At 45.3% G+C, this 63,510-nt stretch overlaps 1 protein-coding gene across 1 annotated transcript; it reads left to right on the top strand.

Annotated features, from left to right (window-relative positions):
• The first annotated feature begins 22,236 nt into the window (after positions 1 to 22,236).
• LOC138299218 (E3 ubiquitin-protein ligase TRIM39-like) lies at positions 22,237 to 57,545 on the top strand. The gene is made up of 7 exons (XM_069237344.1): positions 22,237 to 22,738; positions 36,170 to 36,265; positions 39,310 to 39,540; positions 44,219 to 44,241; positions 45,658 to 45,776; positions 47,920 to 47,982; positions 54,616 to 57,545. The coding sequence occupies exons 1-7, from the start codon at positions 22,331 to 22,333 to the stop codon at positions 55,152 to 55,154; spliced, it is 1,479 nt and encodes a 492-aa protein (XP_069093445.1). The 5' UTR covers positions 22,237 to 22,330; the 3' UTR covers positions 55,155 to 57,545.
• The last annotated feature ends 5,965 nt before the right edge of the window (positions 57,546 to 63,510 follow it).

A 63,510-nucleotide genomic window follows, 5' to 3' on the forward strand; every position in this document is an offset into this window, starting at 1 on the left:
GCTATGCAACCGTGGCACTGTGCCCAGTCCCCGTACACTAGCAGATCCTGGCATGTGGGCAATGATGCCATTGACTGGATTTGGAGTGGGTTCTGAGTTTTATCACAGAAGTAGTTCATTTGTGCATTATGCATCATTGTCAGTGTGTGTCTTTGACTCATGACAGGTCCCTTACTCCCACAGCTCTGTAACCTTCACATGTCATATTTGTCCTGTACAGGCTTCTTACACAAATGACAGTCCCACAGTGCAGACAGTGTGTTGGTTCCTGGGAGGCCATGATATGTGAGTCAGTAGCTTGGTCACATAGCCAAAATTGTACAATGCATACCTTTGTATGTTCAATGCCATCTCTGTAGGATAGACACCTATTTTCAAAGGAGTGTTCTGTGGTACAGGTACATAACACAGAACCCACCCACGTGAAGTGGCATAAGTCTGCATTTGATCAGTCACATGTCCACACAAGCAAAGGGAAGGCACTTTCTGTACCATGCCTGTCCCTTCATTGTAACTCAAATGTAATGGTGAAGTCTGCACTATGGAAGTTGCCTGTAGGGACAGTATGCAGTGAGTCAATCTCACAGAGTGTGAACGTGGGCCTGAGGAGTGTACCCTCCAGAAGCCACATATGTGTGTAGTGTTGCATTGTGCCTCACATCACAGTGTGCAGGAGCATGGACTACATGATGTCAATAGGCCTGCTTAGTCATTGTAGGCCCAGAGCAGGGTAGTGGGTTAGTCTGAAGATGGCTATATATGTCTGTAGTTATATCTCTGTAGTTAATAGCTTTACACTTTTGGTGTGTTAACAAATTGAAAATTTCTAGCTTGATGTTTCTGACCATTTGTGCCAAAACTTGTGATTGTAATCTCTTGATTTGTCCTTGCATCCACTCAGATAAATGCCCATCAGAAGAAGGAGAGATGGAGAGCCATTGTCTGGAAGGTTTGGACCCTGGGGGTCCACAGCGTGCGGAGCTCCCACTTTCGTAAAACGTGGGAGGACCAGAGATGCTGGGACTGGAAGATCGCCGAAGTCCAGCAGGGGCTGTCCTCCCAACTTGGTTGGGGCGCACGTCGGACCATGACCCCCAATGGCCCGCATTCTGGCGGTTGCCTACCCAGACCTTGATGGGTGTTTGAGGGGAGCACAGGGTTTTGACATCTCCCCCTGACGATTAGGGATGAGCCATTTGTGACACAGTAGATGAGTGACTGTGTACATATGTCATGTGGTGCATACTGATGTGCGTTGCTTATTGGCCAAGGGACCTAGGACACAACTGTGTACAATCCACAAACATTTTGCTCTACAGGGACAACATATGGCTGTGCAAATTGATCTATCAAGTACTGTTTATTGTAGTAGGTGTACATTCTGTGTAATAGACCACTACTCCTCAGTGTTACAGGCCAAAGGAAAGGAAGTGATGGGTCGCCTTCCTCAGCCATGTGTCTGGTCAGATGAGTATATTGTCAACTGCCACCCAGAGGCTACTTCTCTGCAGAGTGTCAGGTGCTTGTGCCTCACTACTGCCTGTAATGTGAAGATGGCCATCATTTATGTGACAGAGCATACATTATTCTTTGGGTGCAGCTCCAGATCAATACTTTCCCTTGGTAAGTGGGGAACGTCCATTGGCATGATTTGTGTGCCATCACTGTTGCCAACATTCCTTGTGCCTACATGTTAGCATGTGTCCCTTTTTCCTTTGACAACATTAGTGCGCTGCTGTTTCATGCATGGTCTACCTGGGTCCATTGGATGATTTCTGTATTCCCCCACATATATGTGCATGCCAATTTGTGTATGGAATAGGCCATTTGCAATGGGGGTACATTTCATGTGGTGCCACAGACAGGAGTGTGTCACCATTGGCTGTTGGCTGACACATACCCTCAACCATTGTTGCATTTCTTTTGGTATGTACAACTGCAGTAGCAATGAGGGACAAGATGTGTATGACAAGATTTTTTAGCCACAATGTGCATTTCTAGGCCATTTATTTGGCAGCATGTAGCAAAGTGCACTGCACATGTGTAATGGGGAAGGTTTGTAACCTGACTGTTGGCATGCATCATGGAGTGACCTGCAGTTATGTTGAAATAGCATATGGTTGAGTACAACCATTCATCCACAGACACCTAGGTTTGCAGGACCACGTTCCGTCCCCTCCACCTCCCTCTTCCCATTCCAAGTCCCCCATTCCCCTATCTATCCCTAGCACAGATACACATCAGCACACACCCACCTCTACTCACACAAGCAGCGCACAGAAACACAAACACAACAAGACACACTGGCAAGCAGGCACTCAACATACACCCACAAACACAACATCAACCACCACTTCAGTAGGCAACCCACACACCACATCAAGCATACCCACAGGCACCACCACAACAACCAGTGACACATCCACCACACCCACAGACACCACCCCAACAGACATTCACCACTACATCCATCATACTTGCAGACATCTCTCCAATAGGCACACAGACATCCACCACATCCATCATACTTGCAGACACCATCCCAACAGACACACAAACATCCATCACTAGCAGCATACCTGCTGCGCCGCCTCACTCTCCAGTCGCAGGTCCTGCCGGTGAGGGGAGGGGTGCGCTGCTTTGCATGCTGGTATAAAGTTGCTGTTGAAAATGTTGTGGAACTTGTGTGGTAGTTGTAATTATCCACTCTCTAGAAGTGGCGCCACCTCCCCCGAGGGGAGAGATTTAACACAATTACTAGCTCTAGTATTCATGGGCAGAGTACGGGAGCGCTGTTAGATGGATTCCTTACTTCAGCAGTTGGTTAGCTGAACGTAATGGATATATGGGAGAATATAGGGCTGGACTGGGTCAGGAGACCAGCTGAAAGTCTTAAGGTTAGGATTCATCCCCACTGATTAGGGGAAAGTATTGATGTATCGAAAGGGACAGTCTGAGGTCGGAGAATCTTACGTGCTGAAGGGTCAGAGCTTCCCAGAGATAGTCCAGTGGTATACAGGTTCACACGTGGGTACACAAGGATAATTCAGGGACTCCCCCAGGGGCAGTGACGCTTCTTAGGTGCTGGGCAGGGGCTGGACAGGGCTTGGCAGGGCTTGATGGGGGCAATATACATTCCCTCCCAGGCAAGGAAGGCAACTGTGAGCAGAGCAAGGCAGCTTTACCTGGCAAGCCGCACTAAGCTAACACCAGCCACTTCTGCACATAGCAAGCTACCTGCAGGCTGGTGCTTCCCGCTCGCCCCGACCGCTACCACACATAGGACTGTGGTAATTTCCTTCCCATCTGCCTGTCTGCTGCCAGCTGCTAGTCCTCTGCTGGGAGCCAAGCGCGACCAAGAGGTGGCCGAGGCACCAGACCCCCAGCAACTATGGGCTACGTGCCACCAATGTCACAAGCCCACAAGCCCCCACTGCCTCTCTCCCATGCCACCTCATAGGGGGTTTGTGGGCGGCCCCAGACAAAAGATAAGTTCAGTCTGGGGGTGCAGATGTAAGATGTGGTGAAAAGTGGGCTGTGCAACTCGGGCGCCAGACAGAGTTCCTCCTTCCTTCCTCCTCCCGGCAATCTCTGTGGAAGCATAGCGGCAACAGTTCCAAGAGCCCAACAACTATGATCCTTCCTCAACACTGCTGGCAGTTCAGTATTTCCTGAGGACCACCACCTTCCTTGCCCTCACTTCTAATTACTCCACATATTACATCAACCATAGCATCTTCTATGACATCATTGAGAATATCACCGCAATGTTTGCAGTAAATTTAGATTCGAAAACTGCGCATGATGGGGGCGTGTGTTATAGTTATCTTAGGGCATGAATTATAGTCACTTGAGCTAACCATAACTATACTGCTTTTTTTTTCGAGTAAATTTCGATAGATTTTATAATTCTATTTCTTAACTATAACGTCCCTCTAACTTTTGGTCAAGACAAGTAACATTTATATGTAAGTATATATCACCTATATATCTATCTATATATTGCCCACTGGAGTAGGTAGTTATAGTTAGGACCATGTTTCTATAGAAAAAGCACTTTTTGACTTGCCTATATCGATGCCGTTTGACAAATCTTCACGAAATTTTCCAAAAAAGTATTCCTGAGAATTCTGTTATGCATGGGAAGTTTTGGGGTGATCCGTCAAGCGGGGGCAGAGAAATAGGGGGGGATCAAAAAAGTTGTGTTTCCCATTTTAATTCCCATAGGGATTTTGAACATAACTACAGCCCGAACTGCTGAACAGAAGTACACTAAATTTGGCAGACAGGTAGCTTTTGCCCTAGAAAGAAGCCTTTTTCTTGTTTGGTGTAAATCCGTTCAGTAGTGTTTGAGATAGTAAAAGCAAAATAAATATGGATACCTAGAGGAGGAAAGGATTCACAAATGATTCGCAAATATTCGCAAATGCACGCGCAAAAAGAAGCGCTGTAATTGGCTGGCCACAACTCAACAGAAATTTGCTGCCGCCAATTTAATGTCCTGGGACACGGTCCCCGAGGGTGAAAAACAAAATGAAAAGTAGCATAATGGATCAGGGTGGAGGTACCGTGATACAGGGGTGTTTGAGGGTCAAATTATGGGTTTAAAAATTTTTTTTTTCACCATGCACGATATTCACAAATTATTTGAGAATATTTGTGAATATCGCGCATGGTGAAAAACTTAATTTTTACAAATTCACAGACTCACTCATACACTGATTAATTCACTAATGAATTTACCCATACATGCACTCAGAGACTCATGTGCCCACTCACACACCCACTCAGACACTCATGCTCCCACTCATACCCACTCATAGACTCAAACATCCACTTTCAGACCCACTCAGACTCTCACACATCCACTCACAGAACCAATGACAGAGACAGGCCCTGTGGTCAACCCCTGCTGAGCACGGCCATAGCCTGTGCGCAGTGTGGGGTTGGGTGATTATATGGGCTTAGCTGCAGGCCCTGTGGCCAACCCCCTGCTGTGCACGTCAGTGGTTGGATTAACGTATAGTAATTAAAATTACTTAACGTTAAAAAAACATAGAAATTCATTGGAAAAAAAGGTTACAGGGAATTTACTCATACAAAACCATAGAAATTCATTAGTTATGGATAGAGTTATTTCAAGTAACTATACCTCGTGCATTGCAAAAAAATTATTGATGAGAAAACTGTGCATGGTGAGGGCACAAGTTATAGTCATCTTAGGGCGCAAGTTATAGTTATTTGAAATAACTCTAACTTGTGAATTTCTATGGTTTTGTATGAGTAAATTCAGAATACACACACACACATATATATATATATATATATATATATATACATATATATATATATGTGTATATATATATATATATATATATATATATATATATATATATATATATATAGTCAAGGTCATATATGTTGAGTTTAGTAAATCTAGACATAACTGTCTATTTTGCTCCTCTATATTTCTTCGTTGATGTTCTGGTAACTTGAAATTTCACTCTGTATTACATATCGATTCCTATTCTGGGCATCCCTTACATATTTTTGGTCTACCCTTAACATATTGTAGGCGTTCCGGGTAACATATTTTCTATTACTGGCTAATAGTGGGCACTTGTTGGAACAGGAAGATCCCCATCATGAGCATTGCAAATGTAACCCCCAGCCCTGATTTACCCAAGAGTGAGTCTCTGTGGAAGTTTTTTTTGGTCAACGCATACAATCATCACGATGCATAAACTCTGAGGATTGCTTTAGTCATGACCTTGCCACTCAGAGCTGGTATCTGTGGTCTATGAGTATGCCATGTGCGCATGCCATTAGTGAATGTGACTACTGTTAGCTCACCGGATTACGCAAGACTGATATTAGTGGCTGCATGTTAATGAATATGAGGACAACAGACAGTAAGTGTGCTTTTTTGAGACCAACTTTTTTTTTACTATATCCAAGTTCCTTTTTTGAAATTGATGTGTGCCTGACAGCATCCCCAACAATAACGTTTTATAAAACCGTGAGAGAAAAAACATAAAGATTGTCAAATGGTGTCGGCCAATACCAGATATATCGGCTTTGCCAAAGTTTGTTTAACCTGTTGCCTGCTGAAGGACCTGCACCCTACTGGCCTTCTGGTACACATTTTCTCCAAAGGATTATGTAACTGAGACCTTTGTTGCAATCTCTGTGGTGATGACTGATTAGGGGTTCCGTGGGTTATACGTCTCACTGCCCTAAAATGAATTCTGATATCTGTGGCTGTTGAACTCTTGCATTCCACAGGATCTATCTGTGTAGTTGATTCTTGGTGGTTTCTCCGGTGCTCTTTGTTGCTGCGGATAGGCAGGTGATGGTGCAGCTATCTGTGGAAACTGTGAGCAGATGGGATGGGTGAGGTTGGTGGTATGCTCTTCAGGCTTGCTCGTATGCTCTTCTCTGAAGACAGCGTGCTTTTGGGGTTCAGCACATTTGGATTGCTGTCCAACTTGCCTTAAGGATGGCTTCTCGGTGACATTTCTTTTGTCCAGGTAGTTCACACAACCAGTACCTGCCCATACCAAATGGCTGCATGTCGTCGTACAGCAGTTATGCTTATATTTCTGCAGACTCCTCACCTTACACACCATGCCTATCTTCTCATTCACTTTAAAGTCTAGATCACACAGCCAGACCTCAATTATTTCCAAGTTGGAGGGACTTGTTTTTGATCTGTGTTTTGAGTTCTCCAATTCAGGTCCACAGTTTTCTATAGGAAGTAACATATTTTACCATGACTATGGGGGTCATTCTGACTCCCGCCGGGCGCGGTCACTGCGCGCCCGGCGGGAGCCGCCAAAATACCGTACCGCGGTCGGAAGACCGCGGCGGGTATTTTGAGTTTTCCCCTGGGCTGGCGGGCGGCCTTCAAAAGGCCGCCCGCCAGCCCAGGGGAAAACGACCTTCCCACCATGAAGCCGGCTCGTAATCGAGCCGGCGGAGTGGGAAGGTGCGACGGGTGCTACTGCACCCGTCGCGTATTTCACTGTCTGCTATGCAGACAGTGAAATACAAGCGGGGCCCTCTTACGGGGGCCCCTGCAGTGCCCATGCCATTGGCATGGGCACTGCAGGGGCCCCCAGGGGCCCCGCGACACCCCCTACCGCCATCCTGTTCCTGGCGGCCGAACCGCCAGGAACAGGATGGCGGTAGGGGGTGTCAGAATCCCCAAGGCGGCGCAGCATGCTGCGCCGCCTTGGAGGATTCTGACGGGCAGCGGAAAACCGGCGGGAGACCGCCGGTTTTCCTGCACTGACGGTCAGAATGCCCTAAGGGGCACCGCCAGGCTTTTGGCGGTGCTCCCGTGGTCGGTGGCCCTGGCGGCCACCGGCCGCCAGGGTCAGAATGACCCCCTATATGTCTTTCCCTTTACAAAATGGATGCTAATTACTTGATCTTCCTGTTTTCGATTGCTTCGTGGTCAAACTTGGCATTTAGAGTGTCTCAACTTGCTTGAAGTTTTTTCAGTTTGTTGCTCTTGCTCCTTCTGAGGGCCTATGAATTGGTGATCTTTACCTTCCATACATCGTGCCATACTTTTTTATATCTTCTGATCTTCCACATTGCCACCTATCCAGGGACGTATCTTGGTCAGTATGATTGCGGGGGTGAGCTTCAGATACGCGCCTGCACCCATCCTGAGGTTCTTTCCTAGTTTGCAGCTTTTTCCTATGAAGAACTGGATGGATGCATCCAGTGTATGATTCTAACTGTTACCCAGAAGTTGCTTGTGTTGCTATCCAAGGCTTCTGGGCAGCACAGCGAAAAGGAAGGCCCTTCCTTTGAGAGGAGATATGATGGAGTCTGACTCCTCTGTTATCTTCACTTAACAATTAATGTTGTCATGCAACGTTTGAACTGTGTTGGATCTTCTGTTTTTTTCTCCAAAGTTTACTTGAGGGAGATGTGTCCCCTGCACCATAGGAGAGGGCATAGCTTGTCTGGCGCAGCACAAAAATATCAGAATATTTAATGTGTCCCTTCGTAATCTCTAGGTCGTTACCTAATTTCTGTTAAGACAGTACTGTAAAATGTACTACATCCAGAGCAGGAGTAAATCTTTATGTGAATGGAGAGGGAGCACCCTCATATATTGGTGGCCTGTGAACACTGATTAATTTGTGACGCTGTTTGCCTGTGCTCATGATTGGCACCTATTTCTAAACAGTGTCAATTTATGGTGGCTCTGTGTGTAGGTTTAGTAGAGTTCATACTGGAGCATTTATCTATTTATTGTACCATAAAAAGTGATAAAACTAGAACACGAACCTACAGTTTAAGTTGATAGGTGATTGTTGCCAGTTGCAGTAGACTTGTGTGATACACTGTGGGCCCTGGCACTTTCTTTTTGATAAATTACACACTGCATATAGCTACAGGGTTTCACCACAGGGAAAATCCAATATCTCTTTGCTGAACAAATGAAAGGGAGTACACATTCAGAGCTTTCATGTTGCCCTGGTCCACCTCTGAGTAACTCATCCAGTCTTAATTTTTTTTTACCTTCTTGGACTCTTGTGGTATTGGTGCCCCCTTCATAAGTCAGCACTACAAGTCACAGGATGGGCAGCAAAAAGTCTAGACTTATGAAACTACTCATTTAACCCTCCTGCATTGTGCAGGTTTCTTCCACAACCTCGGCTCTTGTCCTGCTGCCCACACAGAGGCACTCCACGACACCAATTGTCACCTATGTTGGTTTTCCGCCACTTTTAACCCTGTCGAGGACAAGCAATTCTCACTCTTTCAGACATTTATGAGCTGTCAAAGAGATGCATATCGATGGCTGGAACGGAGGAACTGCAGCACAGAAGGGATCCTGCACAACGCAGCTTCAGGAACAAGTTCAGCTGTTGGGATGCAAATCCAGCCACATGCTGATAAACAGCCCTGAATGTAGGGGGCCTGTCCTGGGTGTATGCCTGTGGTACTTATTTCATCCATAAAGCTTGTTTCAAAGTGCTGACGTATTGTCAGATCAGTGAACAGAAGCAAAGACAGAGTATGATTTGCCATTTGCCCAGGATAAAACAGTTTGTTAAAATAGAAGACCAAAGACTGCTGCACACTGCTATGTGCTGCAAAGACTAAGGGGGTCATTACGACCTCGGCGGTCTTTTCACAAGACCGCCGAGGTACCGCCGTGCTGAAGACCGCCAGTGGTGGCGGTCTTCCGCGCCGCGTATTATGACCGCTGTCCTTTTTGTACGGAAAGCTGCCAGCAGCCATACTGGCGGACGGCGGGAAAGTGGAGGTTGCTCAACCTCCACCGCCACGTCAACAGAACACCGCCCACTGAATCACGTCCCATGATTCGGTGTGGCGGTGTTCTGGTGACGGTGTTCTGGTGGCGGAGCTGCCTCCATGGATCCCGTCCCCTCCCGGAGGATCAACGGACAAGGTAAGTTGATCGTCCGTTAGGGAAGGGGGTGGGGAGGTGTTGTGTGTTGTGTGCATGCATGGGGTGTGTGTGTGAGAGTGTAGAGGGGGTGAGTGAGTGAGTGTATGCGTGCGGGGGGTTGTGTGTATGGGAAATGTGTGCGGGTCGGTCGGTGTGCATGTCTGTTTGTATGTGTGCGGGTATGTGTTGTTGGGGTGTATGTGTGCGTGTAGGGGTGTGTATATGTGCATGTTCGGGGGTCGGGGTGGGGAGGGGCTCCAAATTGGGAGGTACATATACCAGCTTCCCCCAAAAGCCATTTAACCCATCTGGCCAAAGTGGCTGATGAGACTGGTGAAAAGGGACTTTGTATAGATATCAGCAACTGCCCTTGATCATCCCTGCGAATCTCCCTGGTGCAATCCTCATATGCCTTCAAACATTTTACCACACATAGGGGGTCATTATGACTCCGGCGGTGAGTGTTAATGTGGCGGTAGTTCCGCCAACAAGCTGGAGGTACATACCGCCACTTCTCTACTCATACCGCCATGGCGGTATCAGACGTCGGGCCGGAGATGTCAATCTCCAGCCCGGAGGCCAGCATAGTACCACCAGCAGCATTTTAAGCCTGCCTACCACCATGTTTTTCGCCATGAAAACCATGGCAGTAGGTCCTACTGGTGACAGGGAATTCCTTCCTTGTCACAAGGAGGCAGCTCACCCACCCCTCTCAACACCCACCCGACGTCCCGACCCCCTCCTCCATCCAAACTTTCCCCCCTTCCGATCCTCTCACCCCACCCCATACAAGCACACACCCGCAGACACGCACAACGCATACACCCAATCACTCACACTGGCATACACGCATACTTTGAGTCATGCTAGCACACATTCTTACACACATTCACAATGACATGCAGAAACGCACTCACTTCACCATTGTTACACATATTCACTCACATGCATACACCCACGCAAACAACACTACACACAGACACATCCACGCACGCACACACTCACACATTCATGCACACAACCAGACAACACACACACAACACCCCCCACCCCTCTACCCTGTCGGAAACCTGACTTACATTGCTCTAGGAGGTCTTCCGGCAGGGAACGGGAAGGGGCGCTGCTACCGCCAGCAGCGCCGGCCAGCAGAACACCGCCAGGCTGTATCACAAGTGAAGATACGACTGGTGGCGTTCAACTGGCGTGGCAGTGCGGGTAGTAGCAGCGCAAGCTTACCATCGTCCACCAGTATGATCACTGCTGGATTTCCGCCCTTCTTGTGGCGGGAGTCTGGCAGTGATTATAGGATGGCGGTCGGATAGTAGCCGCGGTGATGGTATTTTGGCAGCCGTCACCTTGGCAGTAGGCAATATTTACCGCCAATGACATAATGAAGGCCATAGTTTTTGATTATAGGGAAAGCTGGATAAGAAATACACTTACAGGGAGTGCAGAATTATTAGGCAAATGAGTATTTTGACCACATCATCCTCTTTATGCATGTTGTCTGACTCCAAGCTGTATAGGCTCGAAAGCCTACTACCAATTAAGCATATTAGGTGATGTGCATCTCTGTAATGAGAAGGGGTGTGGTCTAATGACATCAACACCCTATATCAGGTGTGCATAATTATTAGGCAACTTCCTTTCCTTTGGCAAAATGGGTCAAAAGAAGGACTTGACAGGCTCAGAAAAGTCAAAAATAGTGAGATATCTTGCAGAGGGATGCAGCACTCTTAAAATTGCAAAGCTTCTGAAGCGTGATCATCGAACAATCAAGCGTTTCATTCAAAATAGTCAACAGGGTCGCAAGAAGCGTGTGGAAAAACCAAGGCGCAAAATAACTGCCCATGAACTGAGAAAAGTCAAGCGTGCAGCTGCCACGATGCCACTTGCCACCAGTTTGGCCATATTTCAGAGCTGCAACATCACTGGAGTGCCCAAAAGCACAAGGTGTGCAATACTCAGAGACATGGCCAAGGTAAGAAAGGCTGAAAGACGACCACCACTGAACAAGACACACAAGCTGAAACGTCAAGACTGGGCCAAGAAATATCTCAAGACTGATTTTTCTAAGGTTTTATCGACTGATGAAATGAGTGAGTCTTGATGGGCCAGATGGATGGGCCCGTGGCTGGATTGGTAAAGGGCAGAGAGCTCCAGTCCGACTCAGACGCCAGCAAGGTGGAGGTGGAGTACTGGTTTGGGCTGATATCATCAAAGATGAGCTTGTGGGGCCTTTTCGGGTTGAGGATGGAGTCAAGCTCAACTCCCAGTCCTACTGCCAGTTCCTGGAAGACACCTTCTTCAAGCAGTGGTACAGGAAGAAGTCTGCATCCTTCAAGAAAAACATGATTTTCATGCAGGGCAATGCTCCATCACACGCGTCCAAGTACTCCACAGCGTGGCTGGCAAGAAAGGGTATAAAAGAAGGAAATCTAATGACATGGCCTCCTTGTTCACCTGATCTGAACCCCATTGAGAACCTGTGGTCCATCATCAAATGTGAGATTTACAAGGAGGGAAAACAGTACACCTCTTTGAACAGTGTCTGGGAGGCTGTGGTTGCTGCTGCATGCAATGTTGATGGTGAACAGATCAAAACACTGACAGAATCCATGGATGGCAGGCTTTTGAGTGTCCTTGCCAAGAAAGGTGGCTATATTGGTCACCGATTTGTTTTTGTTTTGTTTTTGAATGTCAGAAATGTATATTTGTGAATGTTGAGATGTTATATTGGTTTCACTGGTAATAATAAATAATTGAAATGGGTATATATTTTTTGTTTGTTAAGTTGCCTAATAATTATGCACAGTAATAGTCACCTGCACACACAGATATCCCCCTAACATAGCTAAAACTAAAAACAAACTAAAAACTACTTCCAAAAATATTCAGCTTTGATATTAATGAGTTTTTTGGGTTCATTGAGAACATGGTTGTTGTTCAATAATAAAATTAATCCTCAAAAATACAACTTGCCTAATAATTCTGCACTCCCTGTAGTTGCTGTTTTCGTTCGTCGAGAAATAGAAAAGGAAACTCCTGAAGGAGTAAATACTTGACCTGCTAAATCCAGACATGCGTTGGCATGATATCAAACACAAGAGAAGCGTGAGTTTGGCAGATAACTGCTTACGCGAAAGATCCTTGTTACATGGCCAGTTTCTGAGAAAACGCAGAACATCAACATCCAACAACAAAGAATATCTAGGTTGAGGAGGTCTAATCAAACAGATGCCTCGTAAGAGTTTACAAACCAAAGGGTGATCTCCAACTGGTCTACACTCAATATGAGGGTGCCCAGCTGAAACAGCTGATCTAAAATTATGAATGGTCCTATAAGCAAGAGCCTGAAAGGCTAGATCCGAAAGAAAATTACCAATCAAACTGATGCGAGCCCCCAAGGGATCCACACTCCACTCCCTGCACCAACCCAGCCATCGCTTCCAGGAGGTGTTATAGTGCTTATGGGTGGAAGGAGCCCAAGATTGCGATAAGAAAAACATAGCGTCTTTCGAATATTCCCAGAAGTATTAATGGGTATGGGAAACCCGCCGGATCAGAAGCAAGGATGGGAACAATGGAATTAGAACTGGGGAGGCGCAGGAGAGCGCCATCGCTACTGGAAACCACGACTGAGCTCTCCAGAGCGGTGTCACTAGAAGGAGCTCCACTCTCTGTCTCTTCACATGAGAGAGTACTCTCTGAATCATGGAGAATGGAGGGAAGGCATACAGAAGACCCTTGGTCCAATCCTGGAGAAAAGCATCTGACCCCAGAGCCAGAGGGTCCGGTCTCCAGCTGTAAAATCGAGGGAGATGAGTATTGAGCCGAGACGCAAAAAGGTCTATCGAGCACTCGCCCCACCGGTTGATCAGAGTTTGAAATACCGACTGATGAAGCATCCAGTCGCTGCCATCCCTCAAAAAATGCGAGTTCCAGTCCGCTATCATATTGGAGTGACCCGGAATGTACTCCGCGGTCACCGAGATTTGGCCCTGTAGGCAAAAATTGCAAAATTATTTGGCAATCTTCACAAGGACCCGAGATTTGGCCCCGCCCAGACGGTTTATGTACCGCACTGCCGATATGTTGTCCATGCGCAACAACTGGCTCTGGGGGGAGACAGGGATTGAATCGCAAATGCTCCCGCCAGAAGCTCCAAACAATTGATGTGAAGTGTCAGTTCCTCTGGAGACCATTTGGCCCCTGTCTGCATCATTCTGCATCGAGCTCCCCAGCCCCATCCGCTGGCGTCCGAGTCTATGATGATCTCTAGAGAGGATGCAAAAATGGCTTTGCCGTTTCACGCATCCATATGGTCCAACCACCAAACTATTTCCATCCTGGCCTCTTCCAACAACAGAATCTGCTGCGAGTAAGATAACCCTTTGTGCAGATGCAATATTTTCAGACGTTGAAGGGCCTGGTAATGAAGTGGACCCAGAGAAACTGCTTGGATAGAAGAAGCTAGAAGCCCTACTAGGTGAGCCAGGGTTCTCAAGGATACAGTCAGAGAGGCAAGGGCTCTTCATAACTCTCTCTTGATCGAGGCCCTTCTCGCTAGTGATAATTTCAACTGTGCTTCAATAGAATCCACTTGGAAACCTAACAATTCTATACATTGAGGTGGATTCATTATTGATTTGTCGGAGGTTATAAGAAAACCTAGATCCTGCAGAACCTGAATCGTCCACAAAAGATGCCCTACAATCAGGTCTTTGGTTTGTGCCATAATTAAGATGTCATCGAGATAAATGATAAGGTGAACGTCTCTCTTTCGAAGAAATTGCACCAATGGTGTTAGAAGTTGGGTGAAGCACCAAGGGGCCGAGGACAGTCCAAAAGGAAGGACTGTGATCTCGTACCAATGGTTTTGCCAGCAAAATTGAAGAAAACGATGGTGGGGAGCGTAAATCGGCACCGTTAGATAGGCATCTTTGAGATCTAGCCGAACCAGCCAATCCTTTTCCTGTAAAAAGACTTAGAAGTTGGACACCGTCCATCTTGAAATGGTGGTACACTATCCAGGAATTGAATGTTTTTAGATTTAGGACTACACGATAACCCCCACCTTTTTTCTGCACCAAAAAGATTGTGCTGACAAAACCTGACGGATGGGGAACCGTCCTGACTAGCGCTTGCTTGCAAAGCAGAGATTGTACTTCATTGTCTATGAAATTGCTCTCTGACTGGGAAAAATGAAGCGGAAGAGGGGCAACATCTTGCCTTGGAGGGGAGTAAAACTCCATCCTGTAACTTTGAACAGTTTGCAAAACCCATGGATCCTGAGATATACTTTCCTAGGCGGATAAATACCATTGTATCCTCCACCCCGGAGCAACTTCTGAAAAGGGGATTACTCTCTCCTGATGCATTGACATCTGTGGAACTAAAACCACCTCTTCCACCGCCTCTATCGGCGCGGCCACGGCCTCTCTGGTTTTGCGCAGGGTAGAATCCTGAGTTGGCTTGATAAGAACTGCGTCCTCTGTGGGAGTAGCTTGTTGAAGCCTGATAAAAAACCTCGGCCTGGCGCTCGGTCTCTAACGCATCCGGCCCTAGTAAAGAGGACCCCGCTAAACATCTTTCTCATGGAGTTCTGGGCTTTGTTAAGCGCGGAGAAGGTAGAGACACATTTGCCCAAGTCCTTTACGAATTTGTCCCCAAAAAGCAGACAATTTGCCAGGGTTCCAGGCTCGGAAGGAGCCAACTCGGCCAATTTGGGGTCCATTCTTATCAGAAAGGACTTTCTCAGTTCCGTGGATATGGCACAATTTTAATTCCCTAAAAAGCGTATAGCCCTCTTTGCCTCCGGGTCTAACCGAGTACTGGATTCCTTGGCCTGCACCGCCAGTTCCAGGATCTTCGTGAGGGGCCCCGAGATATTGAGGAGCTTGTCATGGCAACCCCTCCAAGATCTGTCCAGACCTTTCTTGGGATCTTTTGTACATTTCTTAAGGAACGTGGCCGTACTAGAGTCCAGTTCCGGGGTGTCAGCCACTTTGCCCAGCAATGACTGCCAAGGACATTCCGAACGTAAAGTATTATGCACGTCCTTGTCAAAGCTCTTGCGTAAACTTTCTTGCACATAATGTGCTACCTCAACCGAGGGAACCCATTCAGTAGATCTTGGGTGAATTATATTTTCAGGAGCAAAAAACAGGTTCTTTTGGATTACAGTGTCAGTTGCGGTATGATGAGCTTTACGCTTACGTTTACGAGACAGTTTGGCATCGCTTAACCCTTGGTCCGAGTACGAAGACTATGAAGCAGAGTAGTGAGAAACCTCAGAGCGCGGAGGCGCAGAAGCCAAAAAGGGGCCAGGAGGGTCGGAAGAAACTCCAGAGCCGTATTCATGATCTTTGAGGACCGAAGAAGCCATCTGAGAAACAATTTCTGCGGAGGAAAAAGTCCCCACTGAGGATCTTGGGGCGAAGCCCACATCAGAAATCTGGCTTTCTCTAGTCAGCGTCTCAGAGGTGGGATGCCCCATCAATTCTCTCTGTCCAAACCTCCTCAGAGGTTGAGTAAAAGGCTTCAAAGCCTTAATCAAGGCCAGGTTAACAGACTCTTGCACATGGTGACCCAAGGCCTGAACTGGTGTTCATAGGGCACTTCTGCCTCATCCTGAAAATATTCTTCCTCTTCAGCGTAGTACGCCATGTCAACAGACAAGAGGAGATGAAGGAGTTCAAACAGAGGGGGAAATTACCCCAGCAGGTCCAAAAAAACTGGAGAAACTCCTGATAACTGTGAGTTAATTCTATGTCAGGACCGGAGGCTCAGATTATGCTTCTCTTTCCATGCTCTTTATTTAACAGCAGCCAATCAAAAACGATCAAAACAAAAAACTACATTTCCCAATGTCTCTATATATCACATGATAACCATAGAGGAGGACGTCTATAAAGTGTTGTCCCACACCGAACAACTCCTCTTTCTTTGCTGCTTCGCAGCCAGTTAAGTGCATTCTATTTACATTATTTGTTTTGCTGTGCAGCGTTTTTCACTGTGTGTGTTTTTCATATTGGGAGTGGTTTTCCCTCCCTGGGGCGACCAATCAGCTCGCTTACCGTGTTAAGTGGAGTGGGAGCAGGGGAGTGAGGACTCGTGCGTCTCTACGCAGTCCTCTTTTGCATATCCGGCTTCAGTTTTGTTTTCTATTTTTAGAGCTTGCGTTGCCGAGCGTCTTTATTGATTTCTATTTGCGATCATGTGTGGCAGCTTTCTGAACTCGTGGAGTTCTAAATTTAACGCGCTCATAAAGCACTTTGGTGGTCATTCCAACCCTGGCGGTCCATGACCGCCGGGTTGGAGGACCGCAGGAGCACCGCCGACAGGCCGGTGGTGCTCCAATGGGCATTCCGACCGCGGCGGTAAAGCCGCGGTCGGACCGGCAACACTGGCGGTCTCCCGCCAGTGTACCGCCGCCCATTGGAATCCAAGAAGGCGGCGCAGCTAGCTGCGCCGCCGAGGGGATTCCGACCCCCCCTACCGCCATCCAGTTCCCAGCGGTTCTCCCGCCGGGAACCGGATGGCGGTAGGGGGGGTCGCGGGGCCCCTGGGGGCCCCTGGGCACTGCAGGGGCCCCCGTAAGAGGGCCCCTAAATGTATTTCACTGTCTGCTGCGCAGACAGTGAAATACGCGACGGGTGCAACTGCACCCGTCGCACAGCTTCCACTCCGCCGGCTCGATTCCGAGCCGGCTTCATCGTGGAAGCCTCTTTCCCACTGGGCTGGCGGGCGGCCTGAAGGCGGCCGCCCGCCAGCCCAGCGGGAAAATCAGAATTACCGCCGCGGTCTTTCGACCGCGGAACGGTAACCTGACGGCGGGACTTTGGCGGGCGGCCTCCGCCGCCCGCCAAGGTCCGAATGAGGGCCTTTGTCTTTACAAGTGGAGACGCGTGTTATTTCATCTCTTTTGCCGGATTAGGTGTTTTTTCTCTCCCCATTTACACCCCGTTGCTTGTACACGGGGGTTGCAATAAATTGGTATTCAGGCTGGGCCTGTGATTATATTGTCTTTCTGCTTCAAGGGCAGCTCCCTCCACACCTTAAAAAGTAATTATTGTTCTGCCCTGCATAAATATATATTTCTGCTCCCCTGGGACCCCTCTGCTGTGTTACAGCATGGCTGGTTATGAAGACCAGGCTGATGGATATTATTTAGATGAACCTGCTGGTTCTTTTGAACAGGACTTAGTATATGCCCTGGACGCTGGGGTGCGTCATACAGTTAATCAAGCCTTGGCACAGGCTATCAAACCCATTAAGCATCACCTTTTGGGTTTTGCAGAACAACAGGGCTGGGTGGCCCCTTCAGGCGTTCAGTCTATTATGGAACCCTCCCTATCTGCTAATACCCAAGCCACTAAGCAGAGTCATAACCCGCATTCAGCAGACTTTGAGAGCCTTATCAGAAATATGGCCAGGGCGCATGATTACAATACAGCGACACAAAAGAAAGCTGCGAGTGACCCGGCTTCTTCTTCTTCTGATCATTCATCTGAGCAAGGGGATGACCCCCCTTGTAAACGCAAAAAGAAGACTCATCATCAGGAAGCTCCTGCTCCTAGACTCTTGACCTTTGAGCCGGAAGACATTGTCCATCCCCGGTCTTCGCTGTGGTTGCCACCTCCTGAGGTAGCAGATTATGTGGAATCCCACATCAGGCATAGTTTTGATAAGGAGGTTCGCTCCAGACGGCGTTCTAAATGCCCCAGGCCGGATTTCCTTTCCAAGGTGACAGAGACCCCCGAATTGGATCCTACCTTAGTCACTTTTCTTTAAAAATCTGCCAAGGATCCAAAGAAAGGCATAGATTGCGCCTGGCGTGTGTGTCAGGACAAACTGTTAGATGTTTCTGGCCCACTGACAAAGATTTTAGAGCTGGCTTTTCAAGCCAAGGAGTCAGGAGAAGCAATTAAACCTAACATTTTGGCGGGGTGGGCTCAGAGAGCGCTTTGCTTCCTGGGCAATGCAAATTGCGCCATATCTTCGGAGCGTCGTCGTTCCATTTTGATGAAGTTAGACCCCAAGTTGGAAGATCTGGCTACCTCCGAGTCAGGCCCTGTGGCTCAAGGCTTACTATTTGGTTCTCCCTTTATCAAGGAACTTTCAAAATTCGTAGTGACCTATGCAAGTTTGGACAAAGCCCAAGGTTCGATCAGACGGGTGCTGTGTCCACTTTTTCGAGGGGCTGGATGCTACAGAGGGCATCCTTCGGCCGCTTCAACCAGCAAGGCCCTTAATGTGGATATTACCACGAAGGAAGAGGCGGCTTTCAGGAGTATGACTCCTCCTCTTCAACGTTCTACCCATCACAACCGAGAGCGGGTCGCTCCAGGTTCCGCAGAGGGAGATCCAAAGGCCATCAATCTTTCTTCCGGGAGTCAGGATCCACAGGTGAGATTGATTGCAGGTTCAGATGTTATGTTAGGGGGCAGAACACAGAGTTTTCTGCAGGCATGGGGTCAAATTATTTCAGATGCTTGGGTCTTGGAGACTGTGCAGGGGTTCAAACTAGAGTTTTACGAGTCCCCGTTTCAACAGTGCCCTCCTCGTCCAACATATTTTTCCCTTCAAGAACCCAGTTTCATCTCCGCAGAGGTTTCTGCTCTGATAACAAAAGGTGCTATTGTCAAGGTATCAAAACACCCTTCCGGGTTTCTCAGTCCAGTGTTTCTGGTAGACAAAAAAGGGGGTGGTTCATGTCTGGTTCTGAACTTAAAAGAATTCAATGGTTTCTTAATGTACTGTCATTTCAAGATAGAGGGCATTCACTTGTTGAGAGACATTCTCCAAGAGGGAGACTGGATGGTCCGTTTAGACTTGAAAGATGCTTATCTGACCATTCCTATTTTGCCTCCTCACCAGAGATTTCTTCAATTCCTTCGGGAAGACACTTATTACGAATACAAGGGTCTTCCATTTGGCCTGTCATCTGCCCCTTGGTGCTTCACGAAGGTGATGCGACCAGTGGTAGAGTCCCTGCGTTCTCAGGGGGTCCGTCTAATAATATATCTAGATGACATTTTAATCATGGCCCAGAACCAGGACCTCCTTCATTCCCATCTGGTGTGGACTGTGTCTCTGCTTCAGAGCTTGGATTTTATAATCAATGCCCAGAAATCTATTCTGATCCCATCTCAACAGACGGATTTTCTGGGTTTCCAGATAGACTACATCCGGTCTCAATTAGTACTTCCCCCGGCGAAAATTCATTCAATCAAGAGGGAGTTGGGATCTCTATTATCCAGACAGACTGTATCATTGAGGGCGATTGCCCGCATGGTGGGCCTGCTTTCTTCATCAATCCAAGCGATATTTCCGGGCCCTCTCCATTACAAAGCCCTTCAACGGTTGAAGATCTCCCATCTTCAGAAGAGCCTCAGTTATGCGGACCAAGTTCTCCTCTCCGGGGAGGCTCGTTCAGAGATGACTTGGTGGTTGGAGCACATGGAGGCATGGAACGGCAAAGCTATCTTCAGCTGTTCCCCGGATATCATGATAGAGTCCGATGACAGTCGCTGGGGCTGTGGAGCCCGTTACGGATCAGTCTCCGGGAGGCCGTTGGTCCAGCACGGAACTGAATCTCCACATCAATTGTTTAGAGCTCTTAGAGGGCTCGTTTGCAATCAGGAGTCTCTCCCCCCTCAAGGCGAACTGTTGTATCCTTCTGCGCATGGACAGTATCTCGGCGGTGAGGTATGTCAACAAATTGGGGGGAACCCGTTTCTGCATTTTAGCGGAGATTGCCAAGGAATTTTGGCACTTCTGCCTACAACACAGGATCTCGGTTATACCGGAATATCTGCCAGGGACCAGCAACCTCGTTGCGGACTGGCATTTGTGGCATCTGAGAGATTACAGTGATTGGAGACTTCATCCCAGGGTATTCCGGGCACTTTTTGCCCGGTGGGGCCCATTCTCGATTTATTTGCTTCCCGCCTCAATCGGCAGATCAAACGTTTTGTCAGTTGGAGGCTGGACCCGGAAGCATCGGCCACGGATGCCTTCCTTCAGAACTGGTCTCAGGAGCAGGGGTACGCTTTTCCACCCTTCTTGATGATCCCCAGAGTGTTGGGGCAGATCAGGCGTCAACAAGCAGATCTGGTTCTGGTGACTCCTCTGTGGAGGTCTCAGGCCTGGTTTCCGCTAGCTATGGCGCTGAGTTGCGATCATCCAATTCTACTTCCTTTCAGGAACAACCTACTCCAGGACCCTCTGTGCCTTCCACATCCCTTGGTTCTGTCAGGTCAGTTATCCCTGGTGGCGTGGCGTCTTTCAGAGGAAGATGGAGTATCCCAGGACTTTCGCAGGAACCTTCCGATTTCATTGCGGGTTCCTGGTCCTCCAGTACACACAAGAGATACGCTTCTGCTTGGAAACGCTGGAGTGCTTGGTGTAGTGCTCGGGGTGCAAATCCTTCTTCAGCAGATTGCAGTCTGGTCTTAAATTTTTTATCTTCTCTAGCTGTGTCAGGTCTAGCTTATCGATCAATTAATAATTATCGATCTGCTATATCGGCGGGGCATTTACCCATTGAGGGCAAACCTATTGGGGAGCTTTCCATTGTTCGTAAATTGATGAGAGGTATCAGATTGGCTAATCCTCCTCGTCCACGCTACTCTTCTCTGTGGGATGTGAACATTGTTCTAGGTTTTTTAGAATCATGGCCGTCTAATAGATTTCTATCTAGAAAGCAACTTTCAGCTAAACTTACGATGTTGTTATGTTTAATTACTTGTAAGAGAGTCTCGGATGTTAGAGCTCTGGACTTAGCAGGGAGGGTGTTTTCTCCCGAAAGAGTGATTTTTTTCCATTTCTCAAAGAACTAAATGTAATCTGAAATCAATATCTTATCCCAGTTTCGTGGCCAATCCCAAACTGTGTGTGGTGCAGTGTCTCAGAGTTTATGAGGTGAGTACAGAAGAGTTTTGTTTTGATATGGGAGGTCAATTACTTATTTCTTTGGTTAGACCTTAGCACCCTGTTTCATCAGCCACTCTGGCTAGATGGATGCGATGGTTAAGCAGCTTCCTTCCGACTATAAAATATGAGTTATGATCGTCACCCGACGCGGCCGGTCCAAGTTATTTTTGGAAATGGAAGCCAGCTGATGTACGAGTGCGAGAGCTGTGGAGAAAAGAGGGGAAATCCCCAAACGAGTGCCCCTCACTTCCCACTCCCGCTCCACGGCCGAAACAAATTTTAATCAAAAGTAAATACACAATAAGAGATGAAGGAGTACTTACCTTACGGCTGCAAGCAGCAAAGAAAGAGGAAGGACTAAAGGGACAGAGACATTTATATGGAGTGCAGGCCTGGGATTGGGCACTTGGACTACCAGGATTGTTGGGATATGTAGTTTTTGTGTTGGTTAATTTTGATTGGCTGCTGTATTTTCTCAGTAAAGAAAGAGAAAGCTTAATCGGGATGTTCTCGAGAGGTATTTTAAAGGAAATGCGTGGAGCTCTGTGTGAACACGTCTGCTTGTTTCTTTGTGTGTGTTCGTTCGCTCGAAAATATATAGTACTGTGCCAAACGAAAACAAATACCAGTATTGCGGCTGCATATATTACAAAACGAGGAAATGTTAACAAGTCACCGCGTTTGGCTTTCCTTTTGTGTTAGGAGTTAACCTGTTTTGTTTATAGAAACACATTTCTCATGCTTTTGCTTTGTGCTGCAGCTGGTACAGAAGTTAGTAGGTTATGTTGTTGCAGTTCGACTTCCGGTTCCTGCCAGGCAGATGTGCCTGAGTTTGTTATACTTAATTGCAAGGGATATAGTGACAGGCCGTCTGCGTGGAGGGAGTGTCAGGAAGCTGGGATTTCCCCGGGACACAAACAGCAGAAACGAAACTAGTCTGTTTCATGCATCATGGCGGCGGCATCCCCGTCACGGAATCTGGAGGACGAGGCCACTTGTTCGATTTGTCTGGAATATTTTAAGGATCCGGTGATCATAGGCTGTGGACACATTTTCTGTCAGTCCTGCATCTCACGGTGCTGGCAGGGGTCCGATACAAACTTCGCCTGTCCCCAGTGTAGAGAAATCTCTCAAGAAAGAAAATTTCAGCCTATCAGGCAGTTGGGAAACTTGGTGGAAATGCTAAAACTTCACCTCCCTTCCCTGAAGTCACAGGAGAACGTGTGCGAGAAACACCAGCAGCGGCTGCAGCTCTTCTGTGAGGATGACCAAGAGCCCATCTGTGTGGTGTGTGACCGGTCCAGGGACCACCGGTCTCACACCGTCGTCCCTGTAGAGGAGGCTGCCCAGGAGTACAAGGTTTGTGTGAGATATTGCTGGGATCGCAGCTCTTATACCGAAAACTCAGCACTGCTTTACTGTTTATACCCAAGAGTACAAGGTATGTGAGGGACACTGCTGGGATCGCAGCTCCTTTACCGAAAACTCAGCACTGCTTGACTGTTCATACCCAAGAGTACAAGGTACGTGTGAGGCAGTGCTGGGACCGCAGTTCTTTTGCTGCAAACTCTGTACTGCATGACCATGACTGACTGCCTCAAGGTACAATGTATTAGTGAGATAGAGCTGGGATCGCAGTTCGTGTAGTATAAACTCTGTACTGCTTGACTGTCTGTGACCAGGAGTACACGCCCTATGTCAGGCAGTGCTGGGACCTTAGTTCTTTTACTGTGTTCCGATAGAATGACCGTGCCCAAGAACACAAGGTGTATGTGAGAAACAATTGGGATTCTGCCTGCACTCACGAGCCTGATGCTGTGTGCCCCCTGGAGCACGATGAACTGAGCGCAGACTTCACTTGTCAGACAGGGTGTTGTTGCGCCCTTGAACGTGGTGTCCAAGACAACAAGGTGCGTTTGCGACAGACTTGGGTTCTGACTGATAATAGCGTATCTGTGTACTGAGTGAGGTCAAAGCTGATAGTGCACGAGTCCAAAAGAAGGATGCTTATAAGTTCCCAATAGCAGATGAAGGAAGAAAATACCTAATAAAGAAACCAATGATAAACAGAAAAACGTGTAGAAAGAGTGAATAATCTGATCGATGTGGTAGAAGCGAGCAGAGGATGAGAGACCGAGCATGACAATAGGTCCATGTTTCAGAAGGAACCATACGTGATGATTCAGTGATGAAACCTCTTGGTGTCAGACCGGGAGGTGTTAGGCCTCGCACCGAGCCCTGAGCAACGGGGAGAAATCTCACTTACCCCCTGCAGTACTCCGTGAACGGGTGCAGTCAGCAAAGGAGCACTGGGCTCTTTACGTTAGAAGTGGCATCAAAAACGTGGATTTCAGAAGGAGGTTTAGTAAAGTTGAGCATCATAGCTTGGATCGGGTGAATAAAATGATAAGAAAGACGAAATAGCCTAGTGATAGTCGAAAAAAACATAAAAAGGTCTGGGCATCTTCACAAATTGCTGCAGCCTGAATAGAAAACCCCAAGTCACTGAGGGATCAGAGGAGCCCAAATCCCATTTAACTGTCTGAGTGTTTTGGGACCTGGACGTGAGGCAAAAGCCCACTTCTTTTTACTGAAATGAATACTCTTTGCAGCACCAACATCAGTGTTAATATATTGCATACATTTCAGAACAAACCGGGTTTGCTTCCAGAAAGCAGCATCAACAGTTGTAAAATGGTGCGTCCTTACATTATTAAATGTGGTACTAAAATACTTCAGCGCCATAAGCCACAACTTGGGCAGTTTATTTGATCAGGTCCTGTATGTTCGATTTATAAAAACAAATATTTAATTTTCGTATGCCCGGTTGGTTTCTAAAGTAGTAATCAATGATGTTTGTAATATACTCTGCCGAATGAAGCACTATTACAACAATGTGGAAATCCAACCAACACGGGCGAAGTCATTGGCCTGGAGTGGTGAGTGTAGAAAAGAGGCCTGGTCTGTTCAGACTCATCATCCCTTAATACAGCTACACTAGGCTTAAGAAGCAATTTATATCTCCAACTACTCCTCATAAACTACTTAAAAGCATGCCCTGGACCCTCTGTCTCAGCCCTTCCACTCGCATCAGAGCCCCAGCCAACTAGAACACGAGGAGTGTATAGTGGCATATGTTGACTAGGTTTAATTATTCGTCTGTTGTATGTTATTGACATGTTGGCAAACCCATATTGTTAAGTACCCATGTTATCCAATGACAACCTCATAGCGTACAGCAAGGCACTATGAGTAACCTGATGTGGTTTGTGATAGAGAAAACATGATAAAAACAGAAGCAAAAAAAAATTATTATTAAAATGCACAACATCGAGGCCAACTCAGTCTCATCAGTTAGTAACAGAACTAGGTGCCCCTGCACCAGGTGCCTGCCCCTCATGCTCCCAGGTTATATGTACACCCTATGTGATCAGCAGCAGCTCATGGTTGACTGCCGCATGTGTGCATGTTAGGTAGCGGTGCGCCATCCTTGGGACTCTCCTGCGCATGATGGCATCTCGGGGTGCAGCACAGTGGCGTAATTCAAGATGACTGGACCCCCCGCAGAATGTAGTGAGGGGCATCTGAGTCTTGCAGATCTCACAAATGTTCACTGGCCTTTGGCTGAATGGGGTCCCCTGGAGTCGGAGGCCACTTGAAGGTTTCGGGGACACCCTGCGTCATGCCTCTGGTGCAGGAGTGCACAATGCCAGTGGCTGAAATGGGCTAACCCATTGCCAGATGATGCGTGCTGGGGTGCGTGGAATGAAAATGTGAATGACACAGCAACAGATTAATGGGTGGTATCTGGCTAAAAACCACTCTTACCTTTTGAATGTTTTTTTCTAATTATATTTTTGTCAATCTTCATTAGAAAGGGGTTCAGAGGCCTGCAAAGACATAGAGAGGTGTATAGATAGACAGCTAGTGCTGCACAGATAGCTTGCTAGACAGATTTGCAACAAAAGATATGTAAGTTTGCATTTATAGAGAAGGTTGCATAAATAGAGATGGATAGTTGGAGGGACAGATAGATTCAAAGACAGATACATAGAGTTGCAAAGATAGATGGACAGAAAGGTGGAAAGACAGAGTCGCAAAGATAGAAGAATAGATAGATTAGCAACAATAGATAGATAGTTGCAAATATAGAGTTGCCAGGATAGACAGGCAGATACAGTTGAAAAAATAGGTAGATAGGGAAGGTTGCATACATAGAGATAGAGAGCATTGCATGGAAGGACCGATACATAGAGTTGCACAGATGGATAGATAGAATTTGCAAGATAGATAGACAAATAGATACAGTTGCAAAGATATAGATAGGAAAGGTTTCATACACAGAGACAATTGCAGAGATTGAGAGGGTTGCTTAGAGGGATGGACGGGCAGCCAGATAGACAGACAGACAGGTCGGTAAGTAGACAGACTGGCAGATAAGTAGGTAGATAGATTCATAGGTAGACAGACAGACTGGTAGATAGGTAGATAGATAAGTAGACCGGCAGACTGGTAAGTATATAAACTGTTTGATAGGTAGACAAACAGAAAGATAGGCAGTGCTACAAAGATAAATAGTTCGGAAACTGCAATAAAAAGCACAGCTTCAATTAGTAATATAATAGGTAAATGTCTAAGTAAGCATAACATGCAGTAGCACTGAAAGCATACTATCATGCCATACATTCAGGACATACAGACTAAATTGGTTTACAAATATAACTCTAGTCCTCAAATAAAATACATACTAGTATGACCTATACAAGCACAGTAATAAATGTGCTTGATTGACTGCATGTGAAACAAGCATTTGCAATGCAGCATGTCTGGCATTTGCTTGAAATGTGCTTGATTGACTGCATGTGAAACAAGCATTTGCAATGCAGTATGTCTCGCATTTGCTTGAGTTAGAGCTATTGGCATTGTAAATTCATAACTGAACTTTTCTTGCCAAATAAATTGGTCAACCCAGCCTCATAATTTGGTCTTCACCTTCCACATAATTCTAGTGGCCCTTCATATAACTAAAGAACTTCCATTTACATTCTTCCTCTATCTGCTGCCAGAAAAGAACATCTTGCCATTTAGCATCCTAATTTAAATCTGCCATGCTAATTCCAATAGAATACCACTTTCACCACCCCACCATCAGAGTTGCTGGCTGGCTAACACAATTCCCAAATAAGACACAAGGCAGCCACAGGGGAGTAACGAGAGAAATAAACTAGAAGGGTCACCCAAATATTTTTAGAGTATTCAAACAGTCATAGTGTAATAAAAATATTAAGTTGGCCTGCAATAAGGAGAGATTATTAAAACATATACCATTATCATGTAAACCCAATAAAAACCTTTATCAGAAAGAAACTTTTGGCATTAGACTGGTATGCTCAGAATGGCCCCTAGTGTCACCGCAATGAAAATAGCATTTTTAAGAAACATGGTCATAGCTAGTCTCTAGATGGCATAACCACATGAAAACAGAATAGCAGAAAGAGCTCCTATAGGATATAGTGCATAACATATTTTCAGGGCTACGGGACTTACTGCAATACTAAGCCCCTTAAAACCCAAACTACTCCCAGGTACAAAACAAAAGTTCAAGCCATAAAAGAACTTAAAAAGGAACAGAATAGTGGGAGGGGTTATTATTTTGGGGTACCCATTAACCTAGTGTGGGGACCCATGGATGACCAAAACAGAAAGACTGTGTCGTGCTGAACATTTTAATGGTGGTCCTATTGTCCTAGGACCACCACAGGCTGATTATGGGCACGAATGTTGTGAAAAAGAATGCTTGCAAAGCATTATGGGTCGAGTTTTCCTGAGTGCAGTGAATATTGTAGTATCAGCTCTCCCGCTGTGCTGGGAGAGCCACTTTGCAGATTTCTGTGTTTTTTAGTAAAGCATTTATTAATTGTAAATGTTTTTAGGAAAGACATGGAGTATGAAGGGGAGAGCCAAAAGAAATGACTCTGACTAGGTAACAGTGTGAACAATGTGATCAGCGCTTCAATATCACCGATGGAGTTCGTGCTGCTGGCCCTGTGAGCACTGTGAGGGCCATGGCTTCCATGGAGCATGAAGGGGAGAGACAAAAGGCAAAAGTAGTTCGCCCACACTGAAGTATATTGGCAATCGTGCAATTATCGATGTAACAGGGTCAGTCTGCAAGGCGTTAACAAAGCCACCTCAAAGCGGGACAAACATAAAGGTTTTACCAATGATATCTCGGGATTTTGGAAAGGCAAGCCCACGAATGAGTGAAAGTGATGGATGTGGTAAAAAGCCCACAGATAGATAACACCAGGTCGGGACGAGCTTGCCCTTGACCTAAAAATGAAGAGCAGAACTTGTGAGCAGCGGACAAGAGGGTGGGGTGCAAGCATAAAGAGTAGGGGATGGGAATGTGAGGGTAATAAGCAGACAGCGAAAGAACAAGAAAATACATGCACAGGGTGTTGAGAGAAATAATGAGCCCTCCCTATGTCACCCCTGGAAGGATACAACTCCACTTGGAAATAATGTAAAGCAACAATGCTCGAGGATCGGGGTAAACACAGGAATAGGAAGGCAGACCATCAAATAAGGAAGAGAATTTAGAGACAAGAAAGCTATCCAGTCATGAGCAAGGCCCTAACCCAAAGTCTGTGCTATACATTGCACTGCACATACTAGGGCTCCAACAACACACAGCTAAATCTATCATTAAGTAAAACCTTAAAATAAATGGTCTGTCTTCGATCGTTGAGGCTGAGCTGTAAGTAGTCTGTCGATGACCTTGGTAGAGGGTCTGATAAAATGTCTGTAGCATTCAGAGTTGGGTTGTAGGTGGTCTGGTCAGATATGGGATTGTTTCATGATCAGCAGTTCTAAAAGTTTGTTTATGATGAACTGGTAAACTTAAAGAACCTTGCATCCATTTGTTCAGGAAGCAAAGCATGTGACACACTACATCAATCACAACACAGCATGTAGCTCAGGGTTCACTAACCTGTCTCATTTTCCTGCAGCAGAGACCAGGATATGTCTCTGGATTCATCCCTTGTAAAATATTTTTAGAAATTTTGCAATATGAAGGTGGAATTTATAAACTCAGATTTAGGTATTCGGAACTGCCCAGGGCCTAAACGGTGTCGGCATTCACTGTGTTAAAATTGTCATGCAAGTAGAAAGAATCATAAAAAAACGACCTTGCCACAACAATAAAAACATTATTCCGGTGCTATGGAGGCCTAAGACGAGAGAAAATATTGTGGTTGTGCTGAGATTTTTAAGCTTGTGGCTGCCTAATAGCATCAGCAACTCCCGGCCTATGTGCAGTGTGGTCGTGGGGCTGTGGATTTTGAACGAGGCACAAAAGTACACCTTCATGTGATGTGTGGTATTGAGTGCACATTTACTATTGGTGCTATGTGATGGTGAAGTTTTTAGAGAAGAGAAAAAAAGACACACAGGTGAAGAGTTACATCACCATATCTTTCAACATCTCACCACCCTGCAGAAAAATCACTGCCATTATATTATTGCCTAAGTGTCAATGCAGTGCCATCTGCCTGATGAGTGATGATGCATCGCTTTACCCCCAAGAAGCTGCCCTTGCAAACGAGCGCTCCTCTGTAAAGCTTTATTACTTTTAGGTGTCTGCCACAAGCATGCCTACCTTCGAACATTACACAGAGATTAACTGCTCGCTTGTCCCCAAAATGGCCACCTCAGGTGGCCATGTTGGGGACAATCATAGATGAATGCCAATAAAACATGGAGTGCGAAGGGTAGGCATTTTGTACGTCATTTTCATGCAATGGACAGCGTAAGGTCCGGCCACCAGAGTGTTTTCCCTTCCTTTAGATAAACATCAGCCTTCAGCAACAACTGGAGCCTGACAGAGCACGTACTATGTGTCTAGACTGCTTCATACCTGGGCAGTTTCTTAAAAAATAATAATTTAGAGGAAGTAGTATCCTGCAAGATGTTCACACCGTTAAAATGTGATTCCTTGCCTTATAATAAGCACAATTTCAAATCTGTACCGCTTTCTCAGTCTGGTAAAAGGACCTTGAAAGGAAAGGTGTCATGCTCGAATTATTAAGTACATTCACGTTTTTTTGCATTGTAAAAAAGAAAAATATTTCACTCCTTGTCAGTCTAGAAACATTAACACACATAATTTCACATGCAAGAACGCAATTATGCCAACACACACAAACACACCACTACTGTTCTGTGGATATGAGGGAACCTTGCATTACTGCTGCAGTTGTATCGTGTGTGTGTGTGCTTGTACGTTTGTGTGTAGGGAGTGTGCCTGAGCTGCAGCTGTCAGTGCAAGGGGGGGCGTTGACAATGGTGCTTCTGCCAGACGCCCATTACCTGATCTTTGTGGCAAGGAAGCTTCATCTGCGGCTAAATGCACTGCAAAATTTACATAACATGTGTTTTTGTTGAGCACACTTCTAGCTCAATAAATCTAAGCAATACGGACACACTTGTCTTCTGTTATGGAAACTTGGTAAAAATTGACCAATGGGCTTTGGTGATGGCAGTTCTTAATTTGAGCCGGTGGTTGCCGGTGGGGTGCACCAGCACTTATTTTTGAGGGCCAGCACTTACTGTTCTGCATCAGAAAATTACTGCGACCAAAAGACACTTATGGGAAAGACGGATCAAAGAAAGATGGAAAAGCACCACAAAGGGAGAAAGCTGCACGAGTCAGATGAAGGGGCAGGGAGTAGAGTGGAGTAGGGGGAGTGATGGGACTGGGGTGGGCTTGATTAAGGAGGCCCGAGATGGCTTAGGATTATGCTGCCTCAGTATTCCGTGCTCGCACTTTTAAATGCAGCAGCCGTGTGTTTCAAAGGAGAGCTTTGGGCACTGGCACATTTTTAATTACAAATTAACTAGTGGGTGTTGGTGAGATGGCGGCGGATGCAGACTGCATGCAGACCACCCATTCCCGAGAGTGTAGAGAAGGCTTAGTATAAGCAGATCATTGGAAGGCTCGGAGATACAGGGCAGGACCCCTTCCGGACCCATATGGTCACACATCGCTGCTCTCCATCACGTGACACCTCAAGCATTGGGCGAATGCCCTCCTCCACTTAGTCCCTATTTTAAAGAACTTGGGGCCAGATGTATCAAAGAGTTTTTCCCATTCTGTGTCTATGGGAAAATGCGTTGGTACATATGGCCCTTGGGTTCCTCTTTTATGTCTGCCATCCTCTATCCGACTTCTCTAAAAGTTGAAATAGGAAGCAAATAATCTAATTGACACTTGATAATAATTAAATGTTAATAACAATCATCTCTCAGTCGCAGCTCCTTAACCTGCCTTGTCTTATAAGTTTACAACAATCCAACAACCAGCTTCGCCCGACAGCTCCTCCAAGACATGCAGCAGCATGGCGTACCTTTATTCTAAAACATAAATAATTTAAAACAAGCAAAAACAAAAGAAAACATGAGTCAAAACTGAGAAAAGATGGCTTGGCAAAATAAAAAAGTTAGCGTTAAAAAAAATAAAACTTAGCAATTTTGTTTGTCCTGCTGGGCACGTTTTTGCCAGTCACAAGCCTTCTGTTTGGGGGGCACTAGAAGTTAAAAACAACAAACATTACCTCAGTCACGTTGGGAGCAGTGTACAGGTACTAATTGAGTTGAAATTAATTAGTACATGATCTCTGCTCCACACAGGGAAACGGAAGTGAAGCCAGACATGTCTTGACAACAACAAATGCTGAGCGACAGGTGGGCTCCAAGCCCTTTACTGAACACAACAGCATCTTGCGTGTGAGACGCATGCGCTAGTGCATGCACTCGCAACTCGACCATAAAAAAAGGGTAACTTTATAATGAACAGTTTCAAATAGACACAATTTGGTATACTGCGAAATAGCAGCAGTTGGATAAACAGAGACTGTTCCAAAAGGAATTTACAACAGCATCAGCAGGAGACAGTAATTGATAAAGCTGGGTTGTCTCTGCTCCTTACATCTGGTAGAAAGTGTCCTGCTATCACATCAGGCTCTAAACACAGAGATAACACTAAAGTAATAATAAAGTAAAAAAGAAAAGCATTGGCACTGAGAGGAAATATCTTAGTTGTAGATGTTCTCCTTGTGACATGACAAAATGCAGTACTGAAAGTGAAGTTAGACAGTGACTGAAATAGGCTGGCCCATTCCCCCATGCTATATGATTTAGTGGGTGGAAGCAAAATGTGAATGACCCAACAACAGACCAAAGGATGAAGACAGCTGGCTGAAAGCCCCTTTAGGTAAGAATAATATGCAAATACTTTTAGCAAAATCTAAAGGTCTTGGCTAATGCGAGTCCTAAAAAGAACAGCAGTAAGAGAACACCACAAACTCAACTTAAGTCACTGCCTTTCTCTATTCACCGTCCTGAACATAGTTGCCCCAACAAACACTCACCAGGAAACACTCAACATCATGTTGATCAACATTATTGCCAGATGCAAGAAGATGAGAAAGGCAGGCCTCTTTTTAGATTGAGCACACAACGCTTTGACCTATTGTAAGTGTTGTGGGCTTTTAACCACGCCCACCTCATGCCCATCACGTTCACTCGTTTGTGGGCTTGCCTTTCAAAAATCACTTGAGGTCATTGGTAAATGCTTTACATTTTTCCCGCCTTGGGGTGGTTTTGTTACCGGCTTGCAGACTGCCCCTGTTACCTGGAGTATTGCACAGTCACCCATGTACCTCAGCGTGGGCGAACTATTTTTTCTTTTGTCCCTCTCCTTCCTAATGCATGGCGGCCATGGCGCTCACAACGTGAACGGGCACAACAGCGTGAACTCGATCAGCGGAATTGAGGCGCTGATCACAGTGTTTACAGTTACCTAATCAGAGTCATTTCTTGTGGCTCTCCCCTTAAAACACTTGAAAGTGGTAAATTCTTTATATAAAACAGAAATCCTCAAAGCGAAAGCGGCTCTCCCGTCACAGCGAGAAAGCCAACGCTACAATATTCACTGCACTTTGGGAAACTCGACCCATAATGCATTATTTGACAAAACACTTTTGGCCAAAACTCAGCTTGTGGTGGTCCTAGGACAATGGGACCACCACAAAACCATTCAGCACAGCGTGCTCTTTCTGTCTACATCACCTCTGGGTTAGTGTGGACAACAAAATAATAACCCCTCCCATCATTCAGTGTCTTTTTAAGTGCTCTCATGGCTGTAACCTTTGTGTAACAGTTGAGAGTAGTTTGTTTTAAAGGCCTTGTTTGTAATGTTAGTGCTATACGCCTAATACCCTGGAAAATGTGTAATGCATTATATCCTCTATGGACTAAATATATGGCTACACTGCATTACTTTTCACCTGTTTTGTATGAGGGTATGCCCTTTAGGGGCTAACAGTATGGTTACATGACCATGTTTATTTTAAATGATATTTTGTTATGGTGTTTTGAGCACTACAGTCTAATGCCAAAAAGTTTATTTCTGATAAAGGTTTATATGATAATTTTATATGTTTTAATAATATCTCCTTATTACAGTTATGACCATGATCCAGGCCAACTTAACATCCGTATTACACTATGACTGTTTGAACGCTCTTGATATGTTTGGGTGACCCTTCTAGTTTATTTCTCCTCTGTGGCTGTCTTGTGTCTTTTTTGGGGAGATTCTGTTAACCAACCAGTAACTCTGATGGTGGGGGTGATAAAAGTGGTATTCTATTGAAAGTAGCATTGCAGATTTAAATTAGGATGCTGAATAGCAACATTTCCATTTTTTGCTGCAGATAGAAGAAGAAGGTAAATGGAAGTGATTTAGTTTTATGTAAATTCTTGACAGTCAGCATTTCTCTCCACATGACTGAGTATTGGCATTCATGAGGTTTTAACACATTTAAAGTGAAAGCAATCGTTGGGTGATTGCTTTTTCTACCATTAGACAGCACAGCAACCAATGTGTTCACTACTGGCATCAATTGTAGTACATAATAATTTCCCAGGAGTGTAAGTGAAAGCTTCCTCCTGTTCTCTTCCCCACGAAAAGTGCACATTTTTCTTCAGTAAATTATGCAAAGATTTCGAGTTAAGGACAACCTTTTCGGTGTATGTGGTGTAAAATTCACACACATCCATGAACGCCAATAATTGATAACAAATCGAAGGAACAAGAACATCCTCAATAGCTTTTCTTTCCTGAGAATTAGTCCCTTTTCCCTGACAGCCCCCAACACAGCAATCAGCAGCTGAGTGTGTTGAGCTTTGTCACTGCCCTAAATTAAAACAATGAATTGGAATGGCAACACCACATTAAGACCTTGCAATACCACCCTTATATGTTACTGGAACACAGCTGCAACTGATATAAGCGCAAATGGCATTCTACAGAATTGGAAAACACATCCCATTGTTAACAAATGCTGTTAAATGCTAAGATTCTTCTGCTAAAACAAACTGATGGTATGTGGAAAATAGGTCACCATCTCACCAGTTTTGGGATGGGAATATTCATCTATTTAAGTTGCTTATTTGAGACTCCTTAAGTCTGTGCGCATCCTCAACTTAGTGCTCTTTTCCCATGCATCTACAGTAGGGGACAACCACAAAGACAACTCAGGTTACTCAGTCACCCGTTCTAAACGTAGCTCGCACAACCACTCCTTCAGTGCACCCTTCACCCTCACTGGCATTCACCTTAATTTGTGGTTGACTGCTACACTCCCTTCTTGCACATGTTCAAAACTTTCTAATTCCTAACATACCACATTTCATTTCAATGGCAGAACAACTCTTAAAGAAAGCAACATGATTTTTTCACCTGCACCTAAAACAATTACCATTTCCCATAACGGGTCTTAATGTTCTGAATTTGCTTGCTGCTATCCTTTTTTTTAAGTTCAATTATGGTATAGATATAATAAACCAAGATAAAGCTTTTAATTTAGTTGGCTTGGCTACAAATAGAGCTAGGTACAGGTAGTTGAAGAGCTACCACTAGCTCTAGAGCCACTCATTGGACAAGCACAGGTTAAAAGACACAGGAGGCTGAAAGAGGCATGAGAGGGTGAAAGAGCTAGTGCAGATATTCAGAGAGGCAGAGAATGAAAAACAGAAACGTGAGGTTTAAAGAGACAGTGCTGATGGTGAAAGAGATAGGTAAGAGAGGGAAAGAGAAAGGGCAGGCAATGAAAGAGATGTCACAGGGTGAAAGACAGAGCACAAAGTGAAAAACGAGAGAAAGGGTGAAAGAAACAATACCGAGGTTGAAAAGGAGGCCAGCAAGGATAGGGAGGTATATAGGAGAGGATGAAAGAGAGACAGGGCAGAAAAAAGGTCCAGATGGCCCAGAAATTAACATGGCGGGGACCCATATCTAATGGGGGTGGCTGGAAACCAGTCAGATGCTTAATTATCCCTTTTCACACCTGACAAGGTTATTCATCTCCAAGTTAAATTTTCCCCGACTTGGTGGCAAGTTCATTCATTCTGAGCTGAAGCATCCAAACAGTTAGCCTTTACCAAAATCATTCATATAGGTGAGTACCCTCACGCCCCAGGGTCTTGGTTGTGACTACAAATGTCCAGGATCACCCTGAAGAATAGAATCTTCATAGAGACAGAGGCGGGTTCCTCAAGTCTATCCATGTTTTTCTTTTAGTTTAATAATATGTATCAAGAACTGGCAGGTACCAGTGCCCCGCTCCCCTTTATTTTCAGCACCTAAACAAAATCTCTCCTGATCTGTAATAATAGGTGCTTTTCATTGCCCTAATGTCCCTTCACTGCTTTAATGGTCTGTTTACTCAAATCCCTTTCCTTTTGGCCATATATACTCTGAATCACGAGCTGCCGGGCTGTAAATTGCATAAAGCAAAGATCTGCTCAGCGGTTCTTAAAAAAAGACTTTCAAGTGATGTGAGTTGCAGTGGTCTACGTGAGGTAAGGGTGGAGCAGATACTTGCTGGGACAGTCAGCTCTCTTTGGAAAATAGTGACACCAATGGTGGCCTGCATATATTACATTGGTATTACAACTGACTTCGATATGTGACATACATTTAATCTCTGCTAACATATTATGGTTCTCAATTTGTTGGTATAAGTTGACAACTCTTGGTGATCCTTGCGTTATTGAGCATTGATGGTATGTAACATGATACTAAAATGAATGTTTCAGGTGCCATTATGTAGCTTGTCTGCCTAGAATGAATAATAAAGCGATTTCAGTAAAAAGTGATGCGAGTTGCGGAAAACTCAAACTTTTAATCATAAAGTTGGAGATGCAGTGCATTCACTGAATGTGGCTTTATCTCTAATTCTTAGTACTTCAATAGTCCTGCTTAGAGCCCTCAAATGCTGAGACAGCCACAGTTTCACGTTCAACGTCAAGATGACCAGACTTTCCAGACATTGAAGGCCTTCACCCATATCCCTGTAGTAATGTCTTTGCTTCCCGTTGTGGATGTCAGTGGGATGGGAGGATGAATACATCAGATGTTTTGGTTCAGCCTTGTTTGTGTGGGAATAAAGCAATATGATGATGGGGAGTTTTCTTATGTTTCCAGCGAACATGTTATTTGTTGCAGGTCAGAGTGGGACACAACAATGTGTAGTTTATCCCCTGAAGATATGGAGTTCTCATCAGACTGAGAGAGATGCCAAATGGGAAGGGTTGCAGCCCTAACTGAGTAATGATGTTATCAATAGGAAATGTGGTTGGTTCCATCTCAGTCTCAAATTAGAGTAAAAGGTAAAACGGTACCCGCAAATCATTGATGCTGAATCATGTTTCTTTTATATCTAGAAAATGATGGAAGGTCGCTTATTTGACTTGCGAAGCAGCCTGGAAGATGTGGAGAGATTTGCAACAGATGAGGAGACAAAAAGAGCAGAGCTGGAAGTGAGTGATGTTGGCAGGGGGTGGCTCCCTGTGTTGTGGAAGCAGCCAGAAACGAAAGGGGTTAATCTGGAACTTTCCTGTTATTAATGACTGACAGAGGGGAAGATGGTGGAGGAGCAGTGCTTAATTTGTGCTTGTTGTTTCCGGTGCTGAGCACTGCCACTTATTTCTGAGGGCCGGCGCTTAGTTTTCTGTCTCAAGCATTTACTGCGAGTAAAAGACAAGTGGGAAAGGCAGAGGAAGAGAAAAACGAAAAGGCATCAGAAAGGGGAAAAGCAGGAAGCTGCAAGAGGGAGCTGAAGGGGCAGGGAGTGGCTATAAATGGACGGAAAAGGCCCGAAGTGGCTTCAGGATTACGCTGCCTCAGTATTATGTGCTCGCACTTTTAATTGCAGCAGCCGCGTGTTTAAGAGGAGAGCTTTGAGCACCGGCACCTTTTTATTTACAAATTAAGCACTGTGGATGAGTATTTATCCCAGATTATGACCTGCTGTAGGAAGATGGGGAGTTTAACCGTAAAGGATCACTGTAGCATTACAACGCACCAGGATGGGAAGGCGGTGGATGTCCTGCTTGCCTGGGGTGCGGTGACTCAAGCTTTGCTGGAACCTTCTGAGGGGAACCAACCGGAACTGGGAGACTGACTACGTTGGAATGGTTGAGTGGACTTTGGGTAGAGGGCATGTACACCTGAACACGCGTGAATACCCACATTGGAAATGTGCTGACAGCAGATCTTGTTTGCAGTGCAGACAATATCTCTTGATGTGTAATAAGATACCCCACTGGAAGCTAAGGGAGGAGGGGATAGGGCGGGGGTGTTTTATATAATGTTAATGCAAACAATGTTTGTTTCGTTTGTAGTTTATAATACTTGTATGTTTCTTTATTGGGGCCAATAACAGTACCTTCACGCTGTTATGCGGCAGCTGTTGTTGACTGATGGCGGACTGCCTTTTGAGCATGACTCTGCTCTACCGTCTTACTAGCCTACGATGCAGACACATGCCCAACCTCGCTGTCCAGGGATGTCATAATATTTATATTGCACTGTACTATGTAATATGATCGGAAACTCCAATAAAGAAATATATTAAAAAATCACTGAATCACCCTGGGACCTTGGAAGAGGCTGGATTCAAACTGATCTCTTAATTACCAATGAGTCTAATCTTAATTGGTTAGACAGAGACTCCAATGTTGAGGTCACATGAGCCAGAGAGAAAGGAGAGGCAGCTCTTCATAGAGATTTGTTTTGAAAAGCCATAAACCAATGGATTGACTAATCTACCCAGAACATTATAGAAATGAGAAGAGACACAGTTGCCTACATAATACTATAATTTCACTAAGAGGCGACAAGCCTTAAGCCTAGGCAAAGGCCATAGCTTATTCTATCCCAGCCAACTCGACCCAACCCACACTTCCAGGTCTTTACCCTGTGCTGAGCAGAGCCCAGGGTTCATGAACTAAAAGCCCACTGAACCCGTCTCAATGTAACACTTTCCCTTTCACAAGCATCACCTTCTACCTATGACAACAGACTCCCATCTTCTGTGCCATCCTGCCACCCTGTAGCAGAGAGAAGCCCTTCAAGTCAAACACCCTTGGTTTTCACCTAAAAACCTTAGTGGTACATGTCAACAACGACACATGGGCCCAAACTTTCAAGCGAGCAGATCACATGCCCCCCTTCTCGGTGACTACATGAAACTGCAGGATATCTAACTTTGAGGGATACCTGGACCACCCTCCTGACTTTAAATATCCACTATAATGCACAATAATGCTTCAAGCCAGCGAGGCAGGCCTTGGCTCATTGAACTACAAACGTAATCACTAAATAAAATTGCACAGACCGAGAACTATCTCCTTAGCAGCTAGACTTAAGATCTTAATATCATGAATAAACAAGTTGCACAGGTATTAATAGCATCATGTTTTATGCACTTAAAACGTTAATGGAAGGTGATCTCTTCAATACTTAAGCAGACTTGTCAGCCAGTGGTTCAGGCTGTAAACTACTGCAGTGCCCTATATCTGGGTCTCTCAACTAAAACTATGTCACACATAAACAAGTGCAGAATTGGCCCGCAACCTCATCAAAGGGAGGCATAAATATGGTTTAACTTCAGAAGCCAGGAAAGAACTTCACTGGCTATATCAGAATCAAAGAGTGATTGAAAATAGGCTGTCTAGCCCCCCATGCTTTCAATAGAAAAGGGCCAAAAAGTATATTAGATTATGAACTAAAAAGGATGCTGGGGTCTAGAGAGCTCCGGCTGCTTACAATTGCAAGATTCAAGCTGGAATCAAGGGAGGAAGATCCACTTTTGGCTTCCAAGTTGTGTAATGTACAGTAGAACATGAAATAGGGCATTGCTGTGATACCGATGTCAAAGGAGGAAGACTGAGCAGATGCCCACACTGTGGGGAGAAGAGCCTTTTCACAGTTTGCAAATATGAATATCATCAGACTACAGGCTAAGATCTGTAAAGAAGAAAAAACGAGGCAGCAGACCATTTGCACCTACACACCCAGCATCTGGAACAACATCCTCATATCCATCAGGACCTGTCCATAGTGCTCTAGTGTAGGAAAGAGTTGAAGACAAGCCTCTTTAAAGAACACTGCACCTCAATGGATTAATCATCTACAACTCTGCTACCTCGCCTGTCACTCGTTAATTTTATGCTGGACTTACACCAAGAACAGCACTCCGCTGCCTTGTGGCTACGTTTGCGCTCTAGAGATACCATATACATATGTTTCCTCGTTATCAGAGTATCAGCCCCAGTTGCAGTGGGTGCAGAAAGCTTAAAACACGGGTGGAGGGATTTCCTTTAACAGATAAATATATTTCAGTCTTATGATGTTAAGTCACCAGTAAAGTCGACAATTATCTCATTTGTGATGGCACATGGCACCTTGAGTAATGTAGTGCCATGAGCGAATTGAATACCTGACTGCTGACTTACTTATTATGTTCCAGAAATCTGTTGGCACCTTCATAAGCTTGACCTGATGTCCACATGTTTTTCAGGGTGAATTTCAGAGCCAGGCCGAGAAAGTCACAAGAACCTTTGAAGATCTGCAGCAGTTTCTAGAGCAAGAAAAGAAAACCCTCCTCGCCAAGCTGGAGAAGGAACAGACAGAGCACCTGCAAAAGATTTCTGTGAAAATTACTGACCTGGAGAAACAAAAAGCCTGCTTCAAGGACCTGATCGAAGACATAGAGGGGAAGTGTCATCAGGATGATGTGGAGTTACTGAAGGTGAGGGAATAATATGTTTTACAAATGTATTCATCTTGAAGAGCTGCATTTCTCTCCCAAGAGAATGTACAAAGATAAGAAAGGTTGCAATTGTAGTTAGTTATTTACATGCTTAATTCAAACAGTGTTTTATTTGTAAATGTTTTAGTCCCTCCCGGTAAATAAAATAGTAGTGAAATCTGCCACTTTCACAAAACACATTTTTAAAATCTTTTCCAATGAACACTTTTCTGTTAATACTTCTGATCTTTTACTAATGTGTGAGTGGAAAAAGTTGCCTTTGTCCTCTGCTTTCTTTTAGAACATTTTACATCCCTCTGGTGCCCAGCAGCCCTGTCAGCTGCGTCCAAGGGCCGGGACAGGTTATTATTCAGTCCTCATTGCCTTGCCCATTGAGTGGCGACTGCAGGGATTTATGCCAGTTCACAAAACAGTTCCTGGTGCAGCTGACAGGTTCCACTGTGCCCTGTTTGCAGCTGTGAACGGGGCTACGGCTGCTGTCACCTGTCCTGTACCCACTGGCACCTTTGCGCAAGATAGAGTTGAGGGTGCATCAAACACTCCCCACTCGCCACTGGGCAAGGTGGGGATGGTGAAGAACTGAGCAGGAAGATTTCGTGGCAGCAGGCTTTGCCAACACATGACTCCCTGGCCATTCGACAATGAGAAGGAAGAAAGTGTCCTGTTAAACCCTGCTCCAGTGGTAAGGTTGGGGTGTTTGTACACCTTCTGATCCTGGCCAAGCCGGTAGGAAGGGGCGAACAAATCAATTCCCGTCCTGCTGCATCTTCTTTCCTACTTATATTCACTATTTTACGTTACGTAGCTCCAAAACTCAGTTATAAGGATTGCAGACAATCAATTTCTATGTTTTTTTTTATTTGTAGTTGTTAGAAATTAGGTCTTTGGTTGACAGTCAGGTTACCCCCTGTTCAAGCAAGGACCCTCACTCTAGTCAGGGTAAAAGAGAATCACCCTCAGATAACCCCTGCTTTTACCCCCTTGGTAGCTTGGCAGAGCAGTAGGCTTAACTTCAGAGTGCTAGGTGTACAGTATTTGTACCAACACACACAGTAACTTAATGAAAACACTACAAAATGACACAACACCAGTTTAGAAAAATAGGAAATATTTATCTAAACAAAACAAGACCAAAACGACAAAATTCCGACATATACAAGTCAAGTTATGAATTTTTAAAGATTAAACTCAAAAATAGCACTTAGAAACAAAAATGCTTCGATGAGATGTTAACACGGCGTCGTGACAGAGTCGTTCCAAACAAGCCGACACCAGCGGCGCCGGACACGGAGTCGTGTAGACCACCAAGTACAGTACCTTTGGTGAAGAGTGAAAACAAGCCGATGCGCGAAGTCGGGGATTGCGGCGCCTGTGCGAAACGTTGAATCCGCACACTTTCAAGGGGCGTCGGTCATGAAGTGGTGCAGCGACTTCCACTGAGTCGCGGACTTCAGCGGGGCTGCAGCGGCGTCAGGCCTGTGAAGAGCATCGCGTTCCAGCAAAGGTCACGGCGTCGGCTGCAGGCGGCGTCACCGGATTCAGCAGCGGCGTCGGTCCGAAGTCGATTTTCTTGGATTTCCACCAGCTTTCCTTTCAAGGGCCCAGGGACTGGATAGGGCACCACTTGTCAGAGCAGGAGTCTCTCCAGAGACTCCAGGTGCTGGCAGAGAGAAGTCTTTGTTGTCCCTGAGACTTCAAACAACAGGAGGCAAGCTCTAAATCAAGCCCTTGGAGATTTCTTCACAAGATGGAAGGCACACAAAGTCCAGTCTTTGCCCTCTTACTCTGGCAGAAGCAGCAACTGCAGGATAGCTCCACAAAGAACAGTCACAGGCAGGGCAGCACTTCTCCTCAGCTCTTCAGCTCTTCTTCAGGCAGAGGTTCCTTCTTGTTTCCAGAAGTGTTCTAAAGTCTGTGGTTTTGGGTGCCCTTCTTATACCCAGTTTCTCCTTTGAAGTAGGCCTACTTCAAAGTAAAGTCTCTTTTGAATGTGAAATCCTGCCTTGCCCAGGCTAGGCCCCAGACACTCACCAGGGGGTTGGAGACTGCATTGTGTGAGTGACCACTCCTTCCCTTCGTCCTAGCACAGATGGCTCATCAGGATATGCTGGCTACACCCCAGCTCCCTTTGTGTCACTGTCTAGTGTGAGGTGCAACCAGCAACTGTCAAACTGACCCAGACAGGGAATCCACAAACAGGCAGAGTCACAGAAATGGTATAAGCAAGAAAATGCTCACTTTCTAAAAGCACAATCTTAAAATCAACTTTACTAAAAGATGTATTTTTAAACTGTGAGCTCAGAGATCCCAAACTCCACATGTCCATCCGCTCCCAAAGGGAATCTACACTTTAATCAGATTTAAAGGTAGCCCCCATGTTAACCTATGAGAGGGACATGCCTTGCAACAGTGAAAAACGAATTTAGCAATATTTCACTGTCAGGACATATAAAACACATTACTATATGTCCTACCTTAATCATACACTGCACCCTGCCCTTGGGGCTACCTAGGGCCTACCTTAGGGGTGTCTGACATATAAGAAAATGGAAGGTTTAGGCCTGGCAAGGGGGTACACTTGCCAAGTCGAATTTACAGGTAAAACTGCACACACAGACACTGCAATGGCAGGTCTGAGTCATGATTACAGAGCTACTTATGTGGGTGGCACAACCAGTGCTGCAGGCCCACTAGTAGCATTTGATTTACAGGCCCTGGCACCTCTAGTGCACTTTACTAGGGGCTTACTAGTAAACCAAATATGCCAATCATGGATAAACCAATCACATACACATTGTATAAAGGAGCACTTGCACTTTAGCACTGGTTAGCAGTGGTAAAGTGCCCAGAGTAACAAAAACAGCAAAATCAGAGTACAGCACACATCAACAACCTGGGGAACAGAGGCAAAAAGTTAAGGGAGACCACACCAAGGATGAAAAGTCTAACAGTAGTGAATATCAGAAACATTCAGCCAATCAGAGCTCTTCCTTTAGTTTTTTCAGATGTGTGCCTATGTTCATGAACATTAAACCAAACATGCACGGCCGGTGCTTAGGAAAAACCTAATCTTTTTTTTAATTTTAACTTCAAAACCACTGAATGAACATGCATCAATGCAGTGGAAGTGACCAAACGAAGCCGATCACTGTTGTCACTTTTGTTTCGAACCCCCTTCCACGTTTTACCTCTTGTCCAGTTTGCGTCGTGTTTGGCAGGATGAAAGCCCTAGTTATGAACTGATTTTACAAAGTTTGTTGTAAATTGGTCGGAGGGAGTGGGGGCATTGATTTTAAAGATGTCATTGCCAGATGTTTGCATAACAAGTCAAGTGAAAAACCAACATTATTTTTAAAAAAATGCCCTTAACAAAATTAATTTGAAGGAACATTAAGGTTGCATTTACCCTGTTAGAAACATATAGTAAATACTTCTCTGTAATCTGTTGAACATGGTAATGTTTCCAATCACACACGAGGGAAACACGGTGGCTGTCCACTGAAATATACTCGAAGGGATAAGAGCTGATACATGAAAGGGACAAGAGCAATGAGTCGGTCACAAACATGTCAGATATCCCATCCGCATTACTACAAAAGCATTATATCTTAATTCACTTATACTAAGACAGACCGTATATCTCTCATGTTTGTAATGGAATACCTGTCTCTAAATCAGGCCCCTAATAGCTCATGTCAGCACAACTTTTTGGTATTATGTTGAACCAAACATGAGAAATTATAAAGAATTAAGTGCTGGAGATAGGATTCACATGCCGCCCTCTTGCCTTACCTGTAAAGCCAATAAAATCAGTGCCCACTACCTACTTTAATTAATTCAAGATGGCTGCCAGAGGAAGTACTGCTCAGTGCTGGAAACAAAATACGCGACTGGATAGATTACTAAAGAAAAAGGAGCATTTGCAATCCAGTGGGTCTTGCATTTGCTCAAATTAGAGCTATTAGGATTGGAAACTCCTAATCGGACTTTTCTTGCCACATAAATTGAAAATGAAAAGTAAAACAGTTGACATAAGGGAGCCGATTCAAAGCGCCACGGCCACCATGAGCATCAGAGTGAAGGAGACACACAAAAGGAAAAATACGTTTGCTCGCAGTCAGCTGTTTCAGCAAATGTGCAATTAGCCACGTAAGAGGGTCGATGTCCAAGGGTGTAGCCAAACGTACCAAGGAGGGACAAACGTAAAGCATTTAAACAATAGCTATTTTGACAATTAGAGGTGTTTCTTAGGGTAACAGTTAGCAAAGCTCGTCAACGATGCCATGAATCATGGTTTCAAGTTGGTAATATACTTTTTTCTATATTTCAGTGCAGATCATAGATACTTTTGATCTCCAGACTGATCATTTCTGGGCAGTGTGGCACTTTCCACGTTTTAAAGTTAAAAAGGGACCAACATTTTATAGGTATATTGCATTGCACCGCTTCACATAAACCAAAGAAGGGGGAAGAGGGTTACAGCTTGTTGAGCTTCAATAAAGAATCATCTGACTCGCAGGCACAAAATAGACTTTACTTCCTGCCCTCTAATCTTGATTTAGAATATTATCAGTCTGGCATACCACACACACATGCAGACATTATATGGGATGAGCACTGACCTGTTCCCTTTGTCTCTTTCTCTCCCTCACTCTAGGATGTGCGGAACATCTTGAACAGGTATGATTCTTTTCTCAGGTAAGGTCTCATAGCACAGACCTTTCTCAGCTTTTTATGTTCTCAGCTTTTTATATTTTCCAGGTCAGTTGTAGTCAACTTTACTCTAAGATATCCTTTTCATGTGATCTTGTACTTTAGGTTAGATAATAATCTTACCGCCCCATGTTCACACAATCACCTCCTCCCACTTTTCTTCCTCATCCTGTCTCCTTGGATCTTAAATAATGTAAAACTGAATTTAGTGAAAATTCTGCTTGTAATGGGGAGAGTGTAGTTACTATCCAACGAGCTTAGACTTAGAAAAAACGAGTTTACCTGTCAGTAGACCGGTAGCAAGCACAAGGTCTGATCCTCAAAAATCTACAACTGGTGCAGATTTTATATTTTAGGAATTCACAAAGAATCCAACGAACCCTCCAAAATAACTACAAGACTTGCAGGCTTCTGCAAGTACGCACAAATGTAACATTTCTGCAGGCCCGATTTGAACAGATATAACATTTTGCATACATAAATGAACATCAAATGTTTATTAGCCCTATTTAACTTGGTTTTTCTTTTTTCACTCTGCCTTTCTCTTGTAAAGAATCTCATTCCCCATTTCCCTTTTTAAAATTATGTTTGTTCCATCCTCTTTCGCCCTCTGAGAGGACAGCAGCAGGTTTACCAGCATTTCATACATCCAAGATGTACTTAAATACCTACCACAGTATGAGTTTGGAGGACATTTGTATGATGTCCCACCTAAAAACATACACAATCCTATTCTTATCCCTGCTATATGACTGATCTGCAATATTGGTGGACGTTAAAACTTTGTGAGTGTGAATTAACAGATATAAAATTTCACTAGTTTTTAATATATGATTCAGGACTGGGATTTTACAGTCTTGAATTGATACTTTTGCACATCTAGGTTCAACCTGACTTCTACATAGGTGAAGACAAGCTTTGTGAAGGCTTGGGTCAGCGTACCGTGGCGACTACTGAATTCAGGGAGACTTTTGAGAGGGTGCATGATCATATTTATCAAGATCTCAGTGAGTTGCATCTCCTCTGCCATGGATTACATTTCAAAGTTTTGATTCCGCATTCCTGAGCTAGTTCTCTGTATTTTAGATATAATCTTTGACGGGCATGATGCTGATTTACTTCCTTCCTTGAATTTGAAAAAAGTGTGGTATTCTAACACAGTAGACAACGGAATTATCTGAAAATGTATCACAGATTCCAGAGACTTTCTTTCTTCCTATTAATATTCCACTGTGCTATTCATGCTCTGTGTTTCTTCGTCTTTTGTGTCGTCTAATAAGTGACAACCAGTCACAAGCATAAAAAAGTACCTACGTGTTCCTTGATTTACTATAACATATGCACACACGCACAGACTTAATAAATATTTTGGGTTATCCACAGGTCTGATAGTCTGAAGGTTCTATTGCTGAAGAATGACTCAGTGGACTCAACTGTGCAGAATCTGCAGAGCTTCATCAGCCAACATGCCTATATACAAGAGAAGATCAGAGAATTTAAAGGTAAATACCAAATAAACTATGAAACATTCCGACATGCACAATGATGGTTGGCCACTGGGCTTGAATGCTTCTGCAGTCAATTATTGCATCTTCATTTACTTTTCAAGACAAGTGGGCCATAGTCCCTTGTCCTACAATGGTGGGTGCAATAGATTTTTCTCTTTGGTCTGCAACTCTAAAATGGATGATGGGAGAATAAGCTTACTCACCAAATCAAAGTAGTTTATTTTTTTTAATTGGTTCTTGGACACTCAAACTATTGAGTCGATTTCCACCTAACCAAGCAAAGCACTTTCTTGAGGAAAGTTCTACTCAAATGCCAAGTGTGGTGTAATTCTGTTCAGCTTTTTTATGTAGTCGAGAACACAAATTCCTATGAGATTTAAAATGGAAAAAGTCACTTTGTTGATCCCCCACCCCTACCCTTAACCCATATTTCACAGATCTGCACAAAAGTTGTGGTGCCTGCCATGAATCTGAAATACCTGTTTAAAAGGTTTATGCACATTAGTCCACTATGCCAAAGTTATCAAAAATAAAAAAAAAAGCCTCTTCTGGGAAAATCTGACATAACTAAAGCTAGCAACAAATAAAGCTAGCCGCTGGCTATCACCAGTTTTGTTGTATATAATATATATTACATTGTGGGCTTTTATTGCACAAACTGCAATGGTATATAAACTCGTATTTCACTGGGAACTGTCAGATATGGACAATACTCCATGCTTCTCCTATGTAATATGAGTTTTATCATCACGAAAGCCCCAAAAACTACTATCCAGGCACTAGAGGTAAGTGTAAGATCAAAATATGCAGTAAAGTTATCTAAATAATACCACAAGAAAAGGCAAATTATGCAGTATGTTCTTTGGCAGTATTGTTTCAATCCATGTGAGCAAAGATTGGCATATTTTGTTGAAATCTGCAAATTTCCACTGTTTCCTTTGCGGCAAGGAGCTCCTGTTGCATTGCTAGTTGGCCAGGGCAGTGTTTTTTCACTCTCCCGGAGCAGTGTCTCTGCCTCTAGGACCTCTTGAAGTAAGGTCCTGACCCCTACCATTTCTGAGATGCATCTTCCTCTTATTACTGTTTTAAATGCACCCCATTCTGTCAGGGGGCAGTGTGGCTGTACCTGTGGTTTATTTTCTTCAAAATATTGAGTAATAGCCGTGCCTATTGCAGTGCGAAATACTGGATCTTCTAGGGTTTCCAGGCGCAATCGCCATGTCAATATGCTGGGGCGTTCCTCCCCCCATCTAAGGCAGAGTAATAGGGGATTGTGATCTGATATAGTATGAGACAGATATTCTGTTGTATATACCTGAGTGTGTACCTCCGGGGAACATAGTATAGCATCTAATTTTACATGCAGATCATATATGATGGAATGGTAAGAATAATCTCTATCCTTGGGATGACGCATTCTCCAAGAGTCTATCACCCCCCATTCTGTCTGCCAGCTTGAAAAGGTGGGAGCTACTCTCTCAGTCTGCCTACTTGGAAGAGGTGGGTATGATCTATCCAGTGTGGGGCCCGCTACACAACTGTAGTCTCATCCCAGTATTACCGGACCCATTAAATGGGGGGCCAAGATTCAGGATAGGTCTGCAAAGAACTGTATTTGATCCTCATTTGGGCCATATATGCCACCTAGCACTACATCCCGGCCATCTAATTGGCTGGTACTACCACGTATAGACCCTCCGGATCTATCACTTGGCCCGTGTGTTGAAACGGTACCCCCGCCCGGATCCAAATCAGTGCCTCTTGCACATATGCAGAGTATGTAGTGTAATATAGCTTGCCTCGCCATCTGCGCTGTAGTGCTAGCCCTTCTCTGGCTGTTAGGTGTGTTTCTTGTTGGAGTGCAATTTGCACCCCTCTATGCTGTAGATAAGAGTGGCCTGTAGGCGATGGGTGTGGTGTAGCGGTGATAGAGGACACAAACACTGAGGTTAACTACCCTTTTCAGGGGTTTACGTGCTTTTTATTGTTCTTGGCGGCAGTAAGGGGAAAATAAACTAGAATAGTCTGTTAGTAACTCATGGTTCTGAGTTTCCTTTTCCTTTTCTTCTCTTCCCGCTCTGGTCTCTATCCGTCTCAGATGGGGTTGTTTATTTCTTCCCTTTCTTTTCCTTTCCAGATGGCGTGTTCCTTTATCCTGGCGGCAGGTTTCCTCGGAAGAACACAAACAAGGTGGCAGCCGGTAAGTGGGGAGGGTAAACACTTGTTTGTTTCTGTATATAGGGGTATGTGAGAGGAGGTGAAATACGAAAGGGGGGGGGGTGTGATGGAGGGGTTACTCTATTCTTTTAGTGGGGAGGTGAGTGGGTTTCTTTTTCCTAGTGTCAACACAGTATACGTGAATATTATGGTGCTCAGGGAACTTATCCCACCTCAGACGCTCCCCTTTTAGAAATAGTCACCCTGTCTCCCTTCCTCCCCTTTCCACCCCTTTCCAATCCTCCCCTCGCTTCCTACCCTTCCCCTTCCCTGGGTTCTGCTGCGGCCCTTTACTAGAGCACGTACCTTGTCCAGCCACGACCCTCCTGGGCCGTGGCAGGCTGTCGCGTCCTTCGTCTCCTCTCGGGGTGGCTCTTCAGTCTTTTCTTCCCTCTCCCTTCCTTGGTGTCCCGGGTTAGCGCTTCTCTCCGTCTCTCCTTCTCGGTCCGGTTTGGCGCTTCTCCCCGTTTCTTCTGCGTGGTCTGGCTTGGCGTCTCTCTCCTTCTCGCGTTGGCGTATGGTCTCTCCCTCTGCCTCCGTATCGCGTCCCGAGGAGAAGTCCTGTCCCGTCCCGCTGCGTCCTTCTTCAATGTCGGCAACCCGGAACTCCGGGGCCGACTTCCGTCTCCTCCCCCACGCGTCTCCATGACGACGGGGTTGGAGACCTGGCGAGGCGTTCGAGGAGCGCCAGGATATGGACTCTTGCGGCGCCCTCCTACATGGCCTTTATACCGCTTAGCCATCGTATGCAATCCCTTTAATATTCCATGTAATCATCTTATTTTTTTGTGGTGCCTGCCATGTGTAATCTTGTCTTTCCCTATCTCTGTCTGTCTAAATTGTACCCCGTACCCTTCAGGGAGCTTGCGGCTCTCCAATAGTATTCTTGTGGCGATGTGACTCAGGGCACCCCATTCCCTAAAACTGTCTAACGTAGAACTAACCCCAGAACTCCCCATCCCCAGGACAAGTTGTCCCTCTCCTCATCCAAACTACAACACTTAGGTGGTCATTCCAACCCTGGCGGTCCATGACCGCCGGGTTGGAGGACCGCGGGAGCACCGCCGACAGGCCGGCGGTGCTCCCAAGGGCTGCGCCGCTGAGGGGATTCCGACCCCCCCTACCGCCATCCAGTTCCCGGCGGTCCGCCCTGCCGGGAACCGGATGGCGGTAGGGGGGGTCGCAGGGCCCCTGGGGGCCCCTGCAGTGCCCATGCCACTGGCATGGGCACTGCAGGGGCCCCCGTAAGAGGGCCCCTAAATGTATTTCACTGTCTGCTGCGCAGACAGTGAAATACGCGACGGGTGCAACTGCACCCGTCGCACAGCTTCCACTCCGCCGGCTCGATTCCGAGCCGGCTTCATCGTGGAAGCCTCTTTCCCGCTGGGCTGGCGGGCGGCCTGAAGGCGACCGCCCGCCAGCCCAGCGGGAAAGTCAGAATTACCGCCGCGGTCTTTCGACCGCGGAACGGTAACCTGACGGCGGGACTTTGGCGGGCGGCCTCCGCCGCCCGCCAAGGTCAGAATGAGGGCCTTAGTTTAATATTGGTGGAGGTATCCACCAACCAACGTCGAGAGAGTGGTTGCAGTCAACAAATTGCATCCCGCCCGACTTCCCCCCCCCCAATCTACCAGCATTAACATCTTATAGCTGTCTCCTAGCTTTACTCTGTAATCTCCGTCCAGTTCAGTCCATTCAGGCAGCTCTTATATCGCATCAGTTGGCCTGCCCAAGACCTGGTCCCTATTTCATGCCCAACTGTTCAGCTAGTTCACTTGTGACTGTGCTCCTCTTGGATAAAGAGTGAGTAGGGAATTCCCTCTAAACACCGTCAACTGCTAGGCCACTTTTAATACGTATCAGGCAGTCCCAGAAGCATTCATCTGCCATGCTGGGGGTGATTTTTGGCGAATGGGCAGAGGATCCTTCCTCGCTAGAGATGGAGGTCTTGCGACTTGTCTTTGTTGCCGTCAGGCTGATGCCTTCTCGTCCCTGCTTGCTCATCTCTGCCACTGTTTCTGTCACCCTCTGCCGACCTTTTCGTGCTTGTTTGTCAGTTGGTATGCCTACGTTAGGGCTCCGTACTCTTTTCTTGGTTTTCTTCATCTGTGCACTCTTCTCCAGCAAAGGTGCATGGCTAGGCCCAGGCTGCTGTAGGAGGTCTAACCAGTCCCATATCTCTCTGGGTGATTGAAAGAAGTGCATCCCCTCAGCCGTGGAGACTCTAAGGTGGGCAGGAAACATCATGGCATACTTCACATTCAGGTGCTGCAGTCTCGCTTTGCCTCAATGAATGTCACTCTTTGCTTTTGTATGGCCTTAGTAAATTCAAGGAAGATAATCACCTTATGATTGTCTGTTATTTCATGTTTCACTCGCACTCTTGCCAGGATATGGTCACGATCTCGGTAATGCAAGAGATGAGCTACAATCGTCCTTGGGGGCATTCCAGGTTGTGGTGGCCTTGCAGGGACCCTGTGTGCCCTCTCCAACACGTAGAAGGGGGTGAGTCCCTCTGCTGCTACCTCCTCTGGCAGCCATCTCTCCAAGTACGATAATGCATTTCCCCTCTCTGCTCTTTCAGGCATACCTACAATGCAGATATTGTTCCTCCGGGACCTATTCTCACTGCCCTCTTCCCAGAGTTCTAGGGTGCGCACCTTCGTCTCCATCGTAGTTAGCCTGGTCTGCAAGGAGACTACATTGGAGTTCAGTTCTGTTAGCGTCTTTTCAGTCGCAGTGACTCTTTCGGCCAGTCGTCTATTATCGCCTTTAAGAATATCAAGGTCTACTCCCGTGCATCTATTTTGGTTTCTAGTGTCCCTGTCGTGGTTGTGATGGCTTGCAGGATGTCTGTCAGCGTGGGGTCCCGCTGGGGCTCTTCTGTTGTAGTCTTCATTCTTGTTGAGGGCATCTCACCACTCTGTGCTGCTCCCCCTGCTCCGTCCTTTTTCTTAGTTATTTTCCCCATATCGGCAATTAGGGACAGGGAGCTTCCCAGGCACTCCTCCAATCGGTTGCCTCTGCTTCTATGGCGGTCTTTGAGTTTGCCTGCGTCGCTGGGTTACTTCCTCCACTGTGCAGGGCACGGGCTAGTGGCCCACTCTAACCCCGCCCATCTGAGGGCTTCAAGGCATTTCACGTGGCAATGCGCTGGTGGGGCTGAGCGCCGTTCCCGTCTCTACACAACTGGGTGGACCCGTCTCCTTTCTTGTTCCCTTCAAATTATCATGGTGCTCCAGGCGATAGTTCACAGCGCCACACCAGGCCATGTACTCCTCTCACTGGGGGGTGCTTGTGCTAGTTTTGTGCCATTTCTCTTTGCCTCTTCTCTGTTCTCCCAGGCGCTGACACACAGGCTCTGCAATGTTCTGTGCCCGGGGATTGCAGAACCAGCCTTCTCCCTCACCTTTTAAGAGCTCAAGTGCTGCTAGTGCCTCTGACACATTTCTCCACCGTCTGCCATCAGGGCAATATCTTAGTTCTACTACTTGTCTGACTGCCAAGGGTCTTCTACTGCCTCCACTGTGATCGCCGTAAGCACACTTCTGAGTTCCACCTTGGCTCCATCGGCGATGCCTGCCTCGTGACCCAATCTCCTCACCTCTGCTCTTTGTTCCTGCTGCTGTTCTGCAGGAGCTGTTCTGAAGAGCAGTGGCCTCTTTGGTCTCCGTGGCTATCCCCCGTCTTCTCAGCCACTGGACAGTCCGGCTGGCAAGTAACCAGGGCCGCTGGGATCACTCAGGTTCTTCTCCCCAGCCTGCGGGACTTCCTCTACTCCGCAGCTTCAAGAGGATTCTCTTATCCCTGTGCACTGGGCACTGCCATTTTGTTGCATCCCTCGCAGTTTCCCTGGGCCTCTAGCAACAGGGGAGACAAACGGTCCTCTTCCTTCACCCGCTCCATTCTCAGGGTTCTCAGCAGGGCCCAGATTAATTAGAGGGGTAATGCCAGAGAGCCCAACACTATTGGGGACTCCGTTTGTCCAGGATTGCTAGGGATGTGGGGTCGTCGAGCAGGAGCCTGGTGAAACGCGTCCTACTGCATGGACTGCTGGCTGACTGCTGGCTGCATGGTCCTCCTGCATCGAAGGCAGTGCTTTGTGGCCGTAAAAAATACTTAGACATTAATTTTATTTTTAAAATGGTTTATCGAAAATAATTTTGGACAATATCTATTATTAAACATTGCAATGTGTGAATTTATAAAATATTCATTGATTATACTTATTGTTAACTCTTTGACACAATCAGTAAGTCTGCTTAATGTATGTTCAAGTGATGACCCCTTGATAAAGCCAATAGCCCTACTTTTTATTATATTTTGGTATTCTGCCCTTTTGATAAAAACAGTAGATCTTCCTTACATAAAATCACTTTCTTTATATTGTCACATGACATAGTTTGCCATGTGCAGCAGCGAGGAGTTGGGCACAGGGGCTGGTTACAGGTCCGGTAGCTAATCCCCCACCGTGCACAGCAATAGACATCTTACTTTACGTAAAAACATAGAAATTCACTGGAAAAAAAACAGAATTGTCATGTCATAGTTAGGAATTGTAATAATATCTTGCTTTACATTAAGAAAACTTTAAAAATTAACTGAAAAAAACAAAGGTTAAAGGGATCTAATAGTTAGTTGAAAATGTCAGTGAACACATACCATTTTTGTAATTAACTGGTTATATTTACCTCAAATAAGTATCATTTGTGTTATGAAATAACTATTAATTGCGCCCTCACCAAGCACTTATAATTACCTTACATATTACATTACTCATGACATTATCTGTAACATTATTGATTGCTTCACTGCAACATCTGAATTGACATCGTTGATTACAACACTATGCAGACCTGAAAGCTGCAGGCTACTCTACTTTATCATTCAAGTATGATGGGGTAAAATGTGGAATATACATAGGCACTTCAAAAATTATCTGCAACTATAGACGATAGAGCAAACAAATGTTTTCTTAAAACCTATGTGAAGAGGGACAGAACGGCAGATGCAAACCCTATTCTGCTATCCAAATTGATTCAAAATGCGAAATTGCACACTATGGCCTGCATCACGAGTGTGGCAGTCTTAAGACCGCCACACTCGCGGTGGCGGTTGGACCGCCGCAAAAGTGGTGGTCCGACCGCCACTTTACGACCGTGGCGGAGCCCCCACGGTCCGACCGCCGGCACTGCCAGGTTGTCGACAAACTTGCGGTCTCTGCGGTTGTAACCCGCTAGGGCAGCGCTGGAAGCAGTGATGCCCAGGGAATTACGAGTCCTGTTGCAAAGACTGGCGGAAAGGGGGCATCGGGGGCGCCCATGGACAGCCCCATTGCGCTTTTCACTGCCCGAATTACAGTAACTTGGGGGTGGTATGGAATACTGGGTCTGATACCTGGGCACTCAGTGTGGGCCTCAGCGAAGTTTATAAACTGTGAAAGTACCCCTAATCCTTGGACTCGCTCATTCTTTCTTTACTCACACTGCACACTCAAAATGCCCTTCATGTCTACCTACCAGTCTTTTGGGATACTGGCACCTTCTTGTAAGGGTAACCTCTCAGTCAATGCAGCTCAAAACCACTACTGACCATCAAAATGGTAGCCTGCCCCCCTTCCATAAAAAGCATGGTGGGCGCAGTGGGTAGGACTTTAAACCCTGAAACCGGTCCCAGGATGCTTGTTTCCAGTCCATGAGGAACAGGGTCAAGACTGATTTGTATATGGCTGGGTCTAAACTGGGGTGGTATGGTGAGCAAAAGAACCATGGATTAAACTCAGATCTGTGACTGGGGATGAGTGTTTGCATTGTCCAGCACTTCGTCCATGGTGGCAGTTCGGGCTGAACTGTTCCCATGAAGAACCGGGTCAAGACTGATTTGATCAGCGCTCAGTCCATCATCCTTTTGTATGGCTAAAGGACTTTAAATATCCACTGGGTGAGATATTTTTTCATATATAGGTCACTTTCGTGAATCCTAATAGTAAAGAGCCCTCTGATTTCCTAGTTTCTGTGAAACTCCTTCTCTTTTGATCACAAATGGTCACTCTCACTTAACATTCTAATGTGACATCAGAGTCACTGTGTCACATGACTGACGTCACCAGCTCAGGACATCTTCAGCCATGCACAGCCACACAGCCCAAAACACTCATGCAACATATGCTGTGTCATGAAGAAAAACAACAGTGAAGTCACATGAAGGCCATACTCAGAATATGTTAAGGCTTGTGTCTGGACCTGGGGCTACCACAAAACCTCTGGTAAGTCTCCAGGGGGCTGCAAATATTCACAAAGGTGAACTTCCACTCTTGTGTAAGTTTACATATGTTTTTGTATCACAAACACAGTTAATTGTAAGTTTACGACTACGGAGAACTCAGCACATAAAACGATAGGATATTCCTATGCTAGGCTATGCGTATTCCTATCCTAACTTTTCACGTGGCATGTTCATCGCGGAAATATTACCTTTGTGAATCAGGACCTCAAAGTTTAACCCATTCTCAGAACTAGGTTAACACTTATTTTAACACTTGCGCTCAACAGTTCTTCATGGTCTTTTGTATCTGTAGCCATATTAAGTTTCTGTGGTTTCTCTATTCTCTCTACAGAGGCGTGGACTCTGGATCCAGACATAGTTCTTCCTGAGCCTGGATCTCAGAAACTTGCAAGAAGCACAGATGCAGCGACAATGTACCTGGATGTTGTCAATCTCTCTCAACCGATTGGCCTCCCAGTCCTACAGCGTGAAGAAGAACATTGTATGCAACCCTTTTTTTCTAATTTGACTTTCGAAGACATAGGCCAGGACAGAGAAGGCTTTGTAATGGAAATCTCTCCAGAGAGTAATGTCGATATCTTTCAGACTCCTGTGGAGAGCATAAAGATGGCTTCCGCAGGTATATTTGAGGTACCTAAGCATCCTCCGAAGAAGCCTGTGATAAGAACAGATGCTGTTCAGCCCATGCTGAAGGAACATTTAAATGTCACCCAGAGAATGTTCAACAATCCTCTCACCCGCTCCACCAGGCAAAATAAAAGTGAAAACCTTCCCTACGCTTACACTAGTAGTGACCCTACAGATGTGAAATTTCAAACAAAATCTTCCAAGAAGTTTCAAAAAGGCCATGGATTTCTCAAGCAATTTTGAAGTGCAGCTCATAAACTGTTCTGGTGACTCCTGGCCTGCTAAATTCGGCTTCATGGGGGAGTTTGGGGTGGTGGTTACAAGCACTTAAACAATAATCTAGATATTCAGTTTGGCCTGGCATTCTGCCTTTTCTCAAAATACACCAAGCTTATACCTTCATCTCTTAGTGTGAATATCCTTTCATTTTTCTCATTCAGTTTTTTTCGAAGGAACTTCTCAGTCGTGTGGCAATGGTGAATGTCAAATAGCACAGATCTAACAATTTGGGCAAATAATCTATTCCTCAGATTATCAGATGTATTGCCTAAGAAAACAGAGGCACCATTCAGGTTTGGTTAGAACCATATGCATCAGGTTTCATTGAAAAAGTAAAGCTCAGGCCTCTGACAGAAGTTGGATAGCAATGTTATAAAAATCTCTAAACATTGATGAGGAAACAGGAAATAATCTTTAAGTAACAGGCAAGTGCCCTCGGGAACCAATGAAACTGAAATAATACCAGTTTGGGCCTGGTTCTGGGTTAGGCGGAGCAGGATTACCACATGTGATTCTATTCTGCCAGATGCAGCTTGGGCTAGCATTTTATCAAGTGGGAATGTTGCACTGTAAAATTGCACGAGGCTCTATGGCAGCAACCAATACTCACTCCCCTCTTTTCTTCCTTACGGGGTGGCGCACACACCCACCCCGCACACCACCCAGACGTCCCCACATATATTTACCATCTGCTTAGAACAGAAAATGTAAGTGTTAAACCCCACGGAATTGGATGCTCCATATGGTATTAACGAAGCCCGAGAAATCAGTCCCACACTGTAATTCCCCATTCCGTGGGATTTAATTTATAATTACATGCTAATGGGGCAGTTGGACCGTCTGGTAGCAGTAAAGTTGCACGTATATAGTACATTGCAACTCGTATCTACGGCCTATGTTTACAGTGTGCGTCCCAAATGCCGCATGAGCTATCATTCAAGTATAAACTTTAAAATACTTTGGAAATGCTAATATTTTGCCCCTAAGCATCAGCTTGTCAATTTCTACTAATAATACACTAATTGTGGTTTAAATACCAGCCTGCCGTTTCCTGAAAATACTCTAGTTCCCCAAGACCAACTTTTCATTTTAATATGCCAATATATTTTGGCATTTTCAGAAAATATAATAATTTTGCCCTTAAGGACAAGAACATCAGCTTCTGATTCTCTTAATATATTGTTTTCTTTTTTATTGTTTCAATACGTGTTAATACTACAATAATTAAACCTTAACACAATTGAATCACCTTAGAATTCTTCCTCATGTAACCATCATTTGCAAGTGTTCCAGGAGGATAGATCTTTGTTCACGTGTCATCATGTCTCACCTCTGTATCAACCCTTAGTGTTCTTATAGTTGAAGGTGCCTAGCGCCTCTTAAGTTCTTATTTGCCATCTCTCTGGTCTCAACCTTTAGAATTAGGAAAACAGTTTAGAACTTTGTTTAGATTAATTTGAGGACATTTTATTTGAACGCTTTTGTTCGCACTATCCCTTCCCAAAAGGTAAATAATAGCCTACCTACATGTTTAAAAAAGCATTGGCATAGCCAATAGGTCTTGCCTTTGGGGACCTTATAAGTATTTAGCCATGCAGCACATTATCCTGGGCGCACAACATCTTCTGTTTTTAACGTGGAAGCTTTGACACTACTAAGTACATTATAGCACTGTATTGAGAAGTACTTATTTCAAGTGTTACAGACTTTTGCTTCAGGTCTGTTGACAGCGAACAGCTGGCACTGGAGAAGCTTGTGTGAGACGCCACTTCCATAAACAAAAGCCACCCCTAATAGAGACGTGTATGAAAATCATGTGCATAGAAAGGGGACTGCATGCTACCGTGTCTCAGTGGGAAAAGTAAATAGCAATGATGGTTTACAATGAGGAGCACTGAGGCAAACACGTGATTGAGATTCTAGGGGCTTTGAGAGCATGTAACGATCGGTTAACAGTTCAAGGCGCCTCTACTGTTCACTATAAGCAATATCTGGGAATAGTTGTATTACACTTTCCTCTGACTTTATAGTGCCATTTGTACTCAGCCATGACTGTGAGTCATGGGGCCAGCACCCCCAGCTGCTGAATGAACATTTGTAGAGGTCCTCTAATCCCTCTGTAATGAAGGTCCAGCAGTGATGGCTGGGATGGGTGTTAATAGAGCAACATTTTGGAGTGAAGTCAGCGTACAGTAAACAGGTTGAAAAGTTGAAACACTAAATTTTACTTTATTTTGAGTCGAACAAACACAACTGTGAACATGTATCGCAACTGTTTGGGTCGATTTTGTGCAAAGAGTTTACTTTCAAATAATTCACAATCACTGACAAATAATAAAAGTATGCTTTAAAATATTACTACATCCAGTTGCTTTTCTTTTGTGTGCTGTCATTTCCTCAGTCTTTCTGACAAGATGGTTGTTAAAACAGTCTTGAACTGGCAGTTGGGTATGCAGGTGGAGTCCTGTATGGCCGGAGTCTGGTCTCACAGGCCCCGTCCTGTACTTGCCGCTGGACCGCTTGGAATGCAGGAGATGGGGGCGCCGCAGTGGGCCACATGCTGCTGGGTCACCATCGGAAGTGCAAGCCCGGAGGCACCTGGGGTGGTGGCGCCACTGGAGCCCACTGCTGACTCATAACGCATAGAAGAGCCCTCACACCATGCTAAAGGTGGTGGCAAGGGACTAAAGCTCTGGACCCGGAGACTGAAACCGGCAACCCGAAGAGGCAACATGTACTTCCTGAGAGAGTGACCCAAGTGGCTGCTGTGCCAACTTAGGAGCATGGACCAGCCTTCTTGCTGCAGCCTGACCCGCAGAGCGGGCTTTTCACCATGATCCCTAGCAGCCAACTGAGTGTTTGGAGCAGCTGGGTGAGTAGACCGTCCCGGGGGACCGCAAGCAATAAACTAAATGGCGCAGAACTAATTCAACAAACAATGCGAGACCAATGTCTAACCAGATTTACATACTGTCAAAGTGTTTATAAACTAAAGATGCCGTAAGGTGAGTGCAATTTAGCCGTAAGGACATAATGAGTGCATATTAGTCAGAAAGACCAAAAAAAAATATATATATATAAGCAGACCCCCCCAGGATACCGAGTAGACAGTGGGTGTGCTCAGGGAAAGTAAAGGAGACCAAAACACCAAAGCATGCCAATTGTTTTGGTGAGAGGATGTGGAATAACATCAAATGCTACTGACTGGAACTGGAGAACCAGGTTTGAGTTCCGGTTGGCTGTTTCTGTGCCTACAAAATAGACCAAACAGGAGTGTCTATGTTGCCATTCTAAACCTGAAAATGAGCCAAGCTGAACAAAAAAAAATAGTGTGCCACAAACGCATCAATTAAGAACAGAACAAGCATACATGTAACAGTCTCCATGGGAGGAAACCAAGCAACTAAAGGAGGGACAAACACAACTAAGTGGCCAGTAAAGAACACACACTTACAAGAGGCACTACAAAGAACCAATTAAAAGCAACGGGCAGCAGTGGCCATGCTCTTAGCCCAAAGAGTACATAACAGCATGTCTCGAAGAGACACCGTCTGCGCTGCCTAGGCGAGACCCAAAAAGCAGCAGCTGAGCCTTTTGCAAAAGAAAGGAAGATAGCCCTTCCTCTAGAGAATTGAGGCTGGCTGCTAAGAAAAAAACAGGCAGCAGCAGCTCTTGCACTGGAGGAAGAAAAGTTGGACTTGGGGCAGTAATGGCCTCAGAGTAGACTTGACATCCAGGGGAGCATCAAAGTTCATTGATGATGGTGACAGCAATACTGAAGTACCCAGCAGGGGTCATTACAAAGTAATTATTTCCAAAGTTCTTGTGACTAACTAGGTGGTTGGGGATGACATACCAGGGCACCACAGCCCCCGTGCTGCAGGGGGGGTCTCAGGCACTGGACGGGGCCCCTCAACCATCCATCCAGTGTCAGTGCAATCGGACAAAATAAAGACCGGCAACTGCTACTGCCTGGCTACAGCCTGTTGGATGTTTGCTAGGTGCAAGAAGAAAGGGATGAGTGGAAAATATTGACATCAGGAGGACTCCCCTTTGACCAACCACTACATGCTTTCTAGAGAGCCAAAAGTATTTGAGACATGATAGTCCATACAGGACCTCAGGCTAAAGTACCCACAGAGAAACAACTGACTCTCTGGCATTTACCTCCACCATCAGGTCATCATCCGTGTGGCAAATGCACCGTGTGCCAATTCACAAAAAAGAGAAATAGTTTGTACCTAGGCCAGCATACCACTTGGAAGTTAAAGATGTTTTCAAGTTGCAACAGCAAAAATGTTACCTACATGATTAGATGCCTGTGCAAACTCAAATTTATTGGAATGACAAGAAGAGTTGCCACACGCATTTGTGAACATGGGAGCACTATTCGCTGTAAACGCAACGCCACCAAACCTACCAGCCATTACATCAGGAATAATCACTAGACTGATGACATGGAGTGGTTTGTTATCGACAAATTGAATCAAACTAAGACCGACATGAACCAACAGCTTTTGCGATATGAGCAGAGATGGGTCTGGCGACTACGAACAGGTACTAATGGGCTGAATGATGAAATACAATGGTCAATGTTACATAACTAGTGTGAGAACTCCATGATGTCCATATTTAACTTATCACTTGAGACAGTACAATATAGAGGTGAACAACCTAGGTCTGTTGGCCCCCTCTGCATTACTATTTTTCACATAGCAACGCCTATGTTTACCATTTTTGCACCCTCTGGAATGGACTTGGCCCCCTCAGCACCAATACTTTCACACATAGTAACGCCTTAGTTTATCCACTTTTTTTCTCTGTGCCCTTTTCCTTTCATCCCCTCTGTCACTCTCTCTCTTCTTTTCACCCTGTTTTTCTTTCTTTCTTCTTTTTTCCTTGTTATTGTCTCCACTTTTCCTCATTTGTTCTCCCCCCTCTACCTTCCCCCTCGATGTTCTCTCCACCCCTCCTCCCGCCCCTGTCCTTACTCCTTCCTCTCCCCTCCCGCCCCTTCACCATTCTTCTTTCCTCAATTCTCTATTTCCTGTTCTCGCTGCTTTTTCTCTTCACCCCTCCTCCTTTTTATTCTCCCCTCCTTCCCCTTCTCCCCCTCTATCCTTGTCCCCGCTCTTCTCTCCTTCTTTCTTCTTTCCTTTCCCTCCCCCTTTTCCCCAGTTCCCCCCAATATCCCCTCCTCAACCCCCACACATTCCCTCTGTTTCTCTTTTTGTCCCTTTCTCTTCTCTGCTTCTCTTCTATTCTTTTTTCCCCTTTTTTTTTCTTTTCCTCCAGTTAATCTATCCCTAGCACTCCCCATTGGGCTGGGTAGATTCGGTCATGGGACTACATTTCCCATGAGCCTTCACTCTAGGAAGACATGGAGGTGACGCGTCTCCCTCGCGCCCTGATGAACGCTGGTCGCACTTTGACCGGCTATATTACTGGGCGCTCCTCTCCAGCTCGCGATCACAAGTGGCTGGGAAGGGGCCCTAATAGGTGCAACAAGAGATCGCTCCCTTTAACGAAGTAAGTCTTGTCCCCCCTTGGGTCCACATCTTGAAGGCGCACAGGAACTAGTGAGCTCCACACCTCCGTATCCCTAACGGGATATAAGATCAGTCTCCTTTGTTTTCTCTTTCTTCTTTGTTTTTGTCCCATTTCGTGTTTTTCCCTGTTTTTGTCTCGTTTGATCTGTGTTGAGTTACACAAGAATCTTGTGATATACAGGCACGTGGAAGTGAGTTTCCCGGAAGAGTGGGGGCTTCTTTGCCCAAATGCAGAGGCTCAGTTTGTTTATTTATTTATCTAATTATGCACCTTCGTGACCTACTGACTTCCACTAATTAACATCCTAAGTTTATTTGAGGGCTCCTTAGTAACCTAGATGCCCGGTGTGCGTGTTGATTTACTTAATTGTACTAAAGGGCACCCCTAACATTAAATGAGACACTAGGCACTTCACAATGCTCTGTATTTCCTCCGCCATAGCTTTTCTTCCCTCTGCTTTGATGGGAGGAGGTTGTGAATGTGCGACACGTGTAATACCTCTCTACGGCATTCTCTTTTCTTTCCATTTGATTCCTTCTAATTTCTCTCACAGTGTGTGACTATAAGGGGCATCACCCCCCCTCTCCCCCTTCCACCCTTCCCCCCAAGACCAGGGGCCAGCTGCTTTTATTTTTTAGGGTAAGAAAAATAAGTCATTTTTTCTTCACAGATGCTGTGTATACAATAAATTAATGTCTCTAGGCACTGTGTCCACAACAATGAGTAATTGCATGGCATGCATTTTTACATTTGTGTGTAGTGGTTTGCTGTGGTTATGTTCACGTATATATAGCCTTTGTGCATGCTGTGTTTTAATCTTTCTTCCTCCCTTTCTTTTCTTGGGCCTCCCAGTTTTGAGTAAATACTCAGGTAGTCCCTGAGTAGGTTATGTATGAGCCTTTCACAGTTAATTTGGGAGAGGCAACCTTTTCACACTATATTTAAGAGGAATCCCAGGCTCTGATGAATGCCCCAGACCAGTCAAGGCTAGAAGTGCAGGCAGAAACATGTTGGCCAGTAGGATTAGAGCGACATTATGAGTCATTATACTCAATAGTGTCCCAACTTTGTTTTTATTTTACCAACAGACACCATTATTAAAAGGTGTGATCTACACTGGTAATCTGCTAGGTAATTTTATTCGTATAACTGGATCCCTATATTATCCAGTGAAATATCATTTCAACACTCCCTCAGGGTTCATTTAACCACGAGGTTGAGTCTGCCCAGGTGGTATTATCCTACCTGGGTGGGGATAGGTGGCCAAATGATCAAGCAGGATACTATAATGTGTGTGAGACCACCTATTCCATAAGGAGGAACCCCTGAGATAGGTCCCCAAACCATGGTTACCACAATCATGCTTTATTTTGACTAGATCACGGAAAAGAGGGATCTTATCACAAGTTGAGCAGGTCCTGCGGGTCTGTTCACTAGATCCCCCCCCCCATAACTTTTGTATATATGGCAAGAAGAAAGGAACATTGTTGCAACATTTTTTATTTATTGTTATGAAGGCACCAGAGAAAAGATGCAAGAGGGAGAATGAACAGAGTGAAATAGGGAAGTACAACCCGAGAAAGATGGGGGCACTCTGAAGAGCGCAGAGAAAATTGTGAGATGCAGGTTATAAAAAGAACTGTGAGCAGGGACCGAAAGAGAGGAGACAGAGAGAGAAAGGATTAGAGGGAGGCCACAAGGAGAAAGGTAAGAAAAAGAGCCAGAGTGAGAGAAAATGGAAAGAAAAAGGACAAAGATCAGATAAATTACAGCAAGAAAGAGGCAGAGAGGGAGAGCGAGAGAGAAACAATCCACCGTGAGCCTGGTAAGTGGGAAACACTTTACAGAGAGAGACTTGGGAAAGGAAGAGAGAAAATATGATGAAGACACGGGGACTTGTTCACAAAGGTGAACTTACTTTTGGTGTAAATTTACAATTTTTTGCTATTCACATATTACAAGAGTAGTTTTACGTGTAGTATCTAGACTGTCCCATTTTTTATGTGCGCAGTTCTCTGCGGTCGTAAAATACTACATGTAAAAGTACACTCGTAGTTTGCGAGTAGGAAAAAAATACTAAACTTACACCAAAAGTGCAAGTTTATGTTTGTGAATAAGGCTCAGAAATTGCAAGCAGATAGGTGGGAAAAAGAGCAGCGAAAGAAAGAAAGAAGGCCTTTGTGTGAGAGAGTGGGAGCAAGAGACGGAAATATAGAAGAGGTGAGACAGTGACACACAAGCAAGAAGGGAAAGTTGATTAGTGAAAGAGAATATGGAAACATGAGAGAGACAGATGAGATAATGAAAGAAAAGTAACAGAGAAAATTTGAAGAAAGTCAGGCACTGTTATCACACTTATGTCCTAAGTGCAGGTGCCCTGGGGTGTCAGACATTACAGCCCCCAATAAAATCAGACACACCGGGGTTCCACAATTCTCAGCTGTGATGAAAAGCATCTGCTCCAACTTTTCACCAATAATGGGGAAGAACTTGCAGTGTTTTGTACTTACCACCCCAAAATTCCCATGTCCTGGTAATTACATCTCCTCCTCCCATTAAATTCCAGTATGTCTGTCATGTCTGGATTTAAGAGGAGGTGCACCCACTAATTACCATGCGTCGTGATGTCTGCACAAGTCATAATTCTGTCCTGTGTGCAAACCAGGGTTTGCACAGTCAGACTTTCACAACTCAGCCATAGACGTGATCTAAATGTAAAATGTGGTCTGCCAAGCAGTGGGAATTGAGGTTCAAGAATCAGAGCAACGAG

The sequence above is a fragment of the Pleurodeles waltl genome, chromosome 6 (assembly GCF_031143425.1).
Source record: "Pleurodeles waltl isolate 20211129_DDA chromosome 6, aPleWal1.hap1.20221129, whole genome shotgun sequence".
Lineage (NCBI taxonomy): Eukaryota > Metazoa > Chordata > Amphibia > Caudata > Salamandridae > Pleurodeles > Pleurodeles waltl.

What these genes read in the sequence shown, in the direction of transcription:
- LOC138299218 (XM_069237344.1), top strand. Translation starts at nt 22,331, where the DNA reads ATGGCGGCGGCATCCCCGTCACGGAATCTGGAGGACGAGGCCACTTGT. An exon ending in CAAAAAGAGCAGAGCTGGAA is followed by an intron (nt 36,266 to 39,309) that starts GTGAGTGATGTT and finishes CATGTTTTTCAG; the next exon opens with GGTGAATTTCAGAGCCAGGC. An exon ending in GAAGATCAGAGAATTTAAAG is followed by an intron (nt 45,777 to 47,919) that starts GTAAATACCAAA and finishes TTTCCTTTCCAG; the next exon opens with ATGGCGTGTTCCTTTATCCT.